General features: G+C 37.4%; 4 protein-coding genes and 2 long non-coding RNA genes across 6 annotated transcripts in view; 1 reads left to right on the top strand and 5 right to left on the bottom strand.

Moving 5' to 3' along the window:
- Positions 1-4,861, top strand: part of LOC149663467 (uncharacterized) — a 10,978-nt gene extending 6,117 nt beyond the window's left edge. The window contains exon 3 of the long non-coding RNA XR_016368561.1: positions 4,751-4,861. This is a non-coding gene — a long non-coding RNA (uncharacterized LOC149663467). The remainder of the gene's footprint in view (positions 1-4,750) is intronic.
- Positions 4,862-6,701: 1,840 nt separating this feature from the next.
- LOC149663466 (uncharacterized) lies at positions 6,702-7,796 on the bottom strand. The gene is made up of 2 exons (XM_089842218.1): positions 7,466-7,796; positions 6,702-7,391 (listed from the first exon to the last, which is right to left on the bottom strand). The coding sequence occupies exons 1-2, from the start codon at positions 7,689-7,691 to the stop codon at positions 6,823-6,825; spliced, it is 795 nt and encodes a 264-aa protein (XP_089698344.1). The 5' UTR covers positions 7,692-7,796; the 3' UTR covers positions 6,702-6,822.
- A 30,443-nt stretch (positions 7,797-38,239) lies between these two features.
- LOC149663465 (uncharacterized) lies at positions 38,240-39,111 on the bottom strand. The gene is made up of 2 exons (XR_016368560.1): positions 38,993-39,111; positions 38,240-38,909 (listed from the first exon to the last, which is right to left on the bottom strand). It is a non-coding gene; the product is annotated as an uncharacterized LOC149663465 (long non-coding RNA).
- An 8,282-nt stretch (positions 39,112-47,393) lies between these two features.
- On the bottom strand, positions 47,394-51,451 carry LOC149663464 (uncharacterized). The gene is made up of 3 exons (XM_089842154.1): positions 49,309-51,451; positions 49,178-49,252; positions 47,394-49,101 (listed from the first exon to the last, which is right to left on the bottom strand). Exon 3 carries the CDS (start codon positions 48,984-48,986, stop codon positions 47,394-47,396), a length of 1,593 nt encoding a protein of 530 aa, XP_089698280.1. The 5' UTR covers positions 48,987-49,101; positions 49,178-49,252; positions 49,309-51,451.
- A 10,450-nt stretch (positions 51,452-61,901) lies between these two features.
- Positions 61,902-62,706, bottom strand: LOC149663463 (uncharacterized). The gene is made up of 2 exons (XM_089842227.1): positions 62,481-62,706; positions 61,902-62,406 (listed from the first exon to the last, which is right to left on the bottom strand). The coding sequence occupies exons 1-2, from the start codon at positions 62,704-62,706 to the stop codon at positions 62,102-62,104; spliced, it is 531 nt and encodes a 176-aa protein (XP_089698353.1). The 3' UTR covers positions 61,902-62,101.
- Positions 62,707-65,684: 2,978 nt separating this feature from the next.
- LOC149663462 (uncharacterized) lies at positions 65,685-70,153 on the bottom strand. Its single transcript, XM_089842168.1, has 2 exons — positions 66,835-70,153; positions 65,685-66,756 (listed from the first exon to the last, which is right to left on the bottom strand). The coding sequence occupies exon 2, from the start codon at positions 66,598-66,600 to the stop codon at positions 66,193-66,195; it is 408 nt and encodes a 135-aa protein (XP_089698294.1). The 5' UTR covers positions 66,601-66,756; positions 66,835-70,153; the 3' UTR covers positions 65,685-66,192.
- Between the last annotated feature and the right edge of the window lie 1,936 nt (positions 70,154-72,089).

The following is a 72,089-nucleotide window of genomic DNA, read 5'->3' as shown; positions in this document are numbered from 1 at the left end:
TGATCATATATTCGCCTTTGATCCGAGTTTAATAACGCCACATTGTCATCATCAGTCTCGAAATTGATTTCCATGGCAGCTTCCACATCAGCCATCGCGTGTTCAGTTTCGATAACAATTTCTTTCCCTTGTAGGGCATTTTCATCGTCCTCACTTTCAGTCTCCGAGACTATGGTTTCTGGCTCTTTCGCCTTTTTAGAAGCCTTCCGTTTCTTTTCAACTTCTTTGGAAACCGACAGCTTCTCGTGATATTCTCTCATGTCTTTTAACACCGAAAGCGAGTTTTCGAAAGCATCCGCGTATGTTTCAAAATCGCCCAATAGCTCAGTTTCGTCACGCCACGGTTTGAAGAGGATCAGTAGAGCGTGACAATACTGTTCTTTCTCCTCTATCGGGTCGTGAATAAAGTGCTCTATTATGTACGGCTTAATTCTCTTTCTCATGAAACCCAGATTGTTTTTCAACTGGATTACATTCGCATTTTTCTCGACACCCTCAGAGCGCATCGCATAATCGTAAAACTGACCAAATTCCCTCAAACTTAGATTTTCCAAGCTGTCAGGACGATTCGGATATTTGTCGTCGACGAACCCTTTTTGGCAAGTGTCCTTGCTTTCGGGGTCAGTTTCCCTCAAACGAGCGAGTTCCTTGAAACCTTTCAAAATTCTCGATCGGTTTTCTTTCAAGTTAGTGTTTATAAATTTAGTGCTGTCAGACTTGTTGTAAAGGTCTTGGCCCAGCATCATATCGAGAGCTTCATAAATTCCTATTTGCTTGCACGTCAAAGATTTCAATCTATAGGCAAATAATTTTTTGGACAAACTTTCGTTGCCTAACTCGGCAAAAGTTTGGTCCATGTCAGCCCGGTCTCCCTTTGTCACGTAAGCCGTGACATAGTTTGCCACTATTTCCGATTTGTCAGCGACAAATTGCAAATCCATGTTGGCTTTGGAAGCCAAAAGTAGCGTGGGATTGTAATCATTGATTAAAACTTCGTGCTGTTTTCTCGGCAAGTCGTACAGTCGTTTCTGCACCTTTTTCATTTTACGGTGACGAGTAACTGATCTAACAGAATTCATAGTAGCAATGTTTGTTACGTTTCGAGGGAAACCGTAACGACACACTTTCAATCCTTTTTTAGAATTTTTCACCTTCTTATAACAACTGGAGGTGCATTTGTGAAATTGAAATTTTTTTACCAGCCGGTGCAATTCTGGACTTACCGATGCGCTTGGCATCGAACACGTGACGTGTTTTTGCACGTAATCCAAAATAGTCTCGGCCGAAGAAGTTCCAATCTTTGGAGCGTCCTTGGCCCACAAAAGCATGTGATAGTGAGGTAAACCACGAGATTGGTATTCAACCCGCCAAAAATGATGTTCCATCATGCCAAGAACTGGATTCTGCTTACACAAGACAAAGTTGTTTAGCAGCGACCTCACTTTGTTGTGAAAGTGCAAATTTACGCTAAGCGGATCCAAATTCAACAATTCAGCCACCGTCATCGACTCTACTCCTGGAACGTCTGAATTCACTTTTCTCAAGTGATCGTGCAGTTCCATATCATCGTACTCGGCCGGATTAAAAGTTAAAAGCCAGGTGGGAGGACCAAATTCCCGAATCATCGCTAAAACGTTTCTAAGAACTTTATACCAGTAGTCCTTAGTTCCTCGAATATGACCCAAGAAAGTAGCTAAATTACTCGAATATGACCCAAGAAAGTAGCTAAATTACTCTCAAGTTCTTTATCGCCAGATTCAACGCGACTGAGCAAATTTTCAACCCCAATAGGCATGGGTTTTTTTACACGAAGAACGTAGTTCAAACTGCTAGAAATCGCTTTCATTTCGCATTCTTGATAAGAATGGAACAGATAGGCGTAATCTCGTCTAAAAATTGGACTCTTGTTCAAAAGACGGGATAAACGATACTCAGTTTCCGTTATTTTCCCAAATGGTCTATCATCGTGCTTGCCAAAGCGACCCTTGGGGAACAAATGAACAAAGCTCATGTATTCCAAGTTTTTGTCCCAAGTGCTAACTGGCTCGGCTTCGACGCGCTTCATTTGGTAAGCGCCAAGTAAATCTTTCGGTGGTTGAACGTTCACTGGATGAATAGAGTAATGATCGTACAGATCATTGGCTTCACCCTCAGATAGTTTTCGCAACAAAGCCTCGGGCTGTGTTAAAATTTTGTAGGCGTCGCCGGGGGCAAGCCTAGACTGATTTTCATCCTGCTCCTGTATGTTCGAAGCGTTTTGGTCACCTTGGACGTCGTGACTACTATCCGCTGGCCCTTCTGTTTGAAGCGCAGCGGAAGCGCGTGTCAACGCATCAAATCCATCATTAATTAACGCAAGTGGATCTGTTAGGCTCAGTAATTCTTCGGGAGTCAATGAATTTCCATTTCCATCAATTTCTTGCGTGCCACAAATATATTCCTCATTCATTGTCGAAATATCAATGTCTTTGTAAAAAGGGTTTATCTTTTTCAGCACACTGAATGCTTTCAACACTTTTTCGAGGCAAACAACCTGCTGCCAAACCTTTTTGTCCGCAGTGGTAACGCCGTTTACCAAGATATGCAGTTCGTGATTTTTCGGCAACGTCTTGGGAATCATCTTCAAATTTTTTTCCACTGGAATTGGAAGATAAATTACTCTTCCCTTTAAAGCTTTAACCGTACCAAACTTCACGTTGGAATTGGTTTTAGTGCCTAACCGCACCACAGTGTGGAAGGCCTTCACAAGTTGAATTAAAACTTTCTCGAACATGTTTAAATTGGTGACATCTGGCGGAGGATTGTCAACTGCCAAGTTGTTCAGGAAACATCTAATGGGAACTTTACCCTTTCCCAAATCCGTAGCGCAGTAACGACATAGAAGCATGTCCGCTTCTCTAGCGTCCGAATTATTCATTATCCAGCCAGCTCTTAAAATCAGATAGGCCTCGTTCTCAAAAACAGCACTGTTTACCAATTTTTCTACTGCTCTTAAATCAGATTTTTTCAATAATCTTAAACAGCAGTCGCAGGGCGTGTCGTGAAACTCGTTGGTGTTTAGCATTGCCCGAGCGAATTGATTCTCGTATAGACTCAAGATTTCACTTTCATCGAGACTCGGCCGAGGAGCGTTAACGCTTCCTTCAGGAGCATCGTTTTGTTCCTTATTTAAATTTTTCCCACGTGTAGCAAGGGTTTTCCTTAATTCCGCCATGACATTCGTCACAGACTCGTAATCACCACTTTCAATTTCAGTTGAGATTTTAGTTAACGCGTTGAGTAACGCTTTGATGTGATAAATATTATTCAGAATATTTCTAATTCCCGAATAGTGAGGACCCAGTTCAGCGAAAGCACGCAAATAACTTTGGCACTCTTCGCTATCAGCGCAGTAAGCAGTGTGTCCTAGGAACGGAACTATTCTCACCACTATTTCGTCTCCATCTGGTGGTATAGACACGTTTGATTTTTTGCAAAATTCTTTTCTTAATTCGCAAAGGTCCAAATCAGAGTCAAAAATTTTAGTCAAAGATTTTTCATTCGCATTTGCAACTGCGTTTACGAAAGCTAGTACTTTTGCAATGGCTCGAGTTCGAACATTACAAATATCACTGCATTCCCAATATACAGTTTTGTTTTTGGTTTCAATAAACCCACCTTCATTGATCACAAAATTTGCTTTTGGATTCTTCTCTTCAGTTTCAACAATGTTGAAAAGATTCGTAACATCTCCCGATTCATTAACTTGTAAAACTAGTTCAACATTACTAGTTGCGTTATTGTTTTTCATGTCAACGATATTTCCCATTTCGTCAACAAACAATTCTTTAGTCGAACTGGTAGCACGGTCTCTCAGAACTTTTTGTACACGACCATCAGAATCCAATTGAAAAATTTTGCCGTAATGTGACTCATCGTCATTTTTCAATATTTTACCATTATTTCCAATCGGATAATAGGTAGTTTCATGGAAATAGGCCTCTTCATGCTACTGTGAAGCCTTTTCCCACCCACAACTTCCGTCAAATTGTCACAAGTGACTGACCCAATTTCTTTGATTTTTTTGACAAAATCCTTAAATTTACTAACAATTCTCGTTACTTGGGCGTGGTAAGCTGAATATAATTGCCTTTTGAAATGCAATATTCTACCAGCTAGCACTTGGCATTTTAGCTTGTGAGAGATAGACTTCGTGCGTTGTTTTTTAGTCTCACCGTTGAAAGACTCTGACGCCACCAGTCTTTCAGTTAGACGTTTGACCAGAAACCTTTTATAGCTTTCAGCTATAATTTTTTTGTTTTTCGTTTTGAAAATTCCCGCATTGAGAAGCTTTTTCGCAAAACCAAACTTATCTTGTTTAGTGGGTTTCATATATTTTTTTTTTATTTTTTGATTGGGAACCCACATTAGTAGTGCCACCACGTGGTTTAGTCCAATTTGTTTTTTTCGCAATACCAAGGCCAGATTTACGAGCAACTTGAGTATTTGCGTTTTTTTCCTTGAAGTACTCCTTGTTTTTCAGGTAGTACTTTTTAAAGTGAAGCTGATTATTTTGCTTCTTTTGCAAAGCTTTCCTCTCAGTTTCCAATTTCAACTTAGCTTCTGTTCTAATTTTTCGCATTAGAAGGATATTTTTTTTCCGCTTAGCTTGTTCTCGAGTAACCATTTTAAATAGTCAAGAATGGCTGTCACAATAATGTATTTAATAATATATTGCAACGGGTTTTGCGAATATGTTTGTTACACCCAGCAGTTCACAAGGAACTTTTTAAGAACTCTTTGAATTGGCAAAGGTACACACAGAACCCTTTAAATTTGCAAAGGTACACAAAGAAACCCTTGAATTTGCAAAGGTACACAAAGAAACCCTTGAATTTGCAAAGGTACACAAAGAAACCCTTGAATTTGCAAAGGTACACAAAGAAACCCTTGAATTTGCAAAGGTACACAAAGAAACCCTTGAATTTGCAAAGGTACACAAAGAAGAACCCTTTGAATTTGCAAAGGTACACAAAGAAACCCTAGAATTTGCAAAGGTACACAAAGAAGAACCCTTTGAAATTGCAAAGGTACACAAAGAACCCTTTGCAAAACACTCAGATTTCAATAATGAAGGTAATAATGAAATGTGAGTAATAAAAAATAGGCTTATCATTAACTTTAACAAAAGGAAAATTGGAAAGAAAAAAATAATTTGAAGTAATAGATATAATTAAATACAGGTTTTTAATAGAGGAATACGAACCTTAAGCCTGGCTTCGGAAAGTTGCCGCCAAAAGTGAACTTTGAAGAGGGCAAGGTTCGTAAGGGCACAGCCCACTCGATCACGCTAGTCCGTACAGCTTGCGTGATCGAGTGGGGTGTGGTAAGGGCAAAAAGCCGAAAAAAAAGTGAACTTTAAAGAGGGGGAAGGGGCCAGACTTAGAAATAGCACACGTCCACTGGTCCAAAACCAGTTTATTAATTGCTTGGACTAGTTTTTTAATTCAAAAAGTGGGGGTTACTGGTCCTCGGGACCAGTTTATTAATTGCAAATCTATAGGAGAACAAAGGCTGGGACCACTCCGGAGACCAGTTTATTATTTAGGACACTAGGGGGTCACTGGTCCCAAGGACTAGTTTAAAAATTATCCTTATTTCTAAGTCTGGAAGGGGCCCTATTAAAAATCAAAATGGCGGCTATATATGTAAGGAAGTTTTACTAGTTAAACCTTGGTTAAACCTATCACATAAGGGTAGTTTTTAGGTTTTAACGGGCCAAATTATTTATATCATGGAATTGAACGTTGGTGAACAAACGTTTATTCTCCTTTTGGAGAAAATTTTGGAGTATATAGAGTTTGTAGAAAGTGGCAGAAAGAGATGTTAGTGGAAAGAGCCCAAGTCTTAAAGTATAAGTATGCAGTCATGATAAAAGGGAAGAAAACGGTTTAAAAATTAAAGCAATTTGCTTGAAAACAATGACATGTTGTTTGAATATTTTTGGAAATTTCAAAACATGCTCCTGCAAATCTGTGTTTTATGTCAGGATTGGTTATAAACCCAGATTTCCCATTCATGGGGGCTTCACCTGATAACAAAATTTCTTGCGAATGCTGCGGTCTTGGATTATTAGAAATCAAATGCCCTTATTCAGTAAGAGAAATAAAAATAGAAGAGTATGCAACTACGAAATCTTCATGCTTGGAATATTGTTAACAAACGAAGAAGTATAAACTGTCCTCTAGTTACGCTTACTATTATCAAGCACAAACCCAAATGATGATCCGTGATAGAAGTTATTGTGATTTTTGTCATTTGGACACTGAATGAAGTCAAAATTGAAAGAATTTTACCTGACTCTGAACTTTGGAAAGAAATAATTCAAAAATGTACAAAATTTTTTTACAAGAGCATATTATTAGAATTGGTTTGTAAGCATTTTAGAAAAAATGTTTTCTGTAATGGCATTAGAGAAATTCCAGTGAACTAACTCTCTAGCCACAATTATAAAAATCTGGTCAATAAAAAGTATTGTTATTGTGGTAAAAGGGAAGAGGGGAGAATGATAGCTTGTGATAACGAGAACTGTGATAGAAATAGTTTCATAATAACTTTCATTACATATCTTTAAAAATTACAAAGGTCCCAAGTACAAAATATTGGTATTGTCCAGACTATTCTAAAAACCAACCCAAAACACGAGGTAGAGGTAGACTAGGAAAGAAAAAGTGATAAAACTTAATTAGTGATATTTTTTATTCCTTCCACCTTAATTGCGCAATAAAAAATTTAAAATTTGCAAAAATATACTATGAACATCGTAAATCTAATCAAATGGTACTACAGAATTGATGGAAGGCAAGTATAATAAACGGTCCTCGTTTCATTTGATTGAATGAATTCTTCATCCATTCTGTATTTTTTGAAGTCTTCATAAAAATTTATATCTTCTATGGTTAGATCAGTTTGAATTTCGGCAGTTTTGTATGTATTATTGCTTTTCTGACTCGATGCCTCCACCATTTCAACATTAGCTTGAACAGATGCATTTAAAAAAAGTGGTACGCATTGACAAGCAACTTCAGCTCTTCCAGAATCTTCAATACTGTCTTCAAGAATGCTTATTTCCATAATCATAGAATCATCTAGACTGTCTACCGTTAACACAGACTCATCTTGACTATCTTCCGTTAACACAGAAACGAAGAGATCATTTCCCAATGATGACATTGACATCGCATTTTCACTTTGTGATTCCAATTCTCTCTTCTTCTTAGAACGCTCTAAAGACCGATTATGTAAATCTAGTCTAGATTTTGGAGATCTTAAGCTTTGCACACTTCTATATCCCAGGAATAGTGATGGAACCCAATCAGGGTGTGTCTCATCTTCCAAACTTGATGGTTTTCCTAAATTAAAATACATTGTATTAATGAAAAAATTTTAAAACTTGTACCATTTCTTTAATTTTAGTATTTCTTACCTGAAATAAAATGACGACTACATATTCTATGCCATTTCTGTATTAGATCAAAAGTTGAAAAAAGTTTTTCAAGATGAAGGGCGTTAACCCAAGCCTGCCTTCTTTTACGCGAAAGTTCTTCAATATATGGCCCATATTTCTTATTTACACCAGGAAAAGAGTAAAACGAAATCCCCTTATCTTTTTCCGTGCGACTTTTACATTTAAAAACCGAACAATAAACCATTTTTAACTAAAATATTAATTAAAATTGCTAAGCCTGTGCCGCTCTATGAGGATTTTAAAGGAAAACTCATTTGTCGTCTGCTACGTCAGACTCACTAAGAATCTGGCAGCCCGAAACCGGGAACAGGGTGGGAAATAGCACACTTCCTCTGGTCCTAAACCAGTTTATTAATTGCTTGGACTAGTTTTTTAATTCAAGAAGTGGGGGTTACTGGTCCTTAGGACCAGTTTATTAATTGTAAATCTATAGGAGAACAAAGGCTGGGACCAGTCCGGATACCAGTTAATTATTTCGGGGACTAGGGGGTCACTGGTCCCAAGGACTAGTTTAAAAAATATCCTTATTTCCCAGACTGACCGGGAAGGAAACTATGTATTGCAAACCAGCAAAAACAATTTTGATTGGTCGGTTACGAAAGTTCTAAAGACCACTACTTATAGCGTTTTCCTTTGGGTCCTCGCGGAGCGCTCCCATGGAGGAATAAAACTAGGAGATCCTATTCTTCAAAAACAGTCTTTAACGAAGCTGGAAACTACTACTACCATTTTTATTGCTCCTTGGGAGCGCTCCGCGAGGACCCAAAGGAAAACGCTATAACATAGCTAGCGCTGAAGACGAATTATTGGGGGCAGCACTGTAGAGCGGCTTTTTTTAAAAAAATTCATTTCAAAATCATAACTGCCAAAAAGGTTCAGCTAACCACATCTGAAGTAAGTTCCATGCTAAAAATTTTTAATTTTTAAATTTTAATATATAGTTTTTAAGCTAAAAATATTGTTAAGAACTTGAATGTTTAATATCATAATCTAGTTTAACAATTTACTGGAGCAGATAATCAATAATTAATTTTTTGTTAGAAAATGTCGAATATGACTTTTAGTGGATCTATGGGGGCGGAGGTGGACGCAGAGGTAGAGGGGGACGGCGCACTCAAAATAATAAACCTTATTGGCGTGGTAAGCCGCGCACGTGTTATAATTGCAAAAAACCAGGGCATTTTATCCGTGATTGCCCAGAAAAAAAAGGTAACACAATTTTTCTTTATTTAAATATGTTTTGATATCCTATTTGAAACATTCTGTATTTTTTAGACGGAATTGAACAAACACAAGGTGACCTTGGAACTTGGAACTTTGGCAACTGATGTTGCCAATATATCTTTGGATGTGGCTCTACCCACAAATGGAGCGGTTACGGCTGAAAATGAAGCAGTTACGGCTGAAAATGAAGCGGCTACGGCTGGCATGGAAGTGGCTACAGCTGGAAAGGAAGGGTCTTCCGCCGGGAAGGAAGGGGCTTTGGCCATTAAGGGCACAAATCTCTAAAAACTTTTAATCTTTGACTTAAAAAAAAACATTTAGAATGTTTTATTTTGGTCAACCAAAAAATATCTAAAAATATATTTAAAATGCAATAAAACAAAAAAAAAATTAAAATGTAAAAAACTACAAAACAATTTTAAATGTAATTAAAACAATTATTTAAAATGTATTAAACGAAAAATATATAAAATGTATTAAACCAAATATATATAAATTTTATTAAACCCAAAATGTAATAAACAAGAAAATATCAATATAAACTAAAAATATTTAAAATGTATTAAGCAAAAAAATATAAATATAATAACCAAAAACATTTAAAATGTTTGAACAAAAAATATTTATTTAAAATGAAATAAAATTTAAAAAATATGAAAAATAAAAGAATATGTTGAGAATAGGTTTTCTGTGAACTTCATTCAAGAATTATAGAAAAAAATCGAGGTTGTTGAGGTGTTAAGTTTTAATAATCTGCACTTAGCAAAGAAAACACTAATGTTAAGCCAATTTGACATTTATTTTAAAGCAATGATACTTTCCAACAAAAACTATCTTTATATAAGTTTGTAGTGAACAAGAAAAAGTGCCCAAACTGACGCAAGTATTTTATTATGAAATGAAGGAAATATAGTTGCAGCAAGCCGGGATATTATTTATCATTTTGACTTACTCACAATGGTCTATTTAGTTTGAAACCATTGTTTTTTGGTTGGCTTAGTGCTTTTTCATATGTTTAATAGTTTGCAAGGTAAGCAAAGATGTTATGTTGGCGAAGAATATGTGGATATCTTCTGAAGAAAGCGTTTTCTTTCATAAAGCCTTACCAAATTTAATATTTTAATCATTTGGGCAGAATTATTATTATTGGCGAACAATATGTGTATATCTTCTGTAGAAATAGTTTTCTTTCATAAAGCCTTACCTAATAAATTAAAGATTTTAATCATTTGGGTAGAATTACTATTATTTAGCTCAAAATATTCCCAAATCCAATCACAGTCAAAGCTTCCTATCCATTTAAAATGTAGTTTGGTCTAAAAGCTATTGTCTCCGTCATGAGTTCCCATATCGGTCTCAGAAGGGGAAAAGAAGTGTTATATTCTTCCCATGATATTTATCAAATGATTATTAATTTCTTTATCAACTTGCGTTAATCATTTCCTTCCTAACATAATTAATCAAAAGATTATTAATTTCTTTATCAACTTGCGTTAATCATTTCCTTCCTTCCTAACATAATTAATCAAAAGATTATTAATTTCTTTATTAACTTGCGTTAATCATTTCCTTCCTAACATAATTAATCAAAAGATTATTAATTTCTTTAACAACTTGCGTTAATCATTTCCTTCCAAACAAAATTAATCAAAAGATTATTAATTTCTTTATCAACTTGCGTTAATCATTTCTTTCTATTATTATTATTATTAGTTCCAAACCATTATTTGTTGGATGGCTCACTAATAATGGTTTTGTTCGAAACTGAGCTTCATCCATCAAATATTACATATAACCACAATTAATATAACTTGTTAAAAGTGTGTTTGAGTTAATTTATAAATATGTAAACTATTAATTATTAAGAAAATAAGGTTTGCTGTCAGTACTTTCCAGAAAATCACCGTTAATGGCAATAGTATTTATTGTATTTAATAGTTTACTAGGTAAACAAACGTGTTACGTTGGTGAGGAATATGTGTATAAATCTTCTGTAGTAAGCGTGGTTTTTCATAAAGCATTACCAAATGAAACATTTTAATCATTTAGGTAGAATACAAGGTTTTAATTAATACAATGGAACCCTGATTTGAGTAAATAAATAACGGCATTTTTAACTATCACTACTGTTACCTATGCTTACGAAATAAATAAAGCATAAATTCATAGCATAATACAAAGCAGACTTCGAAGACAGAGCATATATGAGGAAACCAGGATGGGAAATAAGATTGACAGGCCTGGTGCACCGTGCGTACTATGGAAATTGTTTTGACCAAGGCTTAGAGAAATTAATTCACCATGCGCACCACGATTACATTAAAAGGCAAAAACAACACACTGACCGCATACATTTTTATTTTAGTAAATAACATACTACAGCTGTTTTCGAGGCTGAAGCAACCAAGGCTTAGCGCAATTTCACGGGTTTCACCGCCTTAAAAAAAGTGGCAAGTTTAGGAATAGATTGTGGGACAATAAAAAGGTGGTAATATTGTCACGGCGGCAATATTAGAGCAGTCTTATCTCACTACCGATAGGCCATTTCAACCAAAAGGCATCAAGAAAAAACAATCGGATTAATATGACGCAACTAAACGCAAAAAAGGCCAATTTTGGTCGCGCTGATATTTTCTAGTAAATCAGTCTATCCATGCTTAAATAACGCAGATTGGGGTAATTTTGAAAATTTAAAATTAAACATACTTAAGCTTAAAATTAATCAATGAAAGCTACGAAGCACAAATACTAAATATGAGGCTTTCATTTGAAACCGTTTTCAAATCAAACAAACGTATAGTTATTTCATGACGGCTTCCACAAAAAGGCTATCTGTTAAATTTTTCCCATGTTATTTCTATGGAAAATTTCATGATTTTCATCAAAATATCGTAAAATTTTTATGGAAATGAAAACCACCCTTAGCAACTTTATTTTTTATAAGAAAAGGTAATGGATGGATCTTTTTGAAATTTTAACCACATATTTAGGTCCCGAATTGTAGTTCTGTGCAATTTTTTCAAAGCAGTTAATACGATACAAAAAAAGTTATAACCAATCAAAGAACCATCCTTATACATTAAAGTCGGTATGAGGTCTTATCTAAGAGAGCTATCGCTCTCCTAGAATTTATGGGAAAACATTCCGTCAAGATGTTAACAAGTTTGTGAGAATCAATTACCCTCTTCTTTCCTTGGAAGCTAGACAAGCCATAGAATTTAAAACGAGAGATCAAGGAGACAGCAAATATTGGAAGGCAAATTAATGACCGCTTCAAATTTTGCTTCATTTTCAAAATGCCAGACCAGCCCAGATAAAAGGTTACAAAGTCTACTTTATGGATCTGACACATTAAGCAATATTCCTGCAATTCGACATGGGAAAACATGTAATCTGTAGCAATTTTAAGTTACACCAACTTCAAAAGCCACGAAGGAACTCCAGTCAGAGTTTCAAAAAGTGGATTGTTCGTCCACGCGCAATTTCTTTTTTAAGGAGCGTCACCTGATGGCCTAGTTTAAGAGAGTGGATTATTGGAGGTTAAGTGCCCCTATTCAAAGAAAAGTGCTAAAATAGAGGATTGCTTGAAATCTGGAACTTTTTACCTAGTCAAGAAAAATGGTAGTATTACGCTAAGAAAGACTCACAACTACCTTTACCAAGTTCAGGGTCAAATGATGGTCACAGGCTTAAACTGGTGTGATTTTTATGTTTATAACGGGTGTCAAACTGGCGAGCAAATATATTTTAGAATACAATGTGATTATGATTTCTGTGATAATTTACTGAAAAGCCTTTGTTACTTTTTCTTATACGCTTTTATCCCTGAAAAAATCCTAAGACGCGTGCAACAAAAATTACCCTTGTTTCTCTGTGATAGTGAGAAGTATATACCATATAAGAAAAACATACAATTAGACATATTAGGCGAGGTAAAATCTATTTATTTATCATGTTAAGTACAAAATTGCCAATAAACTAGTCATCAGTTACCGAGGAATTATTCATTTCTCTTACTAATGGTTGTGAAAAATTTGTAAGGTAAGCACATACTGCAACAATGTTTTCGGCTATATCAGACATAGAAAGGGGAATGGGGCTGTAAAAAATATGGTAAGCCTTAATGCGACGGATTGCTCGCTAAACGTGCACCCTGACTTTAGCTCTAATTTTGGTTTTAAGAACATCACCGGTTGGCATTTGAGGATTCCGGCTCGCTCTAAAAAGTGGAGGTATATTCAACGATACCCCTTTCGGGAGAAGGCTCTCTATCTCAAATCCCTTATCAGCGATAATGTCATCAGGGTCTGACAATAGGCTCATCAGCTTACTGTCATCAACGATGAATTTATCTGAACACGCACCACCATAAAGTTTAGAAACAAAAGTAACGGCATTTCCTGGAAAAATTCCAATAAGGCATTTTAAAGTGTTGTAATTCTTGTAGTTTGAAAATGTACATCGCTGCGCAGATATAGATGATGGTCTCTCTACTCTGAACTATGTACAATCAATTATTAATCTAAAATGTCTTGATTAGAATCAAGACCTAAAAAGTATCGATAAGACTGAGACTTGTCTGAAGGATCAGATATTAATTTTTCTTTTTAATTGAAACTTAAATGCATGCTCAAGAAAGAACAACGTTCCATTACCGTTTTCCGTTGAAATAAATTATTTTACTGGTAATCAATTTCAAAAATTTACTTATCTCGGCTTTTCGACCACAATTCCATTCCCCGAAAACATTTTATAATTACATTAATTACTTTCGGGAGAGTACGTGTATGGTTTTGCGTTTTAAAAGGTTCCTAAAGACGTTACATCCCCATTCGTGACCGGCACGCTTCGCAGTGGAACATTTTAATTATTCTAAAACCGATGGCGCCAAATTCAATAGGGACAGTAAGATTTTTACTCGCGGTTTCGAAAAATGATGTAATATCAAGTGCACTTTAGTCAACCGTCGTATTGTTCTTTCTCGTAGTTCAGGGCATGATCTGTGTTACTGCCCAATTTCTCTCTCGAGTTTCTAACAATGGTTAGAGACTATTTGGTGTGTCACGGCACAACGTTATATACATTTGTAAATTCTAAGTAGCACAAAAGGAAAAAGAATCCATTTTTTATATTTTGGTTTGAAATAAATAAACTCATGATAGTAGTTATAACGAACCGAAATTCAAGGGAATGGCACCGGTAATGAGCAGCAAAATGAGAGGAAAGTTTGCTTCAAGTTAGCAGAGGGACATGGTAGTGAAAATAGTTATCTAGAATTTTTTAATATATCATGAAAAATTCAAGTTAGGAGCGGCACTACCTTGAAAGATGGATTTTGGCAGATAACAGCGAAAAAACTATGTTCTACACACACTGGGACTATGGGAGTTTCAGGGCCGCTGGTCGCACATGTTGAAATTTCAACTCCAGTTTACATCAATTCTCCCTGGTCGTGCTAGTAGCAGGTTAAGCTATAGTTTGCTCAGGTCCTGTTAGTCTCGAAAGGGTTATAGAGTCCTTGTTACTTTTAAAAGGTTGTTGTCATGGCTAAAGAGACCGCTATTACAGTTTTTTATTGTTTTATAGGTTATTTTGACACGTTATCTCCCAAAAGTAATTAATGTAATGATAAAATGTTTTCGGGGAATGGAATTGTGGTCGAAAAGCCGAGATAAGTAAATTTTTGAAATTGATTACTAGTAAAATAATTTATTTTAACGGAAAACGGTAATGGAACGTTGTTTTTTCTTAAGCATGCATTTAAGTTTCATTTAAAAATAAAAATTAATATCTGATCCTTCAGACAAGTGATAACCTCAGTCTTATCGATACTTTTTAGGTCTTGATTCTAATCAAGACATTTTTGATTAATATCTGTTCCTTCAGTCTTCATTTTAATTAAGAATGTTAAGAAACTGTTTTACATTTTCAAAATCTGCACTAAGCAGATAATACAATTTTTTACAATCATTTATTGAAACGCGAGGTGCCCCCCTAAAAATTCCAGAAATAGGACCAAATTGACAATTATACAAAATTTATAAAAATGCTGATTTATGTCCGTTTAACATTTAGCTCAAAATTGTCATAAGCCCAATATGAAATTCGGATATCCTTAAAACTTCACAAAGACGATCCGAGATTGTCAATTTCAAACTTTTTTGTAGCATAAACTAACGCCTGTTTGATATTAAGCTTAAAACCTTAAACAAAATATAGTCAGGGTTACCTAAAAGTTCACAAAGATGATCCAAGATTGTTAATACGCCTAAAAAGTGCCATCTTGAAAATATGTAGCCGGGGAAAAGAGAGCGTGATCGAGTGGGCTATGCTAGTGGTTGGAAGTCGCGTGGGTTGGGACAGGGATAAGGGAGTAGAGATGGATTGGAAATGATGATGGGCGACCTGCGGCACTGTATCTCTCCCAATGTACCTCGCACACGCCCCTACCCTTCGGTCGGTGATTGCTAAGTGCTGCCGCGTAGCGCCATTTTATTTGTATGAGAACTAGCTTCTATTTTGAAGATAGAGGGAGCGCCTTTTACAATTTCGATCAGTACGACCCTACCTAACCGCTGAGGATGCTGGGAGGACTATGGTGCCGTAAGTGGGGGTACACAGGCAACGCTATAGGTATGGGGTTTCCACTCCAATCCTCTCTCCTTCAAGGTTGGGGCTCCAGGCATAGCCGACTCCATCACGCACTCGACAACGCAAAGCAACTCGCGCCAGCGTGGGAAATAAGGCGGTGACAACAGGCAAATGACCAGTATAAAAATTGCCTGGTCCAATTCAAAAATTAAATCGGAGGGGGGATCAGTGGTCCACGAGACTACTAAGAAAGTTCAAGGGTAACCAGACTCCACACATAAAAATTCTAATATTTTAATTATCCACTTCTTTAGTTTAGCAGACGACGTGCTCTGGTCAATGGTCACGGACCAGTCTTTTTATTCCAAGTCAGGAAAGTCGCTGGCCTAATGTCCAGTTTAAAAAATGCTTATTTGGTCACGGGCCAGAAAACTCAGAAAACGTGACGCGAATGACGAAAACTACGTTTTTTTCCGACTGAGGAGAGGCGAAATAGCCCGGCCTCCTTTTACGCCCCCCCCCTGTATTTTGAAAGTGGGACTGGGACTATGGCGCGCGAATACTTAGGCATCTTATACCTTCTCCCTAGTGAACTAGATATCGCTTCTGGGTAAAACTTTATATAACTAAAACCATGAGTTTATAACATATGTTCCATAACAAGGTTCATACAACTTTTGGAAAACAAGTTTCCATGAGATTTCCGGGCTTTTCCCCATATACTTCCCTGAGTTTTCAACGTTTTTTCCATATATGGACTATCCTATGGAGCAAATGTTAACGAGTGAGGGAAGCAGGAAATGTTACCGAAGGAGGGAAGGGGCAAATAGGACTATTACATAATCAAAGGATATCCCCGTATCTCTAATATAACCAGAGTTACGAACTTCCAAAATTTAGTGTAATGTTAATCCTATGGAGGAGGCAAAGTACCTACAAGCACTCACAAGCACCTAAAAGTACCCGGGGAAAGTACCTATAAGTACCCGGAGCAAGTACCTACAAGCACCCGGAGCATGTACCTACAAGCACCCGGGGCAAGTACCTACAAGCACCCAGAGCATGTACCTACAAGTACCCGGAGCAAGTACCTACAAGCACCCGGAGCATGTACCTACAAGCACCCGGAGAAAGTACCTACAAGCACCCGGAGCAAGTACCTAAAAGCACCCGGAGCAAGTACCTACTAGCACCCGGGGCAAGTACCTACAAGCACCCGGGGCAAGTACCTACAAGCACCCGGGGCATGTACCTACAAGCACCCGGGGCAAGTACTTACAAGCACCCGGTGCAAGTACCCACAAGCACCTTCAAGCACCCACAAGTACCTACTAGCACCCACAAGTACCTAAAAGCACCCAAGAGGACCTACAAGCACACACTAGTACCCACAATTACCTACAGGCACCTACAAACACCCACAAGCACCCACAAGTACCCACAAGTACCTACAAGCACCCACAAGTACCTACAAGTACCCACAAGCACCCACAAGTACCCACAAGCACCCACAAGTACCCACAAGTACCCACAAGTACCTACAAGTACCCAAAAGTACCTACAAGCACCCACAAGTACCTACAAGCACCCAAAAGTACCTACAAGCACCTACAAGTACCCATAAGCACCTACAAGTACCCTCAAGCACCTACAAGTACCCACAAGCATCCACAAGTACCTACAAGCCCCCACAAGTACCTACAAGCCCCCACAAGTACCTACAAGCACCCACAAGTACCTTCAAGCACCCACAAGTTCCTACAAGCACCCACAAGTTCCTACAAGCACCCACAAGTTCCTACAAGCACCCACAAGTACCACAAGTACCTACAAGCACCCACAAGTACCTACAAGCACCCACAAGTACCTACAAGCACCCAAAAGTACCTACAAACACCCACAAGTACCGACAAGTACCTACAAGCACCCACAAGCACCTACTAGTACCCATAAGTACCTACACGCACCCACAAGAACCCGGGGCAAGCACCCGGGGTAAGTACCCACAAGTTACTGCGGTGGTAGATAGGGACAGTGGGAATCTCGTTAATCCATTCACGCGCGTCACTAATTAGATGACGAGACATTTGGCCATTGAATCATTTTATTTATCAGTTTTTACGTCTCGGATAGACAGAAAAATACATCAGCAGCGACTCCTCAATTACAGAAATACTGAATGGAAATGGTTCAGTCTCACCAACATCGATATATAGAAATAACAACAATAACAGAAATGGCCAGCAAAGAAGACAATGAGAATTTTGAACACTGTTGTAAACCAAAAGGTATTCTAAGTTAAGTAAGTAATCTAAGGAACGAGAGACTAAATGTTTGAATTCAAGTTAAAGCTATACAAATATAGAGATGGTTTAACCGAAAGTATTATTTTTCCCTATTCAAAAAGGGAAGTAGTAATATTAAAATAAACATTTTGTTTTTTTTTGTCTCTTTTTTTATTTATTTTTTTACGTCGCGAATGGTATAAGATTAAGGATGGAGAGCACCCCATCAATTAACGTTTTAAGGTAAGTGTAGGTAAGCATTAGCCGGAAGTGTTGTGGCTCAAAACGGCAAAGACAAATTGAAAGGGTTACGAGTCAATCTAACCTGGACTTAGGAAGGTATCATGTAGGAAAGTATGGGACTCAAATCAGTTTCATAAACTGCGTATATACCCGTAAATGACCCTCGACCGCAATGAGGCTAAGCAATTGTTGTTGATGATGTGAGAGGCCCAAAAGGGTCGAGACTGTAGTATTTGCGCAGCAAAACTCACCCCTTGCCGACACAACAAAAGCTTCAGTCCGTATAATTCGATGGTTAGGGTAGTTTAAGTGCAATTGCTGAAGCACAGCGGGTTGCGAATAATACCGTTGCTTTTGCTGGTAATGCCATTCTAGAGGCCGTTGCGTCTCCCAAGGAACAGTAAGGTCCACCACAACTAGTTCGTTATCGCGAAGGAAGATTAAGTCCGGTTTCCGAACGTTACCGTCAGTGCAAACCAGGCGGGGTTCTCTATGGACCGTAAAGCCCCTCTTGCGGCCATGATCACAAAGGTAAGAAACGAGTTTGTCGTGACGGGCGATTCGAGCCGTGTGGGAACGAGGGCATTGTTACGAAATGTGCGAAACAGTCTCTATACGACCACAGCCACTGCGTTATAGACGCTCACCGCAATTTGATGGAGCACCGCGACACGGTAAGAGGTTTAACTTCGTCTTGATCAGTTTTTGAAACATAAACCCCTTCGAAACTAGTTCAGGACGATGAATGCACGCGTGGGATACTCGTTGGTGACCGGAATTCAGCCCAGCCCCGTAGACGGTAGCCTCTAATGAGGCTCGCCAATAATCAGAAACAGCCGTTTTTTGTGGCTCCATTGGTGACATTAGTGTAGTGAGGCGTTGCAATGTTTTGGCGTAAGACGGGAGCTGGCCGTACGCTTTAACCGCTGGGGCAACGCTTGTCTGTAGCTTGAGTAGGCGGTTAAAGGAATGTAGCGGTATCGAGTATCTTGCTGACATGAGGCCGAGGCCACCATCTTTAGCCGAAGCAAAAAAGAAAGCCACGGGTGAGTAGTGCGGGAGGGCCAAGGTACGCCTCACGAAAGACTTCGTCAAACGATCAAACGCCGTCAGTGACCCGACAGTGAAGTGGCTCATGGTCAACAGATGTATAAATCGTGGTAGTAGGTAAAACCGCAACATGTGTAGCTTTTGGCTGGGTTTCAGGCCAGAGCGTCCAAGGGCATCCAGACCCCTTTGGTATTGCGAGAAATCGGCAAATCCAACGCCATGTGGGGTGATGACAAGGCCCAGATAAGTCAGTAAATGGTCGAAGGTCACCGTGGGGATCATCGCGTTTTCTATAGAATAAATGGGGTCCATGTCCAATATAAGCTTCTCCCGTTTGCCATTCTTGCGCCATATTAGAGATCGGGACTTGGATGCATTGAGATGTAGCGATCGACTGGCAAAAAAGGAGGTCGTGATTTTCAGTAACTCCCGCATACCATTCTCTGAGCTTGCTATAAGCGTGGTGTCGTCCGCAAAACCCAGAGCATTGACTAGACTTCGCCCAATAGACGCACCAATACAGTCGGGAAGCATGTCGAAAAGCTCGTCCATGACGGCATTGAATAGAATTGGAGACATGGGGTCGCTCTGCTTGACACCCCGGGTGACAGGGATGTCGGCCACCCTTAAAAGACCGCAAGAAATCGTCGTTGAGCACGCCTCGTAGCTACTGATGATGTAGGTTAGTTATCATGCGCGGTTCTTGGCCCAGGCGTTGAAGAGCTCGTCTTAGGTAGTTATGGGATACCCCATCGTAGGCTTTCGCCACATCTAGGGAGACAAGAGACAGACCCCTGATTTTTTCCTACAGTCCTTCACGACATGGTCCAGAATAGCCGTATTCGCACGAAGACCTTCGACAGGTAGAAAACCATGTTGCGCTGGATTTAGAGGTAGAGCGTCCATGAGACGTTTCGAGAGGATGAGATGGAATAGCCTTTGTACCACGCTGGAGACGGTTATCGGGCGCCAATTGGTTGCTAAAGATTGATCGCCTTTCTTCGGAATAAGGGTTGTTCGCGAAACCCTAAAGACGGTCTGAGTTACTCCCAAACACAGCGCAACGTTAAAGAGTAAACATAACAACTCTTGGTCAAAACGACGTAGGTCCGATAGTAGAAGTCCGTCGGCACCTGGGGCGCTGTCTTTACGGCCACGGGAACAGGACGCCAGCTCAGCGATCGTAATAGGGTAGAAGGTAGGAGTCTATAAATTTCTTGGTAAATGGCGACGAGTCAGGCGGTGAGGGCGATGAGAATAAGCCCCCAAATACATCGCGAATATCCGACTCAGTGGGTGTAGCGGACAGTTCTGGTTGGGCGTCAAAGATTTCAGACGCTAAACGCTTTTTATCGCGACGAAAGAGAGAATGATGAAGTTTATACTTCGCACGTTTAGCGAAGCGACGCTTCTGACGTTTGCCAGCACGTGCTCACGGTGAAAGGCGGTTCGTAGCCCTCTTGTTCTTGCGCGGAATGCCTGTTATGATTTGGTCCATAATGTCAAGGGCAGCTCCATCCATCTCCGACGCCAGACCAACTAGAGATTGAATTTTCTGTTCATTTGGAAATTTTTCCGCGACCATTCTAAAATAATCCCTGAAGGCCACATCAGGTTACGGAACCGCCGGGATTAAGGTTGGCGCCAAGGGATTGAGGTCATGTGATGCAGGTATTGGCGAGAAGATGGAGGAATCACGGTCAGACACGGCTGTAGTTTCGAGAGACCGCGCCGGTGAAGGGGAGCGCGAATTTGAAGTTGACGTAGACCTACGACCGGGGACGTTGATCGGTGTGAGTCGTTGACTGGCATGTGCGTCGAATAGAGAATTCTAGGAGAGCGATAGCTCTCTTAGATAAGACCTCATACTGCTCTTAATGTATAAGGAGGGTTTTTTGTTTGGATGTAGTTTTTTTTGTGTTGTGTTAACTGTTCTGAAAAAATTCCACAGAACTGCAATCCGGGTCCTTAATATGTAGTTAAAATTTCAAAGGGATTCATCTAATAGTTTATTTTATAAAAAAATAAAGTTGCTAAGGGTGGTTTTCATTTACATAAAATTAATCAGCCTTTTTAGCAAAAAACTGGAAAATTCCCATAGAAATAACATGGGAATTTTTATAAAAAAGGCAAAATTGTGGAACGTATATAACAAAAACTATACATTTCTTAGGATTGAAAACGGTTTTAAATGAACATATGATCTTTATTTTAGGTCCTTTTCTACTCTTTATTTCGAAAAATTAAGTTTAAGTATGTTTAATTTTAATTTTTCAAGAATACCTCGATTTGCGATTTTTCAATGATACACTGTTTTATTTGAAATTGACAACACATTGGAAACTCGCCTTTTTTAGTGGTTTATTTTTGCATACCTATTGGAGCGATTCTATTTGAAGCCTTGTGGATGAAATGGTCTATTGAAGGTTAAATAAGCTATGATGAAATGGTCTATTGAAGGTTAAATAAGCTATGATGAAATGGTCTATTGAAGGTTAAATAAGCTTTGATGAAATGGTCTAATGAAGGTTAAATAATGATGAAATGGTCTATTGGAGGTTAAATAAGCCTGAATTCAAGTGATATCTCTTGGCAAAACGATAAATTCGGGTTTGTGCACACGTCTTTAACACATGCTTGTGCACCAGCCTCTGACATCTGTTTGTGCTCAAGCCTCTGACCTCTGTTTGGGCTCGAGCCTCTGACATCTGTTTGTGCACAAGCCTCTGACATCCGTTTGTGCACGAGCCTCTGACATCTATTTGTGCACAAGCCTCTGACAACTGATTGTGCACAACCCTCTGACATCTGTTTGTGCACAAGCCTTTGACAACTGATTGTGCACAAGCCTCTGACATCTGTTTGTGCACAAGCCTCTGACATCCGTTTGTGCACGTGCCTCTGACATCTATTTGTGCACAAGCCTCTGACAACTGATTGTGCACAACCCTCTGACATCTGTTTGTGCACAAGCCTCTGACATCCGTTTGTGCACGAGCCTCTGACATCTATTTGTGCACAAGCCTCTGACAACTGATTGTGCACAACCCTCTGACATCTGTTTGTGCACAAGCCTCTGACATCTGTTTGTGCACAAGCCTATGACAACTGATTGTGCACAACCCTCTGACATCTATTTGTGCACAACCCTCTGACATCTATTTGTGCACAACCCTCTGACATCTATTTGTGCACAACCCTCTGACATCTATTTGTGCACAACCTTCTGACAACTGATTGTGCACAAGCCTCTGACATCTGTTTGTGCACGAGCCTCTGACATCCGTTTGTGCACGAGCCTCTGACATCTATTTGTGCACAAGCCTCTGACATCTGTTTGTGCACAAGCCTTTGACAACTGATTGTGCACAAGCCTCTGATATCCGTTTGTGCACGAGCCTCTGACATCTGTTTGTGCACAAGCCTTTGACAACTGATTGTGCACAAGCCTCTGACATCTATTTGTGCACAACCCTCTGACATCTATTTGTGCACAACCCTCTGACATCTATTTGTGCACAACCCTCTGACATCTATTTGTGCACAACCCTCTGACATCTATTTGTGCACAACCCTCTGGCATCTGTTTGTGCACAAGCCTTTGACAACTGATTGTGCACAAGCCTCTGACATCTGTTTGTGCACAAGCCTTTGACAACTGATTGTGCACAAGCCTCTGACATCCGTTTGTGCACGAGCCTCTGACATCTATTTGTGCACAAGCCTCTGACAACTGATTGTGCACAACCCTCTGACATCTGTTTGTGCACAAGCCTTTGACAACTGTTTGTGCACAATTCTAGTGTGTAATAAGGTCTCATTTTGCAATTTTTCGTTTCAAAAATATGAAGCATAGCTCAGCTCCAGTTAATCCCCTACAAGTTGACTCTCTATGAACACCAGTTTTGGCTTGTCAATGCTTGAGGGATTTGTAGGCGGGATTTATACGTGCATTTATAAATCCTGCCAAGCCAAACCCGGAGTTTAGAAGGAAAGTGTCCGAGTAGGGCATCCGCTGGAGCCGCGCTATGCTTCAATAATATTTAAATATAGAACATTTTAAATGCATCGTTTAGAGGTATTTTTTAAATTAAATAATTTCGCTAAGCCTTGGTCAAAACAAGGCTTCTAGAATTTCAAAACCGAGTAGGTTAATGGCTATGACTTCGTTCTTCCTTGCTCCGTCTTTGGTGCTAGTACGGCTTCCGACAAATGTTTACACACATGGAGGGCTCATACCATTTACACCAGGAGGCTAGGCTATACCTTCCTATTCTCGTTCGTAATTCTCTTTCTCCTAACTTCGTAGTCTGCTTTGTATTATGCTAACATTTTATGAACTTATTTGTTTATTTCTTAAAGATAGGTAACTAAAGCTGTAGCAATACAGAATACTGCCGCTATCTCATTTACTCAAATTAGGGGAGATAGAGTAATAATAATAATAATAATAATAATATTTTATTTAGTAACAGACGTTACAGGCAACCACAGAAGGCCTAGGCCTGTAACGTGTGGTTACCGGGACAGATACACAAAAAACGACAAATAAAACTCAACTTAAATTAAACAAACATTATAAATACAAATCTATGAATGACTAAAATTTTGAATAAATTAAAGTAAAGAATTAAGCCAGTTAGTGTAAAGAAATTTAGAAACCCCAGTTTTGAAGGCCTGGAAAGACTCTTCCCGGCGAAGATCATCAGGAAGAGAATTCCTGGTCCTCTCAACACAAAAAAAAAAGAATTTTGAAGCAATAAACACCTAGCAAATTGTAAAGAATAAGTTAGAGTTGAATGTCTAGGGTTTATCCGGACAAAAGATTTAAGTCTAAAATCCAGAAAACCCCGGAGAAGCCAAAGAGCAACTACATCGGAAACTGCACGACGCACCTCAAGGGGACTAAGAGTCTAAGACCAATCGTTTTCAATCGCTCAGAATAGGGAACATGGCCAGCTCTATTGGCCCTAGGGCACATTATAGAGAAACGCGTGAACCCCCGCTGTACTGATTCTATAGCCCAAACATCCTTAGCTAGAAAGGGATTCCAGATGGGGGAAGCATATTCCAAAATTGGTAAACAAAGGGTTCAGAATAGAGTTGTAGAAGCCTCAGTATGACCAGTGTTGCGTCTAATAAAACCGGAAAGGCCTAATAAGATGGTATCAGCTGAAAGAAATGTTATGTAACATATCATAAAGTTATCAAGGATGATCATCATTGAACCTATGATAGAAGTATATGGGATAATAAAATGGCTTCTTAACTTTAATAAAAGTTATAGTTTTTACTTTAGATATGATGTGATGTAGAGTAATGGTTTTAAAAGTCAGTGAATCATGAACTAATAAATTTAAACACAACAGACATGGTATATCGCTAAAAATTGACTTTGCTAAGTTTTTCTGAAAATGGCCCTAATATGGAAACAGGTATTTAGATGGTTAACACTTAATTTTTAATGGAAAAAAACTTGCGCTGGTTAGGTTTAAGAGCTCCAAATTACTCACATTAAATATAGAATTATAATAACACAATTATTACAGTCAACATATCGATTAATCATTGAAAACAAGTTTTATGTTTTGAAATAGTTTTATTGCATATTTTAAATGATTAAATATTAATAGAAATAAAAATTTAGTTTTTAAAAACATTGAATATTTGTTAAAATCTTTGAATAATTTATAAAAGGTTTCAATAATTTATAATACAATTTTAGAATAAATTTTTACAATTTTTGAATAAATTTTTACGTTTGAATAATTTTTACAATTTTTGAATAATTTTTTACAATTTTTGAACTATTTTTTACAATTTCTGAATAATTTTTACAATTTTTGAATAATATTTTTCAATTTTTGACTAATTTTTACAATTTTTGAACAATTTATACAATTTTTTAATAAATTTTAAAATACTTTTAATGATATGGAGTATTTGTTTAACATTTTAAGGAACTTTAAGGTTGAATTGTTAATGATGATGCTATATAAAAAAGCATGGCATTATATTATATTTATTAATACTAAAAAATGTTATTGGAACACAAGAAAGCTGTTGAACTATATAATACCAATAGAAGGCTTATCATGGCTAAATTGAAATATTTGCCAAATTAACTTGAAATTTTGAAAATTTACTAAAGTTTAGAATTATTTATGTCTAACAAATTTAAAACAATTTTATTTTATTTTTCTGGTGGCCCAATTAATATTTAATAATACTTACAATAAAAGTTAAATCGGAATGCTTGACGTTTTGTGGACAACCACTTCCATAGGATTATCCCCTTCTGGGGCTTTCTCCTCCTCCTGTATTTTATCTTCACCTTCAGGCGTTTTCTTCTCCTCCTGTATTTTAACTTCGCCTTCAGGCGTTTTCTTCTCTACCTCACCCCCTTTTTTCACAAATATATGAAACTAGCCGTTACCCGCGGCGTCGCTCGCGTGTAATAAGAACTTCCATCTAAAATGATATAAAGAATGTGTAGATTTTACTGATGACTAATATTTTTGTAGCACCCTAGGAGCGAAGGCACTCGGCACAGTCCGTCAGCCCGTCGGGATATTTTTTATTACTTTTCACGCGGACATTATTCCATAAAGAAGGGTTTTTAAGTTTTTGGCCGCCATTTAAAAAGATGGCAACAAATCGAACCCAAAATATCATTCAGCCCGTCTATAGGTTAAAGGAAACCATTGTACTAAATATTTGTGAAATCGGTTGAAACGCGCGGACTTTATTGCATAGAGAATATTTTCTTACATTTCTGGGCGCCATTTTAAAAGATGGCGAAAAATCGAACCCGAAAGACCATTCAGCCCGTCTTAAGGTTAAAGCAAACCAGTGTACTAAATATTTATGAAATCGGTTGAAACGCGCGTACTTAATTGCATAGAGAATATTTTTTACATTTCTGGGCGCCATTTTTTAAGATGGCGGCGGATTGGAAAAATCTTTCTTAGTACGCGCCTACTACTTATGAGTAACGTTCCTGCAAATTTTCAGCCTTCTAGGGCAAGCGGTTTGGGCTGGGCGTTGATTATCAGTCAGTCTGTCAGTCAGTCAGTCAGGACTTTGATTTATATAGATATAGATAGATATGAACATTATCTATAGGCCTTGTCTCTTATGAATTGAGCTGATATGTCTGCCTAATAGTTGGTAGCAGCCACCAAAGTTCATCTAATATGTAATTCAACATTATTCAGGTATTCATTTTTACGAAAGTGAAATTAAACATTTTCTAATTTTGGAGAGAAGAACAAAATAGAACTAGAATTAAAAGTACCATCATACCAAAAATAAATAGCATTTTTTTTTATTTCTATTAATTTATGCGGTCTTCTTTAAAACACCCCAACGGTACAGTAATTTCAGAGCAATTCTGACTGAAAATTACCCATAGCACTCACAATACTTTGGTCTTAGCACATTTTTGGAACACCCTGTATAAAGTACACCTGATAGCGGCTTCTTTCATGTGTACGTTTCTCTACAATAGGGAGCCAACAACTGGCTAGGGGGAAGAGATAGCCTGACGTCACGCAGCCCCTCTCTGGTTGGCATTTTTGCGCGTAGAATACTGTTTCCAACCGTTAGGGGGGATGAAACTCCAGTAAGAGATAGAAGGGTGTGGCGTTTCAGGGTCAGAACTGTTAGCTCCCTATTAATTTATAATCTATCCCAGTAGTGCAGTCCTTATCCTTAGCTCATTTTACCTACTTTATGCTTCATACTACAGCTATTAGTTCTTATTTTTGTATGACGACTCAATATTGTACAAGATATTCAAGTCAAAAACGGGAAAAAATAATATATATATAAACCTGTAAAGCTATAAATTGTATATTTTTGTACCTTTAAGGTTTGGGCAATCCCGGGCTATATGACCCGGCTTACGGCATTGATAGCACTTTCTTTCGAAGGGTTTTACGCGCCCTCCGCTTCCACCGCGTCTTCCTCGACCGCGACGACCACCGCGGCCATAATAATGATTCACGTGTACTACACCGCAATTACCGCTAAAACTAGCTCCAGATAGGGCTTCCATTATCTTAAGCCTAGGCCAGAAAAGAACAAGTTTCAATAACTTAATAAATTAACTTCGATTACTTTGTTACACTCAATTTTTAAACTTGGTTTTATGTTTAAATATTAAGTTGTTAAATATATGCCTACATAAAGAAATGTTTAATTCTAAACTTAAAACAAATTTTAGCATAAGACTTACTTGCGTTGTTCCACCAAGAGTGTATCAAAGTTTGAATTTGTCAGTTATGTTTAACAATGGTCAACTTGAGTGGATTTTTACCAACAATGAACCTATTACAAGTTGGCCATCACTAAACCACAGCCCACTCGATCACACAAATTGCGTGCTACTTGCGTGACCAAGTGGGCTGTGACAAAACCTACTGAATTTTTTATTTTTTTTTGGAAATGCAGTGGTGCAGCTACTGTATAATTTCCTGTACCCCAGCCGCATAGCTTTCGAATTCCACTTCTCTTGGCGGAACTTTACCGGTGCCTTTAGGAAGTTTAGGTTCGTGTACGCATATAAAGATTTATTATTATTAAATAACTAGGCCTATACTTTAAAAAACTTTTTAACACATTTATTTCTAAAATCTTCTTTTTTTCTTTCACATTTAGTATTCTTACGTTTTTAAAACCACGTTAAGCCTACTTTACCTCATTTCAGTTTAGTGTATGTTCACATTATTTTTATTTTTTTGGTTTTTTTTCCCCTACATTATCAAAATCTGTGAGTTTTACAAATACAAAAGGGTTCTGTGTGCATTTTTGTAAATCAAAAGGGATCTGTGTGTACCTTTGTAAATCAAAAGGGATCTGTGTGCCTTTGCAAATTGAAAGGATCTGTGTGTACCTTTACCAAAACATAAGATTCTGTGTGTTCTTTTGCAAACTAAAAAGGATCTGTGTGTACCTTTCCATATCCAAAGGGTTCTGTGTGTCATTTTCCACATCTAAAGGTTCTGTAGAAAAGAATCATTCCTACGTGATACTGTATTTTAGTTACTTTGAATATTTGAAATGGTTTCTAAAGAAAAATTAAAGAGGAAAAATAAGCGTGTAGCAATGGAAGAAAAAAGAGCACAAACTAAGTTAAAATTGCAAGTTAAAAGTAAAGCTTTGCATAAAAAGCAAACTAAACAAAACAACAATAAGAAATACTATTTAAAGGAACAGATAAAGGTTCAGAAAAAATTTTTAAAAACTATTTGGAGCGTAAATCTGTACTTGAGAGAGGGAAAAAACTGTCAAGTGGAGATGCTAATGTGCGGTCAAAAAATAGAAAACCAAGTAAAAGGGACAAATTTGTCTTTGCGAAAAAAACTCCTTAATGCTAGTATTTTTAAAACCAAAAACAAGAGATTCATTGCTGAAGAATGCTACAAACGGTTTCTGGTCACACGTTTAACTGAAAAACTGGCACTATCAAAGTCTTTTGACGGCGAGACTAGTGAAAGATGCACCAAATTTGTCTCTCGCAAGCTAAAATGCCAATTGTTAGCTGGTAAAATATTGCATTTGAAAAGGCAAATGTATTCGGCATACCATACCCAACTATCAGGGGTGGTTAGTGAATTTAAAGATATTGCCAAGAAAGGAAAAGAAATTGGGTGCGTCACTCCTGATAATTTCACGGAAGTTGTGGGTGGGAAAAGGCTTCACAGTAGCATGAAAGAGGCCTATTTTCATGAAACTTATCTGATTGGAAATAATGGTAAAATATTGAAAAATGACGATGAGTCACATTACGGCAAAATTTTTCAATTGAATTCTGATGGTCGTGTAAAAAAAGTTTTGAGAGATTGTGCTACCAGTTCGACAAAGGAATTGTTTGTTGACGGAATGGGAAATTTCGTTGACATAAAAAACAATAACGCAACTAGTAACGTTGAAAGAGTTTTACAAGTTAATGAGTCGGGAATTGTTACGAATCTTTTCAAAATTGTTGAAACTGAAGAGAAGAATCCGAAAGCAAATTTTGTGATCAATGAAGGGGGTTTATTGAAACCCAAATCAAAACTGTATATTGGGAATGCAGTGATATTTGTAATGTTCGAACTCGAGCCATTGCAAAAGTACTAGCTTTCGTAAACACAGTTGCCAATGCGAATGAAAAATCTTTGACTAAAATTTTTGAGTCTGATTTGGACCTTTGAGAATTAAGAAAACAATTTTGCAAAAAATCAAACGTGTCTATACCACCAGATGCGGACGAAATAGTGGTGAGAATAGTTCCGTTTCTAGGACACACTTTTTACTGCGCTGATAGTGAAGAATGCCAAAGTTATTTGCGTTCTTTCGCTGAATTGGCTCCTCATTATTCGGGAGTTAGAACTATTCTGAATAAGATGTATCAAGTCTAAGCCTTGCTCAACGCGTTAACTACAATTTCAACTGAAATTGAACGTGGTGATTACGATTCTCTGACGAATGTCATGGTGCAATCGAGAAAAATCCTAGCCACACGTGGGAAAAATTTACATAACGAACAAAACAACGCTCCTCGGCCCACTCTCGATGAAAATGAAATCTTGAGTCTTTACGAGAATCAATTCGCTCGGGCAATGATAAACACCAACGAGTTTCACGACACGCCTTGCGACTGCTGTTTTAGATTACTGAAAAAATCTGATTCAAGAGCTGTAGGAAAACTAGTAAACAGTCCAGTTTTTGATAACGAGGCTTATCTGATTTTAAGAGCTGGCTGGATAATGAATAATTCGGATGCGAGAGAAGCAGACATGCTTCTATGCCGTTACTGCGCTACGGATTTGGGAAAGGGTAAAGTTCCCATTAGATGTTTTCTGAACAACTTGGCGGTTGACGATCCTCCGCCAGATGTCACCAATTTAAACATGTTCGAGAAAGTTTTAATTCAGCTTGTGAAGCCCTTCCACACTGTGGTGCGGTAAGGCACCAAAACCAATTCCAACGTGAAGTTTGGTACGGTTAAAGCTTTAAAGGGAAGAGTAATTTATCTTCCAATACCCGTGGAGAACAATTTGAAGATGATTCCCAAGACGTTGCCCAAAAATCACGAACTGCATATCTTGGTTAATGGCGTTCCCACTGCGGACAAAAAGGTTTTGGCAGCAGGTTGTTTGCCTCGAAAAACTGTTGAAAGCATTCAGTGTACTGAAAACAATTAATCCTTTTAACAAACACATTGATATTTCGACAATGAACGAGGATTATATTTGTGGGACGCAAAATATCGATGGCGGGGAAAATTCATTGACTCCCGATGAATTACTGAGCGTAACAGATCCATTAGCGCTGATCAACGATAGCTGTGATGCGGTGCCACGTGGTTCCGCTGCGCTTCCAGTGGATTGCAGTCATGACATGCAAGTTGACCAATACGCTTCAAATATGAGCGTTCAGGGTGAAAATCAGTTGACCTATGCAGCAGATGACTACGCAATTATAACACAACCCGAGGCTTTGTTGCGAAAACTTTCTGAAGGCGAAGCCAATGATCTGTACGATAATTATTCTATTCATCCGGTGAACGTCCAACCGCCGAAGGATTTATTGGGTGCTTACCAAATGAAGCGCGTCGAGGCCGAGCCGGTTAGCACTTGGGACAAAAAACTGGAATACATGAGCTTCGTTCATTTGTTCCCTCGGGGTCGCTTTGGCAAGCACGATGATAGACCATTTGGGAAAATAACGGAAACCGAGTATCGTTTATCCCGTCTTTTGAACAAAAGTCCAATTTTTAGACGAGATTACGCCTATCTCTTCCACTCTTATCAAGAATGCGAAATGAAAGCGATTTCTAGCAGTTTGAACTACGTTCTTCGTGTTAAAAAACCCATGCCAATTGGTGTTGAAAATTTGCTCAATCGAGTTGAATCTGGCGATAAAGAACTTGAGAGTAATTTAGCTACTTTCTTGGGTCATATTCGAGGAACGAAGGACTACTGGTATAAAGTTCTTAGGGACGTTTTAGCGATGATTCGGGAATTTGGTCCTCCCACCTGGCTTTTAACTTTTAATCCGGCCGAGTACGATGATATGGAACTGCACGATCACTTGAGAAAAGTGAATTCAGACGTTCCAGGAGTAGAGTCGATGACGGTGGCTGAATTGTTGAATTTCTACCCACTTGGCGTCAATTTGCACTTTCACAACAAAGTGCGATCGCTGTTAAACAACTTTGTCTTGTGTAAGCAAAATCCAGTTCTTGGCATGATAGAACATCATTTTAGGAGGGTTGAATACCAATCTCGGGGTTTACCTCACTACCATATGCTTTTGTGGGCCAAGGACGCTCCAAAGATTGGAACTTCTTCGACCGACACTATTTTGGATTACGTGCAAAAACACGTCACGTGTTCGATGCCAAGAGCATCGGTAAGTCCGGAACTACACCGGCTGGTAAAAAAATTCCAAACTCACAAATGCACCTCCAGTTGTTATAAGAAGGTGAAAAATTCTAAAAAAAGGATTGAAAGTGTGTCGTTACGGTTACCCTCGAAACGTAACAAACATTGCCACTATGAATTCTGTTAGATCAGTTACTCGTCACCGTAAAATGAAAAAGGTGCAGAAACGACTGTACGACTTGCCGAGAAAACAGCACGAAGTTTTAATGATTACAATCCCACGCTACTTTTGGCTTCCAAAGCCAACATGGATTTGCAATTTGTCGCTGACAAATCGGAAATAGTGGCAAACTATGTCACGGCTTACGTGACAAAGGGAGACCGGGCTGACGTGGACCAAACTTTTGCCGAGTTAGGCAACGAAAGTTTGTTCAAAAAATTATTGAAATCTTTGACGTGCAAGCAAATAGGAATTTACGAAGCTCTCGATATGATGCTGGGCCAAGACCTTTTCAACAAGTCCTACAGCACTAAATTTATTAACACTAACTTAAAAGAAAACCGATCGAGAGTTTTGAAAGGTTACAAGGAACTCGCGCGATTGAGGGGAAACTGACCCCGAAAGCACGGACACTTGCCAAAAAGGGTTCGTCGACGACAAATATCCGAATCGTCCCGACAGCTTGGAAAATCTTAGTTTGCGGGAATTTGGTCAGTTTTACGATTATGCGATGCGCTCTGAGGGTGTCGAGAAAAATGCGAATGTAATCCATTTGAAAAACAATCTGGGTTTCATGAGAAAGAGAATTAAGCCGTACATAATAGAGCACTTTATTCACGACCCGATAGAGGAGAAAGAACAGTATTGTCACGCTCTATTGATCCTCTTCAAACCGTGGCGTGCTGAAACTGAGCTATTGGGCGATTTTGAAACCTACGCCGATGCTTTCGAAAACTCGCTTTCGGTGTTGAAGGACATGAGAGAATATCACGAGAAACTCTCGGTTTCCAAAGAAGTTGGAAAGGAACGGAAGGCTTCTAAAAAGGCGAAAGAGCCAGAAACCATAATTTCGGAGGCAGAAAGTGAGGACGATGAAAATGCGCTGCAAGGGAAAGAAATTGCTATCGAAACCGAACACGCGATGGCTGATGTGGAAGCTGCCATGGAAATGAATTTCGAGACTGATGTTGACCATGTGGCGTCACTGAACTCGGATCAAAAGAGAATTTGTGATTAGATAATGAATCACTTCTCCCAAGAGAGAGAAAAATCTAGAAACAAGTGCCTTTTTGTGTCGGGACCTGGTGGAACTGGCAAATCGTTTCTTATCGACACTCTCGCCAGCGCTGTAAGGCGACGCTTTCAAAATCCTGCTAGCGTGGCCATTGCCGCGCCAACGGGTTTGGCAGCGTTGAATGTTAATGGCGTAACGTTACACAGATTACTAATGTTGCCGGTAGATCATGGGCGTATCGCCGAATACCATTCACTGAGTTCTGAGAATATAAGCATTATGAAAGAAACTTTGGGTAATTTAAAACTGTTAATTATTGATGAAATTTCTATGGTCTCTTCAGTTTTACTGACTCACGTTCACTTGAGGCTGAACGAATTTTGGGAAATGAACCAACCATTTGGTGGAGTTGTATTTATTCTTGTTTTAGGAGACTTTTTCCAATTGCCTCCGGTTCAAGGAAATCCCGCGTTTATCAAAATCACTTCCGAAGAAGCCAGACTTAGATTCAATTGCATCGGAGGAAGTGATCTTTGGAAGTTTTTTAAATACGATGAACTAACGCAAAATGTTAGACAAGCCAACGACCAAAGTTACGGCGACATTCTAAGCAGAGTTGGAATTGGAAATATTTCCGAAGCTGATGTTGCAACCTTAGGAACTAGATTGGTTGCTGGAGGAAATAACATCGAGGTGGCTATGGAGCTTTTCAGTAAGCTGTCCAATGAAGGGTTTCACCCAATTTGTTTGATGCCTAAATTAGCCATGTGCGTAAAATTCAACTTTGATATGCTGCGAAAAAACGGCCAGAAAGTTGAAGTCATTCCTTGTCAGGATAGACTCGCTGACTATGGCAGAAAAATGAATAAAAACATTCTCAGGAGACTGCAAGGGCTACAAAACGAACCGTCCAAAACAGGCGGTTTGGAGAGCGAGTTAGTTCTTTGCGTTGGCTGCCGAATAATGGTCAGAAGGAATATCAGTTTTGAAAAAGGCGTTGTAAATGGTACGATGGGTTTCGTAACTGGGTTCAAGAAGGACGAACATGGAAACGTTACTGGGATTTTTCTAAGAGTAGATCGCGAACCGAATAACGACGACGCTAACACGAGTCGTTCTCTAAATATCAGTTTCGCAACTACCATTTTTCTCTTCTAAGCGCGCTATATTTTTTTTTACATTAAGTCGCTTATAATTTTTTGCATTAACAATTTCAAACCGTTCCAAAAAAAGTCCACGAGATTTTATAAACTAAATTAATTTAATCTAATATTATACTGTTTTAATTTCAACCCCTGTAGCGAAGATTTTGTGTTTAAATATTATTTATTAATATAACCTTTTCTTTGTATAACTTATCAATAATGTGTACCTGACCCAATCTAATACCACTTACAAAAATTTATTTTAAAGTATTTAATAGCCATATAAACTTATTAATTTGTCCCACTAACTAATATCCTACTATTGTTGGATAATTTGTTTTTATAAAGTTTGAGAATTGTATCAACACGTGCCAGCTGCTAAGCTTCAACAGAAAGATAATTCATCATAGCCTTTACCAGTATAATAAAAGGTTAAAACTACACTGCTAAAAATATGAACATCGTCATTATAAAAAACAACACCACAAGACTTCGATAGACAGATCAAGAAATATAAATATTCAACTTCTATGCCGAAATAACAGACACTTTAGACTGGCGTGTTCGAAGAATGAGAGCGACTTTCGATTAAAAACAGCAAAGATATTCAAAGAAATAACCCTCGTATTTGTTGAGTGAATGTCTATAGAACGTCAAGCTGTACCAAGGCCAAATAATACGTGTCAATTATTTGGTTTCCCTGCATAGTTATATAACGGCTTGGCAAGCCTTGCCTTCAAGTTCATCAACACAATAGAAGTTCATAACAGATATGAATTCGCTAAAAAAAACTTTTTTGAACAAAAGTTGCTTCAACGTTATTAAAATTTAGAACAGCAATGGTTTGTTACTAAAATTTTGTACTTTACTATGTTGGGAGTTTGGGCGCACTCCTGTAAGCCAAGCTTCTGGGCGACAAAGTTTTGAGAGAATAAGGGACTTGTCAGTATGCCTACCCTACAGGAACTGACTACCCCGTGTCCGCAGCTGGTGAAATACCCCAAATCCCCCCTCCTTCACCACCCGATTAAACCTCAAGTACTTCACTCGTTACTCTAAAAAACCCAACTGTGATTAACCGCATAATCACCTTGGACTTCAATTTAAATTTCCATCGAAACGCCTTATGAACGTTATTTTACGGACGTTTGCCAAACAAAACAAGCTCGGTGGAATTAGTAAAATAAAGCTGTCAATTAATGACGTTAAGCAGTAATGCTATCTGAGTTCAAAAGTGATAAATATAAAAAAAATAAAATGGACTGGAGATGTCGCTACCAAACACAAGGCAATTCATTAAATCTCTGAAGTAAATTGCAGATTCTACATTAACAAAACAAAATCACGCGCGATGGAGCTAGTAAAAAAGCTACCGATTAATGACTTTAACCACTAACGCCATCTTGGTTCAATAGTGAAACACGAAGCTCCTCATTAACTGTGAACTAAACTGCAGACTCTACATCAATAAAACAAAACCAAGCGCGATGGAACCAGTAAAAAAAGCTACCATTTAATGACATTAACCACTAACGCCATCTTAGTTCAATAGTATTAAATATAGAAAAAAAAATAAATCAACTGGATTGAAGGTGTCACTAACGAAATACAAGGCGCTTCATTAACTATCTGAGCTAAACTGCAGATTCTACACCAACAAATCACTACCCTTTTTAAAAAGCATCTTTAAGTATATTAGCAGTATTTTAAAAAAATCCCCCTTCCCTTTTTTATACCTAAAATAATTTAACATTAAAACCCATGCTTACTATTTTTCTGGCTATTATATATTCTCAATTTTACAGTCCTAGGATTAAATGTGTATAAATAATTTTTCATCATTGAATTATTCACTCGAGAGATTAACAAAATGATTATTGGTGCTCTAACGTTATTAATGTTGAACTTTTCACACTTTTTAAATCCAACCTTCACGTATGACTGTCTTTGAACATTTTTAATCCCTCTCATGTATTCATAGTGAAACTAACATTTTAGATTCAGTTAAAATTAATTATAGTTATTCATAGCTTTTCCCTGTTAAGGTCTATTTTTTGCCAGTTAGGACGCAATCTCTAATTATTCTCAAAAGCCTTTCTGGTGTCAAAAATTATTTTCCTTATAAAGTTACGAATGAAACCCTTTAAAAATTACTATTAGCTTTAAACGTGAAAAACAAAATTTTTATTTACTGGAAAATAATTATAATGAATACCATAAATAAATAACAACCAGGGAAATATAATTCCAAATTGCGTGCTATAAATAAACGTAGCAATTATCAAACCAAATGTGTTTTTAAAATAATTTAGCACATTCCAATAAAATATAATCATGCGTGTTTTAACTTTTAAAAAAAGTTTAACTTAAATATTCTTAAAGCAATTTATTGTTTTAATGATTTAAAAGTAATTATTGAACAGCCATAACCTTTAAAAATTACAATTTATATTTTTAAAAATAAATAATACTATTAACCCTAACTTTTGTCATCAATAAACTACTGTAACTCTCATTTCACTTTATTTATCAAAGGTAAAATAGTTACCATTATTTTCATAAATACTACTAAATAATTTGTTGATTCTATTATTTCCTATATTCATGGATAAATCTAAGCACAGTTCCATTGCCAGACTCCCATAGTATGGTGGCTAATCATTTTTCATCTATAACAATGGCTTAATCCAATAAAAATTGTACTTAAGGACAGAGCGAAAAATAAAATATGCCAAACTACCACACTATACAGAATAGAAAATCTTTTTAAGACGCGTTATATTTATATATAATTATTATGATATTGCCAGCTTTTCCAAAATACTACAAAACTGTATTTCTTTTCCCCCGAAATATTGCCAAATTATTGCTAGTTGTCTTATTTAATGCCATTTTTAACAAAAAAAATTACTATTTTAGTTTCTTAAATTAGGTTAAAGTTAATCACAAAAGATGGTAATCTATATGTTGAATCTCGTGAAAAGGTTAAGAGAAATATCCGTTCTGAATAAGATCTTGTTGACACAATGACATTGGAAATGGGGTTCAAAATTAGCGTGAAAGCAACTAGTATATTATAAAAAAACGTCTTGGTTTGGACCAAGGCCGAAAAAACAAACGAGATGTGTGAGGTTTATCATTTGACTGAAGTTTCAGATATTGAAATTGTTTTAGTTATTTTTATCCATTTAATCCTTAATCAATATTAAATTCAATCAACTGATTTTACCGTTAATCGATCTATTCCCTCTAAATTAATTGAAAAAAATACATATTTACGCTTTTTCAAGAACAATTACATTTTCCGAAAACATTTTATCATGAAATTAATTATTTTGAAGGGAGTACGAGTTGAGGGATCAATATTGAATATTTGAAATACTGTGTCTAAAAAGACCAAGCGAACTTTGACATAATTCGAAAGGAAAATGTAAATATTTAATAGTGGATGCCAAACCAGGCCGGTGTTGCACGAATTCATACATTTAATTTCGTATATCGAAATGCTACATTTCTAATGTCGCGACTATGAAAGAAAGGTTGCACTGCAATTTCCCTCTTCGTATTTTAGACTTTCTTGGGGGGGGGGGTTAAGTTAAGTGTGACCTTCATCGTTTAACTGGTAATGAATGGAAATGAATATAACAAGCCATTGCTACTGAAACCTATTTCTTTTTATGTAATCTTTACCTATACCTTTGGTTATATTTATATCGATATCATATTTTCCAGTGCTACAGATAGCTACCTACTAATAAAAACTACACAGGATAAACGATGTTGCTTTGTCTTAAGTATACGGCATTCGTTTATTAGCTAGTCTGAACAAAATAAATTTAAATTATCATATTTTTTTTAACATCAGTCTTCTTAGCAACTTACCGATTTAAGTTTTTTTTTATGCAAACTTGAAAATTTGTCAAGCCAGCAACAATTAAAACTATGTCCGTCAAGGTGCTTACACGAAATCCCTTCAAAATAAATAATTTCATGATAAAATGTTTTCGGAAAATGTAATTGTTCTTGAAAAAGCGTAGATATGTAATTTTTTCAATTAATTTAGAGGGAATAGATCGATTAACAGTAAAATCAGTTGATTGAATTTAATATTAATTAAGGATTAAATGGATAAAAATAACTAAAATAATTTCAATATCTGAAACTTCAGTCAAATGATAAACCTCACACATATCGTTTGTTTTTTCGGCCTTGGTCCAAACCAAGACTTTTTTTATAATATCTGTTACTTCAGTCTTAATGTAATTAAATTTTGAATAATTATGTTTGCTTTACCGTCATACATTTGGGGTTGATCTATTTCTAATTGCTTAAAGAAGTACTTAAGTATCGTTAATTACATTTAACTTATATCCAATAACATTGATTTCGATAAGCATATTATGTTGCACTTTATTTATAAAAGAAGCTTAAAAACGACGGTATTTGAAATATGGAAGAAAAATATTTGTTTCGTACACTGTATACATGTACAGTGGTGTCGAGATCAGACCAACAGCTTCCTTTATGTACAACCCCCAATACTGCCAACGGGTGATGTCATACTAAATTATACAGGATGTAAATAAATGTTTAGAATTCATGTTTTATTGTATGCAAGTGACAACGAGTGACAAGGTACAAAAAGAATACTGGAGAATGCAACAAAATATTTTAAAGCACTGTCCTACGATTAGTCTTAGAACGTGGGCCTCAAATTACAACCTCTTAACTAACACCTCATCGTAAATATTCGACGTTTCTACCATTGTGGTTTAGGCACTCTTCCAGACGACTGTCCATGTCTTGCAATAAATTTGCAAGCAGTAAACTCATGACGCATGGTAAGACTAATGGTATTGCCGTCTTACGAAATCCTCGTCCGTTAAGGCTTGATGTAGGGGGGTATGATAATGTCGGTAATGATGCCCTTGTAAACTGGCACAAACAGTAGAATGGCTTAGTGCAACTTCTTGTTCCACCGCTCTACTATTAGCATGAATTGGCTTCAAAACGTGCTACGATGTCAAAATCTCTATCCTCATTACAGACTATACAGTCTATTCTACGTTCACGGACTTGCACTACCGAAATCACGAAGGTGCTCGCCAATGTCGGAAAAGGTGCTTCGCACCGGATGTTGTCGGTGTCGAAACCGTTCGGCATAAAACACTGCCTTTAGTTGAACGTTACTGCGACCTTCATCCAAAATAAACATCCTGTCCAATTTGTCCTGGTTAGAACAGGTTGGCATTTTGCTAGGAAACGAGACTAACTACTGCAATTCTACTACTTAGCTCCTACACTGAAGACCCCGTATATCAAAAGGGACCGGAAGTACCTCAAAGTTGAGTTTTCAAAGATTGCCAGATTGAGCAGGTCATGGGATTTAAAGTGATGAAGGTCGCTTTAACGTTCAACAAGTGACACCGCAGTATGTTTTTGGTGCTCCAATGTCCTCACCCGAAAACCTTTAAATTTCGCGCCTTTTCAATAGCTCTCTTTTCAATATGGGAAAAATGATTTTAAATGACAATTTTTTAAGTGTAAGAATTAAACAGGAAAATGGAGGCTGAGTGAAAGATAAGTGTTGTTTTAATTATAATTTGTTAGTTTAATTATAAGGTAGCCATGAATTTACCAAAAGCATTCGTGTTTTGGGTTAATTTCACATTAATTATACTTGATTAAGTTTAATTTAACGGTTTATCTAGTGTGGATTTAGTTTATAATACAAGTTTCAATGAAATATTAACTTTAATTGCAATTACTCTAAAATATGTATGCGCTTTTGATGTATTTTAATGATAAATTAAATTATTTCGAAAGTGAAATAGGAAACATCTGTGGCTGTGCGAAAAACTTGCGTTGTTTTAATCTTAATTTGAGCGCAGTTCGGGAGAGTCGATTAAGCTTAAAAGTATAATTTATTGGAATTTTTTACCCTAATTGGAACGTTTTGTGCAGTTTAATATTTTTGCCAAAGTCATTATTTTACCCTAAACTTTTGAATTTCGCGCCAATTAATGTACTTTAAACATAGTTGAAATTAACTGAAGTGTGAAATAGAAAACATTGGGATTTACCAACGGATTGGGTAGTTTCAATCTTAATTAAACAGTTTATTTAAAAGTTATTTGAGCTTTTAATCCAAAAAATGAATATTTTTGGTTTAATTTCACGTTAATTATATTTAATTGATTAAAAATTAACGTAGGATTGTGTTTCTGCAGTGTACATTTAGGTTATAAATGACTTTCAATATATACTTAACCTTAATTGCAATTTTCAGTGGGTTTTGAATCTTATTTTACCTTAAACTTTCGAATTTCGCGCCTGTTAATGTACTTTAAAGATAATTTAAATTAAATAAGTATGAGATAGAAAACATGGGGCTATACTAACAGTTGTGCAGTTTTAATCATAATTAAGTATTTTATTTCAAAGTTACTCGAGTTCTCATCCAAATATGTATATTTCATGTTTAAATTCACGTTAATTATACTTAATTAAGTTGAAATTAATGAGGGATTGAGGTTTGGCAGTGTTGATTTAGCTTATAAAATGAGTTTCAAATCACCTTAATTGTAAAGTTAAGAAGAGTTTTCCATTCTTGCCAACACAATGTGTTAAATTTTTATCATACCACGTGCTAAATTTGCGGGAACATAAAGATCATCTATAACATATGTTAATGAATGATGTGATTCTATAGTTTAGCAACTTTGGCTTCAATAACAGTAATTAAATTAAATACCTAAACAATTCATAGAAATTTAGACAAATAAACAAACGGCAATGTGAACTGTGGAGATAGCGAACAACAAAACCCTCCGTTGCTGACGTGGTTACGTTGGAAAAATCTGCGCTGATGTAAACATGGAAATTATTTGACTAACTAAATTACATAACGACACTGTCCTCCTGGATTATTCAGCACCACTGTTACTTATATTTATGAATTAACAAAATCCACTGTTGGTAACAAAAACTGCGCTAACGTACACCACGACTCTTTTAACTGCCGTAGGAGAAACATATCAAACGTTTTGTCATCTTACCAATAGTATTTTGAACTTTTCGATCTTTTCACAGGGTGAAAAGCACTATCTTTATTTCAACACGTTAATAATTTGAATAGGTATGCCATTTTTACATCAAATTGGAAGCGAACACGGTAAATACAGCATAAAAAACCTAGGGTTACCCCGGTTAGGCATGTTTCTGGCATAAAATTGAGCAGACTATACGTATACAGGATTCCAAAACAAATGAGAGCCGGAAATCAGCCTTTTTAATAATCTTCAAAGAAAGAGGAAAGACACTATATGAGACTATAATTACATAGAGTAACTAAAATAGGGTAATGGCAGCCCTCTGCGTTCGACTGTATTAAGCTCTATGGGGAAATAACATGGGGTGCCATTAGTCTATACAACTTAAGCCTTGGCCGTAAAGAACGTCGAAAAGCTTACTTTAAATGATATAAAAACTTCTATTAACTGTAATTATTTACCTGAATTACTTTTCTAGACGAAAATTCGACCTGATAACGACGTATTTCTTATTAAGGGTGCTACAGTTAATTAGAAAATACATATAAAGGTGCTCAAGCTCGGATGAAATACCAAAGTAATTTGTTAGCTACTTAGCTTCCACTGCTAAGAAATTAGGAAAATCAGCAAGAAAGCCAACATTTGCAATATGTCAACGTAACTTGTTAGCACCCACAAACCTAGGCCCTTCTAGATGTCAACGAGAACGAAATGTAGAATTAGGTTTAAGCGTGCTATAAGGTTAGGCTGACTTCTGACCCAAAAGTAATTTTTTGACGTACTATCTTAATTAGTTAAATTAGTTAAATTACAAAAAATAGAATTCATTAATTAAAAATCGAAACAGGTAAGTTTCCCATTTAATAAATGCTTGTTAATTTAGAAGTATTCCGAAAACTAACTTCGCTTTACTTTTTCCGTATGGCCTATGACAATTTCCTCAAAAAAACGAAAATTTTTTAATGCTTTTTCTATGGGACGCTAACCCTAAAAACTGTGAATTTTCCTTTAACATTACGGAAGGGTGTCATGTCATATCTACAAGGGCCTACCGGCCCTGTAGAATTCTGGTCTGGGTTCATCAGAAATAGTCGAACTAAAATCTTTGTCATGACATCACACCCTCGTATATCTACGAATTTCATCAGCTTAAATTAAGACTAAAAATATTGATGTGACGTCCTCTTAGCTACTAACTCTCAGTCTATTTAATCACAAACTATTTCCTTTTCGGCAGCTAGCGGGAATGAGCACTGAAATAAATCAATCACCACCGCATGTACGCAAAATTAATAAAAATTAAGACCGAAGTAACAGATATTAATCAAAACGCGTCTTGGATTTAACCAAGACCTAAAAAGTATCGATAAGAACATGGTTAATCACTTGACTGAAGGATCAGATATTGAAACTTTTTTTTAATTAAATCTTACATACTTAAGAAAGTAATGTTCCATCACCCTATTCCATTGAATAAACTTATTTTACTGGTAGTAAATATTTTCCCTCTCAATAATTTGAAAAATTTACTTATCTCGGGTTTTAGAGCACAATTCCATTCCCCGAAAACATTTTATAACTACATTTATTATCACTTTTAAGAGTTTTCGTGTGGAAAATACCATATAACTACAACATAACAATGACAAAACGATTTAGTCGGAGTCTGCTTTAGCCTCTGCTGCGCCCGATACGAACAAGGAGGATGTATAGTTGTATACCCCCCTTGATAGAAGTACGCCTTGTGTCATTCTCATGCCTTGTCTTTCGCTGGCCTCGTTACCAAGGCAATAGCCCACTCAATTACGCATTAAACTGCTCGAGAATTCTGTGTGAATTACTTTTTAAGGTATTCGTCAGCAAATAGTAATTGTTTTTGAGAGCATTCATCGCCTTGAAATAGGACAACTACGAAATAATTCGACCAAATTGAAGTTTAAATATTCGAACAAATTTTATTTTATAAATATCTTCTACCATTTCAATATCTATAAAACTGTTCTACCAAATGCATACAGAGTGCTACTAGAAGTCTCTGGGGCTACTAGAAATACTACATTTTCTATAGGAAGATTCGCAGCGACAAGTTTATAAATCCCATTTTCCTTTAAAAACCGTTAATACATGTTCCTTGTTCCTGAAGATATACAGACTAAGTAGCGGAGTCGAGCCACAGCGTCCTAGATCACGCGACTCGGTGAACGCAGGCTATATTGCAAAATAACCAAGTCAGAATTTTCAGGCTACGACCGTGCTTAAGTTAGCAATTGCAACAAAGAAAATCAAAAAATTACGAATATCATGGACGCCCCTACTGCTTGCGAACCATAGAAACGCCATGGCATAGAACCGTGTGACCATTGTCTGTCGTACCGCTGCTATAGGCCCATTCTACGTAAAAAAAAGAGATGTCGATCCTCAGTTTCGGGACATACGGGGGGGGGTTTGACCCCTCGCCGTCTCTGCTCTATTTATGATCTTTCCATCGAGCAAGTTTGAAGGCTAAGTTTTACCCCCGTGTCTTTCCCTCTAAGATATGTCAAAGTGGTCTATTACATAATTCAGTTTAACCAAGAGCAAAAATCATAACGTCCCCATTGAATGTGCTGCCATTGTTGAAATTTGCACTAAAATTAACAAAAAGTTTCACTATGGAGCGTACAGGGCATGAACGGGGGGATATGTTAGCAACCTATTAACGACACAATGTCATACACGTACTCTCTTAAAAGTGATAATAAATGTAGTTATAAAATGTTTTCGGGGAATGGAATTGTGCTCGAAAACCCGAGATAAGTAAATTTTTCAAATTATTGAGAGAGAAAATATTTACTACCAGTAAAATAAGTTTATTCAATGGAATATGGTGATGGAACATTACTTTCTTAAGCACGTAAGATTTAATTAAAAAGTTTCAATATCTGATCCTTCAGTCAAGTGATTAACCATGTTCTTATCGATACTTTTTAGGTCTTGGTTAAATCCAAGACGCGTTTTGATTATTTTACTAGGTCTTTATAAACAAGTTGTTTGCGTTTGCTTTTTATAGCTGCGTGGGTAAGATATGGGAACAATGCATGTAGATCTGTATTAATGCAACGGGAACCGAAAAGTTCGACTTCGGCTCTAGCCAACAATAATGTTTGCTCCTCACTCCAACGGTTCGAGGGTGCGACCACATTGTTGCGAAAGTAGATGGTAGGATGGGCACGACGAATGTGCACTTGTAAACCAGCGAATGTTTTGCAGGTCTTCGTTGTCGGGCAATGAGGACAGACAGCGATTGTGGTGGGCGCAGGAGGTTGTGGCAAGCTAGGTCCTGGTAAGCTCTTGCCACGCGATGAATGGGCGGCGACTGCTTGGATGGACCGGAACACACGCGAGCAAAATTGGCAAAGGTATGTAACATCGGCGGAACCGTGTGTATTTAGATGAGAACGCCAAGTCAGATGATCGCGAAACTGATTTGAGCATTTAGGGCAATTAACGGAGTAACTAACTGGATATTTAAATGTAGTAATTATACCCGCCATTCACAGAGCGACAACAGTCATCAAAATGAATTAATCAAGATTGTTAAAATTTACGGGTTTTGGTGGTCACAAAGGACCCCGTATGGCCATTGCCCTTAAAAAAAATATAACAAGAAGCTTATGGGTTGGCACTACTGGAAATTAATTCATAGCTTCCGGGAAAGTAAAATGTTAATCTATCCCTAAAAATTTACTTATCATAAAAAACAATTTGTACAACATTCGCTGAACCGACATTGGACCAAACGGTCAATCCACGAAGCAAACAAAGCTAAGCCTAATGGTCACTCTAAAAAACTCTAACAGCCAAAAATTCGAAAAAAGGTTAGCAATATATATATATTTTTTTTTATGGGTTTTCAAAAAATGACATCACACCATCAGAAAGACGCCTTTCCCCGGAGATGGAGGTTTGGAAGGGGGGGGCCGAAAATTGCCTAAATGTCGCTAGGACCAATAGTTTTCGAGTTATTGGCTTTTGAAGATTCGACCAATGAGATTTTAGGAAAAATTAAATTTAAATTACGTAATGTAGTAAAAGGATTACGCAATGGTCAATAAAAATAAATCCGAACAAGCACGAGAAACAGCGCGAGGAAATAAAAACACGTTTTCAAAAACACTAAGCCTAAAATTCAAATTTTAAAAATAATTAAATGTCCAAAAGTTTGAAGATGCCCATCACTAAAATTAAAATTGCAAACGAACCGTAGATGGTAGAGCCACGCGGAAGATCTCGTTGGATAGACGACAATCCAGGAAATTTGAACTCCGAAAGACATATCACGCGGACATTTGTAACTTGGCGAAGAAGAGATGTTTGAAGGGGAACTAGACGAAAGTGGTGTTCTGGCGAGCAATGTGACAAAAACGTCCACGAAAAGAGGACCACTTGACCGACGAGACCGAAAACACTCAAACACACTTCCCGAAACCTAAACGGACACGAATAACAAAAAAAAACCCGGTCGCGATCGCGATAAAACTCAAATTTAGGTGAAAAACTACGGAGCGCGAAAAAACGTGACTGTTGACTCCCGTACTTAAGAGAGTCATAGTTACTCCCGCCGTTTACCCGCGCTTGGTTGAATTTCTTCACTTTGACATTCAGAGCACTGGGCAGAAATCACATTGCGTTAACACCGATCAACGGCCATCGCAATGCTTTGTTTTAATTAGACAGTCGGATTCCCCTGGTCCGTGCCAGTTCTGAGTTGGCTGTTAGTTGCCGACCGAAACGGTCGCGCCAGGCACGAGACCCAGCACGCCGCGCTGCTGAAATATTCCACGGGAAGGCCCCGACGCTGGTCCGGGCTCAACCAAACCGTTGCCGGTCGGTCTCGCCCAGTTTAAATGGAAAAGTTTCATTTTGACACATTCCTTACCCAAAAATTTTGTATTTGGAGCCTAATAATGTATTATAGTGATAATTTAATTAATTTTAGTGTTAAATAGGAAAACATTTAGGCTGAAAGAACAACTCGCGTAGTTTGATCTTATTTTATTATTTCAGTTAAGGGTTATCTATAGTTACCCAAAAAAGCTATTGTTTTCGATTAATTTCACGTTAAATATGGTTATTAAGTTGAAATTAACGGCTTATCTTCTTTTACTAGTGTTATTTCAGTTTATTATACGAGTTTGAACAAGAAATTCTCCCTAGCTGCAAACTTTAGAGGAGTGACTGTTTGACTCTTGCGGAACAATGACTATTTTGCCCCAAAACTTTTAAATATCGCTCCTTTTCAATGGCTCTCTTTTCAAAATGGGAAAAATGATTTTAAATGGCAATTTAATTAATCGTAAGAATTAAACTGGAAAGTGGAGGCTGAGTGAAAGATAAGTGTAGTTTTAATTTTAATTTGTTAGTTTAATTATAAGATATCCATGAATTTACCCAAAACACGAATCTTTCACATTAATTAAACTTGATTGAGTTTAACTTAACGGCTTATCTTGTTTATCTAGTGTGGATTTAGTTTATAATACAAGTTTCAATGAAATATTACCTTTAATTGCAATTACCCTAAAATTTTAATGTATGCGCTTTTGATATATTTTAATGATCATTTAAATTAATTTGAAAGTGAAATAGTAAACTACTGTGGCTGTACGAAAAACTTGTGATGTTTTTATCTTGATTTGAGCGTGTTGAATTTTTTATCCTAATTGCAATGTTTAGTGCAGTTTAATATTTTTGCCATATATTCATCATTATGGTACCCTAAACTTTTGAATTTCGCGGCAATTAATGTACTTCAAAGATAGTTTAAATTAACTTAAATGTGAAATAGAAAATATCGGGCTTTACCAATGGCTTGGGTAGTATTAATCATAATTAAACAGTTTATTTAAAAGTTATTTGAGCTTTTATCCAAAAATGTATATTTTGGTTTAATTTCGCGTTAATTACATTAAATTGAGATAAAATTAACGTACGATTATGTTTTGGCAGTGTACATTTAGGTTATAAAATGAATTTAAATGTATGCTTCACCTTAATTGCAATTTTTAGTGGAGTTATCGATTCTCATTTTACGCTAAACTTTTGAATTTCGCGCCTATTAAGGTACTTTTTGGAGATAATTTAAATTAGCTTAAGTGTGAAAGAGAAAATATGGGGCTTTACCAACGGCTTGGGTAGATACAATCTTAATCAAGAACATCATTTAAGGGTTATGAGTTTCTTTCCAAAAAAATGTATATTTGGGGTTTAATTTCACGTTAATTATACTTAATTACGTTGAAATTAACTTGTCGTCAGTGCTCATTAAGCTTATAAAATGACTTTCAACAATTAATTCACCTTAATTCTAATGTTAAGAGGAGTTTTTGATTATTTCCAACACATTGCGTTCAATTTTTATCATATCCTGTGCCAGGTTTGTGGTAAAGATTATCTATACAATATGTTAATGAATGATGTTATTCTATAGTTTAGCTTGAATACCAGTAATTAAATCAAATACCTATACACTTCATAGCAATTTAAACCAATAAACAAACGGCAATGTGGACTGTGGAAATAGCAAACAACTTAACCCTCCGTTTCTAACGTGGTTACGTTGAGAGAATCTGTGATGTAAACCTGAAAATTATTTCACTAATTAAATTATATAACGACACTGTCCTCCTGGATTAACCAGTACCAATGTTACTTATGAATTAAACAATTCACTGTTGGTAACAAATAGTTTATAAATGATAACGTAACATCACAGTATGACAGCTCGCTATCTTTTTTGAACGCTTCTTCGACATGACGCCACAGCAGATGTTTTCCATTCTTTTTAAGAAGCCGTGTATTTCTGCAGTTCCCACTTGCTTCCAGCTCATTTCGAATAGTTTTAATCAAATGCGGAGGGTCTGATATAAAGTATATGTTATCCCCTTTCTTGGTTTTATACCCAATTTGTGAAGGGTTTTCTGTGTCATTACAACACATTTTTATAAGCTTCTGATTGATGCCAGCCTTATCGCATACAACAGTAAGAACTTTGAATCCACTCATTTGTAAGTTTTCCACTGCTTCCCACAAAATACTGTAGAGTTCATCTGACTTCATTTTGTCGCAGGGAAAGTAAGCATAAGGGTACTTAAAACTCTTAGTTAATCCTCTGACCATAAATTGCAAAATGTGAGTTGCTAGCTCAGAAGTTTCTTCGGTGTTATTGTTATTCCCCACTTCTTTCATTAACTTTTTAATCCTATTTATACTTTCATTTGAGTTAGTTAAACCAACTATTTCGCCAGTGGTAACTCTGTATATTAAGTCCTTTTTTATGGCCATTTCATCTATCATTATTGAAATATTTTTTTGGTGTTCAGTTAATGTGTCAAATTTTATCTCGTCTTTCATTTCTTTTATTGTTTCTGGATGAAATCCACTTTCAGCTCGTAAATTCTTAGAATAATTGCAAAGTGACCTTCTGGTTGGTAAAGTAAAAACTTGACGTAGAGCTTCGTAAGTTGTCGAAGATTTGCTCTTTAAATACAAACACCAGTGAACTATAGCTGGGTGCCACTTTTGCGGTCTGCTTGTTTTGGAATTCATCAATTTTAATTGTTGCTGAAGAAACAATCTTTGGTACTTGGATGGTGTTTCAAAGGGATTGTCTTCTATCACCTTTTTCATATCATTATCTTCTTCAGAAATTAGAAGGATGCCATCTTTCTGTATAAGGCCGTTTATCCTTTGTTTCAAGAATTTTTTTGCTCGAAAATGGGCTTTGTTTTTCAGTTTGCGGGCTGTTAGTTTTCGTCTTATTTCCTCCAAATTCAAGTTACGAAGATTAGTGATTTTAGGGCTCATCACCTTTCTCGATTTCCTACGCACTCGTTTAAGAAGATTATCTCTAACCAAAACACATTTAGGGCACCATCCAATGCTTTTTCTCTTCAGAAAGTCACAGTTTCTAGAGCGTAAGCTGTTTGACTCTTTGCAATAATAGGCAACTTTTTGTTTCTCATGAAAATAAGGTTTCAAATTGGTATCAGAAAGTCCACAGCACACACTCCACCTCTTTTCAAAATTACTTAATACATTTAAAAGATCTTGAAACGATTTTATGCTATTGGTTTCGATATTGTAAACTTCGTGTTGCCGATCAATTTTCTTATCAAATATAAAGACATTGAACTCCAGTGTTTTATCAATTTCAACTCTAACCGTTAGGATAAGTTCACTTCGCTTTGATAAAATGAGTTTATCAACTTCGAGAGAAATCGACCATTCAAAAGTGTTCATATTCTCTTGTTGATGCGCTAGAACTTTATGACTTAACTCCTCTAGGTTTTAAAAGAATAACCAATTCGCCAATAATGTCCTCTGAGAAATGTTGTAAATAAGTTGGGGTTCGAAGCTAAGGTTTTGAATTACTTTTGCCTTTAATTCAGTTAAAGTTTATTTATATTACTTTAAAAGGTTAAATGATTTACCTTGCTTACCTGAGACAGAGGTGCAGAATGTTCGTTTAAAAGGGAAGTGTTGGTTATGTTATGAGGACTCAATGTCTGTTAAATTCAAAATTATTAAGAACCAATATTTTTTTACATTTAAAATTTATTACCATCACCATCTCATTATCAGATTTGCTGGTTATGATTGCAATTTCTTCACTTGGCTTCTTAATCTCCTTCATTAGAAAATAAAAGAATCATTCAAAATAAAGCATCGATTTTAAAATTCTTACCGATGAATTTGTTGTAATTAGAGTCGTCTCTCCAAAACAATTAACTTCTTTTGCCATTCTCGAGTAATTTTTGTTCTTAAGTTTGTTTAAGTTAAATTCGATTAACGTCCCACTTTCATTAGAACTCGTGGAATTGTTAGACGCGTTAAATGAAATAGGATATGGATTTTCTAAAGATGGTCCTCGGCTCCTCGCTCATCAACAAAATGTAAATCACAAACTCGGTGATGAGGTTTGAGACTATCAACCGTTATATCGGGGCGGTTAATAACATTAATCCATTTAATACATTTTTCAAAATTTCTACCAGGTTTTGGTACAGGGAAAAAAACTCTATCTTTCTGGCATCTAGAGTCACTATTGCAGTTTTGAAAGCAACAATACTTCATTCTTCCACGAAACTATATACTACTTATCATTAAAACTAAATACTACTTAATCATTAAAACTTAATGAATCGAAATGAAACGAACAGAAGACATCCAAACACTAAACTTACTGAAGAGTGAAGCAGACGGATGGTTAGAATTCAAATTTTTTTTTCTCAGGGTCATAGAGAAGGGGCGGGGGGGGAGTAGGGGACTCAAGAAATATGATTGGATTTTCGTCCACTAGGCAGCAGTTAAAGCGTTTGCACACTTTTTCACACTGCCACGCATGGGTGTAAGACTTCTGTACTATTGGCAAGCTATTTTCCTCTCCCGGAACGAGTTCCATCCTCCTAGCTCTGACACCAAACTGATAATTTCAGTTCAGTTTCAGTTCTTGGTCATAGACTAAGCGTTCACTGATTTTAGCTATTTAGTTGAGGAAGCTAATTGGGAGACTGAAGATAGGGACAAAGAGGAGACTGAAGACAGAGGCGAAGAGAATAATCAATATGGAAGGATAGAGAAAAGTCACAAAAGAAAGGAGATTCACGGAAGAAAACGAAAACTAGACGCTAACGAGATTAGGAAGAACTTAACAGAAGATTTCACTAATAACGAAAAGAAACGTAACATCACACTCCCAAGAAAAAAAAACATGAAAAAGATGACGATGGAAAAGAGGACTTAAAATTACCTGAAGTTAAAGAACCAATGAAACTTAGTGTAATGGGAAAGCCAAAGGGAATTATCCAAACAGTTATGGTCTGAAAAGAAACAGGCTAAGAAGAGTCCCGGCAATTAAAGAAAAAAATCCTCTGAGAGTGAAAAACAATAGACATTCTCTATCGCCAGTTAAGATAAAAGATGAAGATTATCCTGACAATGAGGAAACAATTAAGGAAGTAAATCGCTAAAAAAACCAATAATTTAACTGAAGAGCACAAAGCAGCATTGATTTCCAGATCATATATGCACATCGAGATTCTGGATGCTGCGCAATTAATTCTTAAATCTCAGTTCAAGAACGTTACTGCCGGTTTAAACTCTTTATTCAAGACCAATGTCGATTTTGGAAAATATCGCATTCCTTTCATTCAAAACACGGTACAAAAGAAGGGTATTTTGTCCAAATTTATAACATTTCTTCACATTTCATTTGCGCAGCGGGATTTTACAAGGACGAAGTGGCTACGATTTCCATATATGATTCTTTGAAATATCTATCCTTAAGTCACAGAACCTCAATATTAATGCAACTTGTTTCGCTATTAAGCGCACAATTTAAAAATACACTCGTTGAAAACTTGGAGATTAAATTCATTGAAGTTACCAAGCAAGTGGAGGTAGAATTCGGGGCGCACGCTGTAGCTAATGCTCTTAATGCGTGCTTACATGCTGAGCCCGGCTGCATTCAATATGATAGGCAAATGATGCTATGAGGGAACATCTCCATAATTGCCTGTAATAAAGTAATTATCACCATTCCCGATTCGAGCGAAGCGCCCAAGTTCCTTAAAGGAGGTGTACCACGAAAGCACACACAGTCTCGTTTATTGTGTTTTCATAAAACCATACACCGGAGACCGAATGATTCAATGCGGCAGATGCTCCGAATGGTTTCACGAAGCATGCGTTAGCACTTCGAAAAAAAAAACCCATGAAGGGCTACGAATGGTATTGCGAATTGTGCTGTGATACTGAAACCGTTGAATTGATTTAATTCATCAATTGATTAAAATTATCATGTTCTTTTCTGTTTGTGTAAATACTTTAAATAAATATATTTAGTCACTAAACTAACATATTTAATGAAGGATTTAATATTCTTGGTGTAAGATGCAATGCTCGAAAAAAATAACTAATGAACGAAGTTTACAAATGAGCATTTTTATTTTAATTTACGATTTGTGGCGACTGACGGTCATTCTTTTACTTTAACAATATGTCAATTCCATAAATTACTCTTGTAAGGCACTTCGTGCAAAATGAAATTACGTTAGGTACGATTCGGATAGGCTTGGTTAGAATGGGTTGGCTTCAATTATAAACCTTTAGGGGTAAATTTGCTCTAATTTCCAGGAAGAGCATTAAGACACCTTCTTCCTACCCCCTCAGAGCTATTGGGCACGTTCTAGAAGAAAAGGTATCACAGAGATCCTTTTGTCATACAAGGGAGCAAAGTGAGAATAATACTTAATATTATATTCACGAAAAAATGCTTTACAAAAATTGTAGGCCTTTTCAGAAGCGGATGTTTTCATTATTAAACGTTATATATTTTTAAACAGAGAAAAGTGGGACGAAATTGAAATACGACATTGGTTGTCAAGTTTATGTATACTTGAAGACGAAATGATCGCGCCATTCTATAATTAATCAAAACGCGTCTTGGATTAAACCAAGACCTAAAAAGTATCGATAAGAACAAGGTTAATCACTTGACTGAATGCGCAGATATTGAAACTTTTCCATTCCATCACCCTCTTCCATTGAATAAACTTACTTTACTGGTACTAAATTTTTTCCCTCTCAATAATTTGAAAAATTTACTTATCTCGGGTTTTCGAGCACAATTCCATTCCCCGAAAACATTTTATAACTACATTTATTATTATGAAGTTGGTTTAAATAACCCATTAAATACTTCTAAATATAATTTGAAGTAATAGATATAATTAAATACAGGTTTTTAATAGAGGAATACGAACCTAAAGCCTGGCTTCGGAAAGTTGCCGCCTAAAAGTGAACTTTGAAGAGGCAGAGTTCGTAAGGGCGTAGCCCACTCGATCACGCAAGTGCGTGCAACTTGCGTGATCGAGTGGGGCAGTGAGCACAAAAATAGGATAATGTGCTCCCTGAGTGGGGTGTGGGGTGTGGTAAGGGCGAAAAGCCGAAAAAAAAGTGAACTTTAAAGAGGGGGAAGGTGCCCTATTAAAAATCAAAATTGCGGCTGTATGTAAGGAAGTTTTACTAGTTAAACCTTGGTTAAATCTATCACATAAGGGTAGTTTTTAGGTTTTAACGGGCAAAATTATAATTACATTTATATCATAGAATTGAACGTTGTTGAACAAACGATTATTCTCCTTTTGGAGAAAATTTTGGAGTATATAGAGTTTGTAGAAAGTGGCAGAAAGAGATGTTAGTGGAAAGAGCCCAAGTCTTAAAGTATAAGTATGCAATCATAAAAGGGAAGAAAACGGTTTAAAAATTAAAGCAATTTGCTTGAAAACAATGACATGAGGTGAAATGTTTGTTTGAATATTTTTGGAAATTTCAAAACATGCTCCTGCAAATCTGTGTTTTATGTCAGGATTGGTTATAAACCCAGATTTCCCATTCATGGGAGCTTCACCTGATAACAAAATTTCTTGCGAATGCTGCGGTCTTGGATTATTAGAAATCAAATGCCCTTATTCAGTAAGAGAAATAAAAATAGAAGAGTATGCAACTACGAAATCTTCATGCTTGGAATATTGTTAACAAACGAAGAAGTATAAACTGTCCTCTAGTTACCCTTACTATTATCAAGTACAAACCCAAATGATGATCCGTGATAGAAGTTATTGTGATTTTTGTCATTTGGACACTGAATGAAGTCAAAATTGAAAGAATTTTACCTGACTCTGAACTTTGGGAAGAAATAATTCAAAAATGTACAAAAAATTTTTACAAGTGCATATTATTAGAATTGGTTTGTAAGCATTTTAGAAAAAATGTTCTCTGTAATGGCATTAGAGAAATTTCAGTGAACTCTCTAGCCGCAATTGTAAAAATCTGGTCAATAAAAAGTATTGTTATTGCGGTAAAGGGGAAGAGGGGAGAATGATAGCTTGTGATAATGAGAACTGTGATAGAAATAGTTTCATAATAACTTTCATTATATATCTTTAAAAATTACAAAGGCCCCAAGTACAAAATATTGGTATTGTCCAGACTGTTCTAAAAACCAACCCAAAAAACGAGGTAGAGGTAGACCAGGAAAGAAAAAGTGATAAAACTTAATTTGTGATATTTTTTATTCCTTACACATTAATTGTGCAATAAAAAATTTAAAATTTGCAAAAATATACTATGAACATCTTAAATCTAATCAAATGGTACTACAGAACTGATGGAAGGCAAGTATAATAAACGGTCCTCGTTTCATTTGATTGAATGAATTCTTCATCCATTCTGTATTTTTTGAAGTCTTCATAAAAATTTATATCTTCTATGGTTAGATCAGTTTGAATTTCGGCAGTTTTGTATGTATTATTGCTTTTCTGACTCGATGCCTCCACCATTTTAACATTAGCTTGAACAGATGCATTTAAAACAAGTTGGGAAAGCCAAAATATTACCTCTCCGAGTGGAGATGACTATCACTACCCCTTAAACAACCTAAATATATGCATCTATCGCTTTTTTTTAATTCTTTGCAAGTGCAGGAATTCAATTTTAAAATAGTCAATTGTTCAAGCCTTTTCAATATCTCTCAATTGCTGTGGAAACTCTACTCTCTCGCTATACCTCAACCGTATTCTTAGTCTACCAGTATGATTTGTAACATTTGTCCATATCAAAGCTGAATCATACCTCGCCACACAAAAAGCAAATGTCCCCAAAACATGGAAGCCACAACCCAATCACACATAAGCTAGGCTCGTACTTGTTCATCGCCTTCGATTATTTCACTAATATTAGCATTATCATTTTGTACATTATTGGGTTCCTCATTATATGCCTACGCTTACGGTACTTTCAATAGAGCTTTTATTTAATGCGTCATCTTTCGCAGAATCATGGCCAACTGGCCTCGCGGTAGGACCAACATTGGGTGTGCTAGAACCTGTTCCCGAAACAGCCTTTTTTTCAGCTGCTAACACTCTTCTCCTTTCATTTTCTCGTTTCCTAAATTCAGGATCTAACCTTTTTGCCCTCATTCTTTCCCTTGCTTTACGTTTCCTGATTTCCTCTTTACTTAAATTATTATCCTCCTCCATTTTATTATTCAGTTAAATACTCACAAAAATCCGCAAAAGCAATCCCCTTGCAAGACTCTGTAACGTTTGAAATATTATTTTCCGAAGAAAGTTATTACAGAAGATTGAATTATGAAGCACTACCTTTCAAATTCAAATAAAGAATGATAAAAGTGCGAAAATAAGGTCTTTCACAAATAGGGGGCGTATAATGTAAACATTTTTTTTATATTTAAAAAATATTCTTAGATAAGATTGTCAAATACTTTTTTCGCCGTAGAATTTTTTTTAACACCAGCTTGTAATCTAACTGGGAGTAAGATGAAAGGAGTAGAAGCTTATCTGTCTTAGGAAATATGAAATTTTATCTTAACAGTTCGTTAAATCATAAGTTTATAACGAAAAAACGCGGAAGGGGAAAACGAGCAGACAACAACGATTTTTGGCGGTAGAAATTTAAGAGCGCCATCTGTCGTCCGTGCCAAAGTTGAACTTCCACTCGAAAGGCAATGGGAAAGTGGATAAAATAATGCCATCAGCTATTTAACTGCGTCGATATATTTAACGACTTGACCCATGACATGCCCATAACACTGGCTTCTATGAATCCTATTTATTCTTGGATGCTAGGAAACTTGGTAGACGTAACAGTCTGTACCAAGTACCCAAGCATCCTTCAATAAACGCCTGGCAACATTGTGGTACGCATGGTACAACTAAAAAATAGGATGTGTATTTATCTTTCGACTCACTCCAAGTCGTGAAGCCCTCATTACAGAAGATTTGAAACACTACCATAATTCCTAGTGTCTCGAATCTCTACGTTCCTGTCCATTATGAACAGTGCTGAGAGAATGATACATCAGAAAGAGCCATTCAAATCGAATTGCCGAAAATATTATCCATATTTTCATTTCATATAACTGAGAAAACAAATTATTATGGTTCTGAGAGGAGCTTCCCATTTTGGTTGTTGTTCTCAAAAATATATCGCAATGCACGGGCCTCGATAGATATTGGAGGCAATGAAGGAAATATATCACAATGCGTGGGCCTTGATAGATACAGGAGGCAATGTAGGAAATATAACGCAATGCACGGGCCTAAAAAGATATAAGAGACAATGTACGAAATATAACGCAATGCAAGGGCCTTGATAGATATAGAGGCAATGATTTAACGACTTCGGTACTTGGGTTTATCTTTAATATTTAAATAAATATAATTATTTTTAATTATTTTAATCGCCAGTAAATAACTTTAAAAATAGTTAAATCGTTTAAAATAAAGTTGTTCCTATTATCTTTCGAAACTTTGCTAATATTGACGTTTAAAGTGAAGGGTACCCCTCTTGCCCGCTTTTTTCAAATTTTGGGGTATATATACGTTTCGTTTCCATTATAATAATAGATAAAAACGCACTCGCGTGAACTGATGGTGGAAGCCCTGCCATTGGGAGGCTAGACGTTTCTCGTAACCCTAGCCGATCGCCGCGTATATCTTAAAACCAAATAATAGATAAAAACGCATTTGCGTGAACCGATGGTGGAAGCCCTGCCATTGGGAGGCTAGACGTTTCTCGTAACCCTAGCCGATCGCCGCGTATATCCTGAAACCAAACGATGACGGAGGAAAAGAAGCCAGAATGTACTGACTGGCGTCCATGTGGAATGGACAAAAGACCTGAAGATGGTGGTGCATTGAAGCTGGTGTCAATGTGGAATTGACGAAGAACAGAAGATGGTGGTGCATAGAAGCTGGTGTCAATGTGGAATTGACGAAGAACAGAAGATGGTAGTGTATAGAAGCTGGTGTCAATGTGGAATTGACGAAGAACAGAAGATGGTGGTGCATAGAAGCTGGAGTCAAGGTGAAATTGACGAAGAACAGAAGTTGGTGGTGCTTGGAAGCAAGCACGTACAGACTAGTGTCCATGTGGGATGGACAAAGACTAGCAGATTGTGGTCCTTAGAAGCCAGTTAGTAAAGACTGGTGGTGGTAGATGAATGACCAAATTTCCGCGAACGCGTTCCGGAAATCGGGTATTTGTTTGCTCCGATTTGTAAACTGCGAACGCGGTCACGTGGGGTCTGACAGACAGACACACAGACACACAGACAGACAGACAGACACGGCCGGTGTAATACCTCTCACGTGACATACGTCACTCGGAGAGGTAAAAAGTGGTACGCATTGACAAGCAACTTCAGCTCTTCCAGAATCTTCAATTCTGTCTTCAAGAATGCTTATTTCCATAATCACAGAATCATCTAGACTGTCTATTATTATTATTATTGTTGTTGAGGAGGGTACGCGCCCTAGCACCGATGCCAAAGGCATATTGTGCATCCTCGTACTCAGGCCTTGAATAGGCCTGTAGCTGCAGCGTAGCGAAGAATTCGCTCCACCGTGAGAGAGGAGACCCTCGAGGGTTCCAGGGTGTGTGAATCAAAATATTCTAATCTAAGCGAGGCGAAGTAGTCGCACTCGCAAAGTACGTGAGCGGATGTTTCTTCCTTCTCCTGACACGACCTACAGAGAGGGTCGTCGGCAAAACCCATCAGATGGAGGTGCCTATTAAGCCGACAATGCCCGGTCAAAAGACCGGTGGCCAGCCTAATATCCCATCTGCCGAGCGAAATTAGGTCCCTAGCACGAGACCTGCAGGGACCATCGACAAACAGCTTTGTCTGTCTCTGGCCCTCCATGCTGTGCCAGAGCTGGTTTTGTATGACAGTCAACCTGTCATGCAGACACCGTTTGACGTGCCTGTAGGGGATGGGGACGGCCAGCTCCGGCCCCAAGAGCTTGGCCTCCGCACCCCTTTTCGCAAATCTATCGGCTTGCTCATTGCCATAATATCCGCTATGCCCTGGCACCCAGTACAGCAGAACCCTGTTGCAGGATGCCAGTCGCGCTAGCAGGTCGAGGCAGCTACGCACCAGTTGAGAAGTAATCTGACACTGGTTCAGAGCGTTCAGGGCAGCCTGACTGTCAGAATAAATTCTCACAGTCCGTCCGGTATACCCTTTGTTAATACAGTAATCTGCGCAATAACAGATCGCGGCAATTTCAGCCTGGAACACACTAGCGAAGGTGCCCAGGCAAGCAGAAAAGCCGACCGTTGTGGTTTGACAGTAATAGCCGGCGCCAGCGCCGGAATCAGTCTTGGAGCCATCGGTGAACCAAATGGTTTCACCCCCAGTGCCAAGAGGCAGCAGGTTAGTCCACTCTGCCCGACTGGGGAAGTGGATGCTGAATGGCTTAGTGAAATCAAAACTGGTAACGGTTTTGTCAGAGCACATCGTAAGCGACGGCTCAAGTGCGGCGTACTCCCGAAAGAGCTTCGTATGGCTGTAATCCCAAAGTCTTGGAACCCAGCAGCCACTAATGTTGAGCCTGTAGGCTCCCATGACAGCCTCCTCCTCAATGAAGAGATGAAGAGGAAGCATGTCAAGGAGCACCTCCAGGGAAGCAGTTGGGGTCGATCTCATGGCCCCCGTAACACCAATGCAGGCAAGCCTTTGAAGCTTGCGCAGGGCAGCCTGCACCGTCTTAAGCCGGACCCTTGTCCACCAGACAAGTGCCCCGTAAGATAGTATGGGTCTGATGATCCCAGTATAGAGCCAGTGTACAGCCTTGGGGTTGAGGCCCCAAGTCTAGCCGACAGAGCTCCTGGTCCTCCAGAAGAGCATCTTGGCCTTCTTAATACACCGATCAAGATGCGGCTTCCATGTGAGTCTACAATCAAAAGTCACCCCCAGGTATTTCACCTCGGAGGACTTTGTCAGGACCTGGCCAAAGAAAGAGATATCATTGAACAGATCCTTAGTATTCTTCCTCGTAAAAGGAACAAGGACAGTTTTATCAGGATTAACGGTGAGGTTAACCGCCTGACACCATTGCTTCACGCTAGAGAGAGCAGATCTCATAAGCGCGGTGACAGTATCCGGGAACTTCCCGGTAAAGACTATCGCTACATCGTCCGCATACCCGAAGCAGCAACAGCCCCCAGCACCCCCGAGCCTCCCCAGGAGTTCGTCCACCACCAGGCACCACAACAGGGGGAGAGCACTCCACCCTGAGGGCAGCCCCTGCTGGTAGTCACCCCTAGAGAGTCCCCAAGGAGGGACGCCGACACCTCGCGGTCGGTAAGCATGGACTTGATCCAGCGGCCAAGAGTGGCGCTGATGCCAAATCTCTCAACAGCTTCAGTAATAACCGAGCTAGAGACCTTGTCAAAGGCCCCCTCGATATCGAGGAAGACAGCCAGTGAAATTTCCTGAAACTCGAATGCCCTATCCAGGCAATTCGTAAGGCCGTGAAGGGCCGTCTCAGTGGATTTGCCTTTTTGGTAGGCAAATTGTGAAGAAGAGAGAGGAGTTACCGAAAGTACCTCGTCTCTGATGTACCTGTCCACCAACTTCTCCAGAATTTTGAGGAAGAAGGAGGTCAGATATATGGGTCTAAATGCTTTCGCCTCGAGATAGGAAGCCTTCCCGGGCTTGGGAATAAAGATGACCCTAGAGCGTTTCCAGTCACGAGGTATGTGACCGAGAGCAATGCAAAGTCTGTAGATCTTGCATAGCGGAGAGGCGATGTGGTCTAAACCCTCCTGCAAAAGCAGAGGGAAGACCCCATCGGGTCCCGGAGACTTGTAGGGCTCAAAACAGTTGACAGCCCACCGAAGCTTGGGAATCGTGACAACCTGTCTGGCTACAAGCAAGTCTTCCCTCTTAGCCCTGTGCAGGACAGGGTAGAGAGAGTCAGGGTTTGTTGGATTGATAAAAGTAGAATCAGGAAAATGGACCTCCAGCATGTGCTTGAGAGTCTCAGCCCCAGATTTAGTGTACACACCCTCCCGTAGCTTAATAGCATTAAGTCGATGTGTGCTGTCGTGCGCTAGAATCTTCATGACCCTAGCCGTGGCAGGGACATTGGAGATTTGCTCACAGAAGGTCCGCCAGGAGTCCTTCTTAGCAGCTCTAATGGCCCTGTTGTAGGTGTTAAGGGACTGCCTGTATCCAGCCCAGTCACCCGTGCGCTTGGCTTTGTTAAAGAGCCTGCGCGTGTATTTACGAAGCCGGCTGAGATCCGCGTTCCACCAAGGGACAAGCCTCGAGCGGTTGACGGTCTTAAGTGGGCAGTTCCGGTGGAACGACTCCATGATGGAGCACTGTAAATCACCAGCAGCCCGATCAAGATCCTTAGGTGAAGTAAGTTTAAGAGTGTGACCCCCTCCGTGGCGTAGGATTAGGTCTTCCCTATAGCCGGCCCAATTAGTCCGTTTTGGGTTGCGTATCTCCGTCCCCGCCGGGACAGAAGTAATCGCGACAGTAAAGCAGATGTGCCTATGATCCGACAGAGACGGTTCATTAGACACATGCCAGTTAGACACGGAAGACACGAGGTTTTCCGTGGCTAGCGTGAGGTCAATGACCTCCCTTCTATTAGAAGTAACAAAAGTAGGTTCATTGTTTTGATTAAGAATATAGAGTTTACAACCAACTAAATATTCTAGTAAATCATCACCTCTCTTGTTGCAGTCAGAGCTGCCCCACGTGATGTGATGAGCATTGGCATCGCAGCCAATGATTAGTTTGTCCCCGCTCTTTTCACATTGATTGACCAAATTGATCACCTCAATTGTCGGGAGAGAGTCCGCGTCGTGGGCAAAGTATGCGGAGGCAGCCGTGATAGTCAACTTGGCATGCCCAGTGGCCAGGACTAGATTCACGGCCGCCGTGTCCTGGGACGTGTACCGCGGTAGAGAGATACAACAAAGATCCCTCCGAACCAAAATACACGCCCTAGGTCTAGCAGCAGTTTGGTAATAAAATAGTGACCCCGCCGCGTCAAGACCGAGGATTTTGCCATGGCAAATCCACTGTTCTTGTATGAGGGCCAGATCAAGACCCTCTATAGCAAACCTCCTGCAGAGTACCGCAGAGGCCGCCTTACTATGGTGCAAATTGATTTGAATTGCACGTAGCGTCCCCATGGTCCTTAAGAGAGGGTTCAGAAGGGACCTAGCTACACCTCATCGGTCCCGAGAGGGCTAATGGCACCTCCCCCCCGACAGGCGAGCTCCCAGTCCCAAGATCCTCCCCCTCACCAGGACCACTAGAACGCTCATCGGCTGAACCCCGAAGGGTCCCATCCGATTCTTCCAGTAGGGTGGACTCATCCATGGAAGAACAGACTTCCGAATGAGCCACCCCCCCTCCACCTCTGTGCCTAGAGCGACACCAGAGAGTTCCTCCGCGAGATCCCCCATCTCGCTAGTCCCACCCCCCGCCGCAGACTCGGCTACAGTGGTTTTAGTGGTTTCCGTGTTCTGGAGGAGTTTGAAGGAACCCTTGTCCACTCCAGTATAGCCCACGAAACCAGCATTCTTAATGGCTTCCAATGAGGAGCCATCAATGAGCAGTACCCAGTACCGTACGGCCCTGTCCACGTACGTCCGGATACATTTCCAGCGTTCAGTGGCAAAACCTGCATTAAGGGCCTTTAGGCGCCGAAACAGCACCGCCGGCTCCTTGGTGATCTGGTCCTTGGTGCGGAACATTACCTTAAACGGCTTAGGGAGTTCGCTAGCTCTCATTACTGAGAGCACCGCATCCCCCACCACCGAGTAGGCTAAGTTGTCCTTCAACCATTGCCCAGTGAACGAATCCTCACAGGAGTATACTAGGGCCCCGGTCGTCAGGCTAAAGTTCGCAAGGCGCGGTAGAGGGCTCCCCGAAGGTATCCCATCCAGCGCCCTTAGAATCGCCTTCTAAATTGGGCCCACGTCTTCCTCCGTGATGACCGCCGTCGGATAGCCTTTTTTGACAATGGCCATCTTTTCTGAGCTGGCGGCGTCACTATAGGACTTAGCCTTTTTCGACGCCGCCTGCGAGGTACTTGGTGAGGGAGTCGAATCCTCCGCTCTGGGCCTCTTCATTGGGTTGTCACGAGCCACCGCACCCCCAGCGGGGGTGGAGACCGTTTCAGACCCCGATTTGACCTTTTGCCGAGCAATCCGTCGTTTGAGACGACGACGCACGGTACGTTTCGAGGGCTTGCCAGACACACGCACCGATAAATCGGCACGAGTATCGCTGGATATAAGCCCTTGTAAAGTGGTATCAGTGTGGGTTCTGCCTTGAGCAGACCCCTGCACCGTAGGTTTGGTAGTTTTAGAGTTGTTTTTATTAGATTTATCCATGGGAATCCCACGAGTAAGGGGGCAAGTAAAAGGTCACCACCCGGTAGTCCCCCACCCGGGTGGAAGGCTAGATACAACGGGGTGTCGCCTGGTGCTCCGAGGGGATCGTTAGCGATACCGTAGTTTTACTTCCCCAGTACCATGCAGCCCTCGGCACGATGCCTCAACACCTTTTCTACCGTTAACACAGAATCATCTTGACTATCTTCCGTTAACACAGAAACGAAGAGATCATTTCCCAATGATGACATTGAGATCGCATTTTCACTTTTTGATTCCAATTCTCTCTTCTTCTCAGAACGCTCTAAATACCGTTTATGTAAATCTAGTCTAGATTTTGGAGATCTTAAGCTTTGCACACTTCTATATCCCAGGAAAAGTGATGGAACCCAATCAGGGTGCGTCTCATCTTCCAAACTTGATGGTTTTCCTAAATTAAAATACATTGCATTAAGGAGAAAATTTTAAAACTTGTACCATTTCTTTAATTTTAGTATTTCTTACCTGAAATATAATGACGACTACATATTCTATGCCATTTCTGTATTAGATCAAAAGTTGAAAAATTTTTTTCAAGATGAAGGGCGTTAACCCAAGCCTGCCTTCTTTTACGCGAAAGTTCTTCAATATAAGGCCCATATTTCTTATTTACACAAGGAAAACAGTAAAAGGAAATCCCCTTATCTTTTTCCGTGCGACTTTTACACTTAAAAACTGAACAATAAACCATTTTTAACTAAAATATTAATTAAAATTGCTAAGCCTGTGCCACTCTATGAGGATTTTAAAGGAAAACTCATTTGTCGTCTGCTACGTCAGACTCACTCAGAATCTGGCAGCCCGAAACCGGAAATAAGCACAGGACAGTGGACATTGTCCAATAAAATTTTAAAATGTCCCATAACTTTTTTTTAAACTATGGACAGTTTGACCAATAAGTATCCCGAAATTTTGATATCTTGACTATGGAGAAGCGACAATATTTTGGCACGCAAACTCCAGTTACAATGTCCTATAAATTTTCGAGTCAAATAGGGGGTCACTGGAAACACGTCCTATAAGAAATATTTCTCATTTCCAACCCTGATTGCAAACCAGCAAAAACAATTTTGATTGGTCGGTTACGAAAGTTCTAAAGACCACCACTAACCTAGCTAGCGCTGAAGACGAATTATTGGGGGCAGCACTGTAGAGCGTCTTTTTTCAAAAAAATTAATAATCATAACTGTCAAAAAGGTTCAGCAGCTAACCACATCTGAAGTAAGTTCCATGCTAAAATTTTATAATTTTTAATATATAATTTTTAAGCTAAAAATATTGTTAAGATATTGAATGTTTAATATTATAATCTAGTTTAACAATGTACTGTGAGCAAAATAATCAATAATTAATTTTTTTGTTAGAAAATGTCGAATGTCACTTTTAGTGGTTCTATGACCGGAGTAAAAATCATTAATTACGGGGGCGGAGGTGGTCGCGGGGGCGGAGGTGGTCGCCGAGGTAGAGGGGGACGGCGCAGTGAAAATAAAAAACCTTATTGGCGCGGTAAGCCGCGCACATGTTACAATTGTAAAAAACCCGGCCACTATATCCGTGATTGCCCAGAAAAGAAAGGTAACACAATTTTTCTTTATTTAAATATCTGTTTGATATCGTATTTGTAACATTCTGTATTTTTTAGACGATATTCAACAAACAAAAAACAAACAGAAAGTGAACTTGGAACCTTGGCTACATCAGTTGCCAATATGTCTTTGGATGTGGCTCTGGCCACAAATGAATCGGTTATGGCTGGAAAAGAAGTGGCTGCGGCTGTGATGAAAGATACTTCAGCTGGAGAGGAAGAGGCTTCGGCCACCAAAGAAGCAACTTCAGCTGCAAATCCAAGTGTTCCACTTACAGTTTTGGTGAATAATGAGACAAGTCTCTAAAAACTTCTAATTTTTTATTTGAAAAAAAAAAAAAAAAACAACATTTAGAATGTTGGTGCGAACAAAAATATATATTTAAAATGCAATAAAATAAACAAAAGAATATTTCAAATGTAAAAAAGCAATTTAAAATGTAATTAAAAAATATTTAAAATGTAAAAAACAATTTAAAATGTAAAAAAATTAAAAATGTAATTAAAAATTTTTATTTTAAATGTAATAAAATAAAAATATTTAAAATGTAATGAAATAAACAAAAAAACAATTTAAAATTTTATAAAATAAAAATATTTAAAATTTAATAAAATAAAAACAATATAAAATAAACCATAATTTTTAAAATTTGTTCAAATGTATTAAACAAAAATTAGTTAAGATGTAATAAACAAAAAGATATAAATATAATATACCAAAAATATTTAAAATGTTTTAAACAAAAAAATATAAATTTGATAAACCAAAACTTTTTAAAATGTATTAAACAAAAAATATTTAAAAATGTAATAAAACAAAAAATATTTAAAATATAACAAAATAAACATTAATAAAACTTGTTAAAAGTGTTTGAGATAAGTTATAAATCTGGGGTCCATTAGTTAACAAAATAAGGTGTGCTGTCATTACTTTCCTTGGAAAATCACTGTTAACGACAGTGGTTTTTCTTATGTTTAATAGTTTGCAAGATAAACAAAGATGTTACGTTGGCGAGAAATATGTGGATATCTTCTGTAGAAAGCGTGGTTTTTCATAAAGCCTTACCTAATTAAAGATTTTAATCATTTGGGTAGAATTATTAGTTCAAAATATTCCTAAATCCAATTACAGTCAAAGCTTCCTGACATTTAAAATGTAGTTTGGTCTAAAAGCTATAAGGAGCTAACAACTGGCTAGGGGGAACAGATCGTCTGACGTCACACAGCCCCTCTCTGGTTGGAATTTTTGCGCGTAGAATACTGTTTCCAACCGTTAGGGGGGATGAAACTCCAGTAAGAGATAGAAGGGTGTGACGTTTCAGGGTCAGAACTGTTAGCTCCCTATTGTCTCCGTCATGAGTTCCCATATCAGAAGGGGAAAAGAAGTATTATATTCTTCCCATAATATTTATCAAATTATTATTAATTTAATAATTTCTTTATCAACTTGCGTTAATCATTTCCTTCCTAACATAACTAATTAAAAGATTATTAATTTCTTTATCAACTTGCGTTAATCATTTCCTTCCTAACATAACTAATTAAAAGATTATTAATTTCTTTTATCAACTTGCGTTAATCATTTCCTTCCTAACATAATTAATCAAAAGATTATTAATTTCTTTATCAACTTGCGTTAATCATTTCCTTCCTAACATAACTAATTAAAACATTATTAATTTCTTTTATCAACTTGCGTAAATCATTTCCTTCCTAACATAATTAATCAAAAGATTATTAATTTCTTTATCAACTTGCGTTAATCATTTCCTTCCTAACATAATTAATCAAAAGATTATTAATTTCTTTATCAACTTGCGTAAATCATTTCCTTCCTAACATAATTAATCAAAAGATTATTAATTTCTTTATCAACTTGCGTTAATCATTTCCATCTATTATTATTATTATTAGTTCCAAACCATTGTTTGTTGGATGGCTCACTAATAGTGGTTTTGTTCGAAACTGAGCTTCATTCATGAAATATTACATATAACCACAATTAATATAACTTGTTAAAAGTGTGTTTGAGTTAAATTATAAATATGTAAATTATTAATTAAGAAAATAAGGTTTGCTGTCAATACTTTCCAGAAAATCACCGTTAATGGCAATAGTATTTATTGTATTTAATAGTTTACAAGGTAAACAAACGTGTTACGTTGGTGAGGAATATGTGTATAAATCTTCTGTAGTGAGCGTTGTTTTTCATAAAGCATTACCAAATGAAACATTTTAATCATTTAGGTAGAATACAAGGTTTTAATTAATACAATGGAACCCTGATTTGAATAAATAAATAACGGAATTTTTAACTATCACTACTGTTACCTATGCTTACAAAATAATTAAAGCATAAATTCATAGCATAATACAAAGCAGACTTCGAAGACAGAGAATATATGAGGAAACCAGGATGGGAAATAAGATTGACGGGCCTGGTGCACTATGGATATTGTTTTGACCAAGGCTTAGAGAAATTAATTCAACATGCGCACCACGATTATAAGCATTAAAGGGGCTGAAGCGACTCCCAATATTATATTATTATTATTATATTATTATAAATTGGTTTTTTTATATCATTTTTCTTTAAAATAAACTCGAATTATCGTCACCGTCCACCAATCCATCCTCTAGGGACGGTATAGTGTCCTCCGTTTGTTGTTGGAAACTGTGCCTCTTTTGACCCGTATACCGTCTTAGGGGTGGCGGCTGAGTTGGCGGTGGGGCTATTGATGGTACGGTGACTGCGAATTCCTGAGGTTGGGAAGGTGCAACAGGAACTCCGGAAGGGAACGATGTTGTTACATCCATCGATTCCACGAAAAGGTTTAGGAACATCTCCCCCCGCGCTCGGTTCTCAGTGGAGGTTCTCGGGCAGGGCTGGAAATAAGAAATATTTCTTATAGGACATGTGTCCAGTGACCCCCCTATTTGACTGATAAAGTTATAGGACATTGTCCCCTGGAGTGTGCAAAAATAGTGTCGCATCTTCATAGTCAAGCTATCAAAACTTCGGAAAACTTATTGGTCAAAATGTCCAGTGACCCCCTTAGTTTTTAAAAAAATTATGGGACATTTCAAAATTTTATTGGACAATGTCCTGTGTCCTGTGGTTATTTCCGGCCCTGTTCTCGGGTCCCATAGCTGCACCTAAAAGCACGCACACCCACATATTTATTACATTTTCATTCTCTTTTTTTATAAATAAAAGTTTCTTATATTACTCACGTCGATCACCCCACACAATTTGCAGAATTTTTCCTTCAGTTTCCTTACATTCGGGAAGTATGGGAGATGTTCCTCCACGACACCCCTTCCCTCCCTGCATTTCATTTCATTACGTGTTGTGCATGACTTGTATGGTGTTAACCATTTCCTTGAAGGTGAAATTTAACTCGGACGCTTGGCCCCGAACCACGAGTAAATTAAAATGGCTTTCGTCTACGTACTACCGTTGCTAGTCATTTTGTGCTTACCATTTTATTACACAAAGTTCCGTATTTATATACAAAATATCGACGGCTTGTATAATGTGATAAGAAATTATTAAGGATTAAATTAAATAAAATTATATAACGAAGGACCTTAAGTTTTGATAAGTGTATTCAAAGCTCTCCAACATTTGTTGTCTTTATTGTATTACTTTTGTCATATTTATAACAAAATTAACAGGTGTTAATTAAAAGAATGAAATTTTCCGAGCGTACGACGAGCGTTGAATTTCTGTTTTGTTATTTTTCTTAATTCCCATCTTAAGCCGAATTAATAATAAACTCGGTTTGGCAAAATTAAAAATCGTGTTAAAAAAACTTTTTTTAACACAATTTTCTGGAGTTATACGAAAGTGGTAACAAAAATTTACCACTAAAACCCGTACTCTTTTTTTACGACTTTCGTATTATTCCAAAATAATAAAATACCGACTTAAGTACGTTTTCTACAAGTTTTTAATGAAATTTTAACAAAACATCTTTATCGATTTAAAAATTATAACAGCGATAAATTTCATTCTTCCATTGAAATAAACGGATAAAAAATTTTAAAACCGTATTTTCCTGAAACGGCAAGTTTTTTTTTCTATTTCAATCTTTTAAAGATTCGAAAAACTTTTCGAGTTCGTTTTCCAAGTCAAATTTTTTCTCGATATAAACGCCGTATTCTTCGACGAGGTTATTATTTTGCAAATACATCCTTTCCACGGAGAAAAGAGCCAAATTGAGGACCGACGTCAATCTTGCAGAATGCGGCAGCAGTTTGCCAAACTAACCCGAAATAGGAACGAAACATTCTGCCGGACTTGCGATGTAAAAAAAGATTCAGACCTATGAACCAACTGGCAGAATGACACGAATATGGTCAAAAATCAGTCAGTTTAAATTTGTAAATGAGCTTAAACCATATTATATGGTCAATAGTAATTAATAGTTCAACAGTAATTAGTTTAATACTTAAAATTAAAATATATTTTTTTTGGGACGGGGTTTAAATTAAGTTGGATAACGCTCCGATTCGCCTAATAAGTAAGTGAAAATCAACTATTTTCCTTAAATCTTCCCGACTAAACCCTCGAAGGTAATTTTTTAAAATTTTTAAGCTTTCGCTAACGAAGCGGTTGTTCAAATACAAATCTCGATGCTCGAGAGCTATAAAAGTGTGGTTTAAATAATGCGGAGAAACTAGGCTTCGCGACGCGCTAATAAAGGCACGACTATGAAAGTTTTTTTGCGCTTGGTATTGGGAAACGCGAAAAAATAGTTGTTTTCGTGATATTTTTCGTCCAAGTAATCCCCGAAATTGATTTTAAAATTATCGTAACTGTTTTGTAAATAACTTTTAACTAAGCGAATGGCTCAAGAAAGCTGCCGCATACCGTTGAAGTTGCGCGGATGCCATTTTAACAATCGCGAAGCGAATTCGTGGGCCGTTTAGTACATCATAAACAAAAAGGAATGAGGTTGTTTTTGGCGGTAATATATATCGGGCCTGCCTTCTATTCAGTACGATTTTCTCTGTTCTTTATCTCCACCATCCGTTTCCGTGTCCCGTCTAGCGTTGTTCTTTAGGGCTTATACAAATTACTTCATTTCTATTGCGTCAAGTTTCAAGAGAACATGACTCGGGGCTAATTCTAAGCGCTTGTTGCATATTGCTATTAGCGTGCAATCAATGAATAATTTTAGTACCCAAACGCATCAATTGTCCCACAAATATTAGGTTTGCAACAAAAATATCAAGAAAATTGTTCCAGTTCATAGGACAGAAGTTGATTTTTTACTTGTTTCATAATCTATAACCCAAAATCAAGCTAGATTATTTTTATTCATAATTGGAATGATATTTGATATTTAAAAGAAAAAAATTAACCGTAAAGTATATATGCCGGGGTCACCTTACAATCAATTTGGTATACTCCTATTGGATAGAATCCCGTTGGACCGAATTCAGATTTCTAAAATTGTAGCCAAATTTAAAACAATTTATAGCCCAAGGAGCGATTTTCTGCTGAATGGGAATATTTATATGGAAGAGCTTTCGACTGAATGGGATGGGTTTACACATATAAAATCATAGCGTTTTCTTGAGTTGCCGAGCTCCAGTAGCGCAATGGATAAAGTGATTTGGATGATCGAAAAAGTTAAGCAGCATCGAACGCCGTCAGTACTTGGGAGGGAGATCTCTTCCGTTAGGTTAGGTTAGGTTAGGTTTGGTTAGGTTAGGTTTGGTTTGGTTAGGTTAGGTTTGGTTAGGTTAGGTTTGGTTTGGTTTGGTTAGGTTTGGTAAGGTGAGGTAAGGTTAGGTTTCGTTTGGTTAGGTTAGGTTTGGTTTGGTAAGGTTAGGTTTGGTAAGGTAAGGTAAGGTTAGGTTAGGTTAGGTTAGGTAAGGTTAGGTTAGTTTAGGTTTAGGTTAGGTTTGGTTAGGTTAGGTTTTGTTAGGTTAGGTTAGGTTAAGTTAGGTTAGGTTAGGTTAGGTTTGGTTTGGTTAGGCTAGGTTTGGTAAGGTTTGGTTAGGCTAGGTTTGGTAAGGCTAGGTTAGGTTAGGTTTGGTTAGGCTAGGTTTGGTAAGGCTAGGTTAGGTTAGGTTTGTTTAGGTTAGGTTAGGTTAGGTTAGGTTTGTTTAGTTTAGGTTTGTTTAGGTTAGGTAAGGTTAGGTAAGGTTAGATTAGGTTAGGGTTGGTTAGGTTAGGTTAGGTTAGGTTTGGTTAGGTTAGGTTAGGTTAGGTTAGACAATTTCCAACAATGAAAATTAATTACTAAAATTTATTGAAGAATGTTATTGGTGAACATAAATATTATCTGCTGCAATATCAAGAAGTTTAATTAGAAAATCAATTGAAAAATAGGAATGAAAGAAAAAATCATGATTGGAAAACCGCCCAAATTGCGGTATTCGGTCTAATGGGATTCGGTCGAACAAAACATTCGATCCATTGGGATTCGACCCAATGGTAGACAATCATAAATTTAGCTAGCCAAGGCAAAACGTTAATATGGCCGGGGCCATCTTGTTGCTTAAATTTTAGGGGTCATCCGTAAAACACTCATTTCATAACTCGAAAACCGTGGCACGGACGGCAAAATGTCTCAGAATATTTTCGACTCAAAATCGCCCATAGTTTCTAAATCCAACTACCTTTTTTGAAACACCCTGTATAATTTACAATGTTTCCAAAGTTGCCGTGCGTAACTAAGATGTTTTGATTTCAACAATTTAAATCACGTGATTTTCAAAGAAAAGCGTTATTTCCGAGGCTATCTCTGTTTTTCTCCATTTTACCCTTAAGTATCTGCTAGTTTCCACTGAGCCAAGTAGAAACTCTGCAGGCATTAAGTATTTCCCTCCTGAATCATTCAAGGAAAATCTACTACCCTATGAAAATTTAAACAAGCCGAAGGTGAAGAAGAATAATTCAGTACTTGGACCCATATTTCATATTTTTAACAAAGGTGCCAGGGGATAGATCCTTCCCGTTTCTAAAGGTGTTTTGACATTTTTAGCTACATCGTACCATATGATTTTCGTGACGTTTTTTATTTTTGACCAAAATATATAATATAAAGGATTTAAAGTAAAACTGAGGATTAGAGGCATCCTAGCTTTGTACGTACTGACATTTCAAGGTGAAATTGCCCAGTGTATAAATAGACCTAGGTACAATGTTTCGGGTCAACCACAACTAGTTTCAAACCATGTCCATGGACGAAAACCGAGAAGGAAACATATGCAAGAGAATGGAAAACCTGGCAATGGAAAATTCAAAGGTAAATATCTTCTTTCAACAGCGAAATATATTTTCTTTTCAATCGAACACAGTTTAGACCGGTCACTATAAAAATAGAAATTTTTCTTTTTTGACTAAATGTGAATGAATTTCTTTTTTACTCTGTACAACAACAGTGTTAGTTGCAAGGAGGGAAATAGACTAGTCTCGTGATATTTATTTATTTATTTATTTATTGTTAGCATTGGGCGTGAGACTTGTGGTGACCGCCTAGTAAATGAGAAAGGTTTGAGCGACTAGAAGTTAAATATGACATAATAGTATACCATAGTACACTAAGTTTAGATTGACTGAAGAGGAATTAACTTGGAATAAATACAAAATAGTTATAAGATAGGAAAATAGGTTGAGAAGACAGTGTCATAATTTTTATAGAACAGTCTGGGATAAAGTGTGATTAGATGAACATTCATTAATTCTACCATCCATGAATGTTGTTTTATGCAATTATAGTCAGAAGAGAACCAGAAAACGACAGTTGCGGGATATGTTGTCCCCGAGATTGACCCGGTGATCATACCGGATATTAAAGGCCAAGTTAAATTACGGGAATCAGTAATCACAGCTGTTTCAGTTACAGCACAAATTGTGCCGCGGATTGAAAAACTGGGCGGAAGGAAAACAAAGTTTAGACGTTAGGGTTATTTTCTATTTTTATTTTCCTGTGTGTTGTACTTATTTTTATATACAATAAATGCTCATCTCATTTCATAATTAATATTATTATTGTATATTCTCGTGAGTTGTTCTGCAAATTTTTTATACACAATAAACTTCAATTTCAATTATACATTATAAATATTATTATTTTACATTATTAATATAAATATTATACATTATAAATATTATTATTATTCATTATTAATATTATTAGGATTCATTAATTCATTATAAATATTGAAATGAAATGTTTGTTTATTGTGTATAAAAAAGTTAGTATTATTAATATTATTAATATTATTATCGTCATTAACGTTAATATTATAACCGTTATTAAAGTTATTAATATCATTACCTTTATTAATATCATTACCGTTATTAAAGTTATTAATATCATTACCGTTATTAAAGTTATTAATATCATTACCGTTATTAAAGTTATTAATATCATTACCGTTATTAGAGTTATTAATATTATTACCATTATTAACGTTATAAATATCATTAATAGTAATAAATAAACATTGAATTCAATTATTAATAT

The sequence above is a fragment of the Phalangium opilio genome, unplaced genomic scaffold, assembly GCF_054372755.1.
Source record: "Phalangium opilio isolate 3A_F unplaced genomic scaffold, DU_Popi_V2 ptg000062l_1, whole genome shotgun sequence".
Lineage (NCBI taxonomy): Eukaryota > Metazoa > Arthropoda > Arachnida > Opiliones > Phalangiidae > Phalangium > Phalangium opilio.
This window is presented reverse-complemented; position numbering and strand designations above follow the sequence as displayed.

Coding starts and splice junctions, on each gene's coding strand:
- LOC149663466 (XM_089842218.1), bottom strand. CDS start 7,691: ATGGTTTATTGTTCGGTTTTTAAATGTAAAAGTCGCACGGAAAAAGAT. Junction 7,392..7,465: donor TAGTCGTCATTTTATTTCAG/GTAAGAAATACT, acceptor ATTTTAATTTAG/GAAAACCATCAAGTTTGGAA.
- LOC149663464 (XM_089842154.1), bottom strand. CDS start 48,986: ATGAACACTTTTGAATGGTCGATTTCTCTCGAAGTTGATAAACTCATT.
- LOC149663463 (XM_089842227.1), bottom strand. CDS start 62,706: ATGGTTTATTGTTCAGTTTTTAAGTGTAAAAGTCGCACGGAAAAAGAT. Junction 62,407..62,480: donor TAGTCGTCATTATATTTCAG/GTAAGAAATACT, acceptor ATTTTAATTTAG/GAAAACCATCAAGTTTGGAA.
- LOC149663462 (XM_089842168.1), bottom strand. CDS start 66,600: ATGAAGATGCGACACTATTTTTGCACACTCCAGGGGACAATGTCCTAT.